Source organism: Mauremys mutica, chromosome 2 (genome assembly GCF_020497125.1).
Source record: "Mauremys mutica isolate MM-2020 ecotype Southern chromosome 2, ASM2049712v1, whole genome shotgun sequence".
In the NCBI taxonomy this organism is placed as follows: domain Eukaryota; kingdom Metazoa; phylum Chordata; order Testudines; family Geoemydidae; genus Mauremys; species Mauremys mutica.
The window spans coordinates 143,420,092-143,480,505 of NC_059073.1; the positions used below are offsets into that span (position 1 = coordinate 143,420,092).

Sequence of the window (60,414 nt, forward strand, 5' to 3'; positions counted from 1 at the left end):
GCATGCATTCCTGGCTACAGGTGTATCCTCCGGCCAGTGGGTCTCCAAAATACTCTAATATTCTACAGTAACTGCCTGAGACACCCACTCAAAATAGCCAAAGCACTTTGGTCCAGTGAACAGGGCACTGAAATGGGCAGCAGGAGGCCTGGGTCCTATTCCCAGTTTTGTCCCATGGGCAAGTCACCTCCCGTGCCTCAGTTTCCCCCTCTGTAGCAAGAGGGAGCGTTGGCTTGTTTGTAGGATGACATATATTTTTCAAATATTAACAGAGTGACAAGAAATACTGTGAATCCTATCAACTGCAGAGCTCTGGGACATCATCATGTGACTTGAAAACAACAGGATCAAGGGCATTAGGGGGCCCATCAGTCATCTGGGTGGGTTTTATCATCAGTATGAACTCATTGCAAATAGCTACCAGTCTTTGGGGCAGGAAATGAGACACGGGTGAGCTAGTTACATGCACGTATCTGCCCACTGTTCTGATGTAACTGGGGAGATTTCCCTAGTTTTGCTAGAGAGGAATCTGATTGTTCTGCATCAGCTTGAAGTCAGTTGCTCATTCTCTGCAGCAGCAGCCTGAGAGAGAGGCAAGATTGCCATGAAGGATACCTTTAGAAGATGCTCTTTCAGGTCCCAAAATATAGAATTCTAGTTGGAAGAAGGCACGGTTCAATGGTTGCATAAACTCATTGCTTTCAGTTGGGTGGATCTGGCTGATGAATTGGATCTCATTATGACAATTTCCATGTCCTGGGGTAAGACTGAAATATTCACCCAAGAACAGAGAAACTGCCATATTTTCCTTACGCAGGGGATAGTTGCAAGGTCTTTATAGGCTTTCCATTTAGATGAGAAACGTCTCTATTTTTCTTAAATTCACAGCAAGATTAAGAATTAGGTGCATCCAACACAGGACATTGTCGCAGGCTTTTTCTGACAATTCAACCCCATGCTGCATCTTGATTTGCAAGAGCACTGTAAGTAGAGCCAGAGGTCATTTTCATTTTTTGACAAAGTTCTCCTCAAAAAAAGTACATAGGAGAGCCGTAGATTTGAAGTTGGAGCTTTTGTGAAATTGTGGTAGAAGTGAGCAAAATGTTCTGGTTTTGTTTTACCAAAAACTGGGCTTATTGGTCTGCAGATAGCGTCCACTTCAGAAAAAAGTTTTGCTGAGCGTCACAAAAAATGAAACGGGGCCTGTTTCAAGATCTAGGAAATGAAAATGCTGAAAATCTATTTTCTAAAACAGATCAAAAAATTGAAGACCATTTTTATATATACATTATACACATATGTAGAAAAATAACATACATAGGGGCACACAAACACAAGGATCTCTAAGAGAACGCAAGATTTGTTTCCTTCTCCGTTAAGGGCAATCAAGGTGACATGCTTTATACCACATTTCCCCTTGTGTTTTCCTGTAACCAGGGGAGACTACGGCTTATATGATAACAGGCAGCAGCTGATTCACCGCTGATTAGCCAATATTTCATTCCTCTCTGTAGGCACGTCTGTCACATACCAGACAGCTGTGGGGAGAATACCTTGCGATAAGCTGGAGGCCAGACTCCTGGCCTCAGTCTGGCGCTTAAAAAAGAAACCTGAGTGGGTAAGCTTAAGTTTCATTCTGAGTTTGTCCAAGGTAACTCAGCCCAACAGACCACACCCTGTGGACGGTAGTTAAAGTACCACCGGCAGGAACCAGTTTGGTTAGCAGGAGTTGTGGTGTCGTTATCTGCATCAAAAGCCATTAATGTTTGTTTTTAAAAAATCTTGCGGTGCCATATATGGTTAGTACCCCTCAAGCAGGGACATTGGAAGGACAGCAAAAGTGTGGGGTAGGGGGAAGGATCCCAAACTGGTCAAATTGGAGTGGTGTTGTGAAGCTGTGTGCCAGGTTACTACACCAGGCACTCAAATTTGACCCAGCTGCCCCCATCATCTCATTACACCACCCAGTGCCCTTGGCCCCCCCTCCTCCCACCTCGTTGCACCCGCCAAGTTCAAGTTCTCACAAGTGGGGGGCACAGCCCCCCCATTTAAACAGCGAGGAGGCAAAGACTCTTGGACACCCACCCCCCCAATCTCTGGCAACCACACTCTGAGGCAAGTCTGTGGTCTTAGTTCAGTCCCATGTCACTGCCCCAGCTGCAGAAAGCAGAATAGGCCATGGAGACTGAACCACCATCTTGCTTGGGCTCATGGCCCCTGCAGGGAGAGCGTGAGGCGCATCTGGGTTACGTTGCTGACGCACCGTGCCCCCCACCTGCTCTCGCCACGGCCACCAGCGCAGACAGGGTGTAATACCCCATCCTGGCGACTGCGAAGGTCTCTTCCAGCGCAGAGCGGGGATATGGGTCTACACAGAGCGTGTAGAATGTTCTCTAGCTTTCTCAGCCCTGTGTCAGTCGGCTGTTTGCTCCCAGCCTTCCTCCTCCCTCCAGCCCGCTCCGTCTCTTCACCTCAGCTTCGCTCCACACCTGCCGCTGCCTCCCTCCCTCCTTCCCTTCCCACCTCGCTGATCCCCGCCTAAGGAAACCCACCCCAAACCAAACTGACCCTGCGATCAAAATTGTGGACGTCACGTACCACGCCATTGCCGCCATCACCCTGTCACTCTGCCCCCACCTTGTGTCCGCCTTTTTAGACAATACCGTCTGTTTCCTTACACTCTCTGGATCCATCTGTTGTCTCTTGTCTGACACCAAGATTGTCAGCTCGGTGGGGCACGATCGTCTTTTTGTCCTGTGTTTGTACAGCACCTAGTGCGATAGGGTGATGGGCCGTGACTGGGGCTCCTAGGTGCGATGGTCAAGCAATTAAATAATGATTTTCCAAACAGAAGGTGAAGGTTAGCTCAGTCATAAAGCACTTGGAGACACTCTAATGGACAGTCTGCCTCCCACACCGTAAACACAGTGCCCTATAGGTGTACAGATTCACAGGCCAGAAGGGACCACTGTGATAATCTAGTCTCGTCTGACCTCTTGCATAACACAGGCCATACAACTTCCCCCAAACAATCCCTGTTTTAGCTAGGGCAGATCTTGCAGAAAAACATTCAGTTTTGATTTAAAAATTGCCTGTGAGGGAGAATCCACCACAACCTTTGGTAAGTAGTTCCACTGGTTAGCTACCCTCACTGTTAAAAAAATTATGCTTTATTTCCTATCCGACTTCGTCTAGCTTCAACTATCATTGGTGCCGAAAGAAACCTGACTGCAGCTGTTAGCAATGTAGGGCCCATGACCCACAGGGGAACAATTCCAGTTCTACCCCAGAAAGCGCAGCATACACACAAGAGCCAGCTCCTGACAATGATGGTTTGTCTGGACAATGCCCCTGATTTTGGGACGAGGACTGTGGGAGAGCTCATTCTGCAGAGTCAAGACTTTCTGAGACATACATTCCCCCATTTAGCGATCCCCGGTGCTACTAGTTGGCCACGTCTCTAAATACACCAGAGGCTGCACAAGTGCCCAAATGGGCTATGGATACAAACACCCGATCACCACTCTACCCCTACTCTGTCACTTTGTGCAGCCTGGCTTTGTTTGCATTCACTGACCACACCCTGGCCTCCAGCGGTGCCAGCCGGTTTTGGCCACTTTAGAAATTATACCCTCTTCTAAAGGTCATTTATATACACAGCCGGCTCAAGCCTTCCCAGTCGTGTCTTGCGGCATTTTACATGCTACCTGTCTCCACCCTCTGCTTCCTGGCTCCACTCCCTAAGTCTGTTTTTAAGTCCACTTAAAGGTTCCTCCTTATGCTATGTTTCCTGACCTTGGAAGTGAGCATTATGCACAGGGCTGTGTTATTCAAGGGGCCTCAGCTCTGCTTTTCTGTTTACACTGGCAGATTTGTCTAAACAGCCCTCAGCAGGTGCAACCCCCCAAATCTGGGAGCACAAGTGGTGCAGGCGCACACGCAAATTGGGTCATTTGATATTTAAGTACTTGATCCACTGAAGCGTTTGGCCCCCAAGCCACATTCCAGGTGTAAGAGCAGAAACCACTGGGCAGAGTTGGACTCAAGTGTCCACTTGTGTGGGCGAAAGAACATTGCAAGCCAGAGCGAATGCGAGATGCATGTACAGAGCTTTGAGAGCGTAGCTTCTAACTCCAGCTCTGGGGAGATTATCCCGAGGCGGGTTGTAGGGCAGGCGTTCCGCATTGGGTTGGGATTCTCGAGAGAGCTAAGGGAGTTAGGCACCCAGCTCTCATTGACTTTCAATTGGATTTGGGCACCTAATCCCCTTAAGACCATTTGAAAATCCCAGTTGTAAGTACCTGGGGCCCAAGGCTCCAAGATAAAGCAGGAGTGACTCCAATTTCTTTCAGTGGAGCTCAACCAGTGTAGAACCACAATAAGCAACAGGAGACTCCAGGCCCCAGAAGTTTGCCTGACCCCTGCTAGAGGCAGCGCGGCAAGACAATTCAAGTAGCCAGCTAAAGAGCAAGTGACGTGCCACATGGGCTCGTGGACGCTCGGCGTGGTTATTGTGGTTTTGCAAGAGAGCAAGGCATGTGCTTCCAGTCTGGAGGATTTATTCCAGGTTAAGGAGAAATACGAATCTCCCATCGAGAAGCAGAAGACAGCAAATTACCCCCTTCAACAGCTACCCTCAACCAGTTCCCAGCACTGCTCATGCCAGTGCTGCATCAACACGAGCATCAGAAAGTTCATGAGTGCCAGCTGCAGGAGTGGAAGCCACTCATTACACTCCTGTACGGAGTTCCACTCCACAGGCTTTCCATGACTGCCAACACACGGGGTGTCATGGGGCATGCCCTAGGAAAGCTGTCAATACATGTGGGTGCTTAATGCTGGGCCTAGTAAAGGCTCCTAGACACCGCGGATTATGCAAGTTAGCCCTGCTCTGAGCAGGGACAGAGCATGTGAGGAAGCCATTCATGAAGCTCTGCTCTCAGTATCAATGTGCACCTGTATCCCACCTGCTTTTTTAATAGGCAGGTTACTGTCCTCACTTATATCAGGGTAACGCCAGTGGGCCAGATCCTCAGCTGGTGTAGCTCAGCATAGCTCTATCGGCATGAATTGATTTACACTAGCTGAGGAGAATTTGCTCCTAAATACCTTGTCTCCACACCTGCTCCAAGTCTGTTTTTCCTGGGAACTAAGAATTTCCCATTCTGCAGTGAAAGGGGCCGGTTTCAATGAGGTGTTAATATTTTCCTTCTGGTGTGTACAGGTAACTACTCAGAAAAGCTGTCCCAAGCTTTGGTGCTTTCATAATCCCTTTCCCATGTTAAAATGCAGGGGATATTTTCTATTGTTGCTGGAGGATAGGTCCATCAATGGCTATTAGCCAGGATGGGCAGGGATGGTGTCCCTAGCCTCTGTTTGCCTGAAGTAGGGAATGAGCGACAGGGGTTGGATCACTTGATGATTCCCTGTTCTGTTCGTTCCCTCTGGGGCACCTGGCACTGGCCACTGTCGGCAGACAGGATACTGGGCTCGATGGACCTTTGGTCTGACCCAGTATGGCCGTTCTTATGTAGTTTTCTAAGTCAGCAATTATGTTTTGGGAGCATGTACTGGGCTGGCATTAAAAATAGAAAAGAGAGAGGCAGCCTGTGTCTATTTTCACCAGCGGAAAAACAAAATGCCAGACTGGCCATCACATGACAAGAAGAAGGGGCATCATGTGACCAGAAGGATCACGTAGCACCTATGGATCACCATAGGCCCATGCTCCCATGTAGCAACCAGATCAAAAACTCATTCTGTTCAATCCACATTTCCCCATCGCCCCACTCCCAGTTGGAACAGAGAGAAATGTGGGTTGAAACAGATGTTTTTGTCCTTCTCAGTGTCTTGGAGCCACTGTTTTGTTAGTACTCTCTGGCTGTCACCAGTGCTTTGGAAGAGAAGTGGGTACAAAAGATGATGAGCAGCATACGGGAGCTACTAGAGCTGGATGGAAAAGTTCAGAGGAAACATTATGTAGCGACTGTTTGATGTTTCTGATGTTCCGGTGGAACACAGGCAGGGGCTTTTGGAGCTCACCCACCAGCCAACCTACCCCCAGGGCTTCCAGGTTCCACAGATCCAAGGCAATCCCACCGTGAGCCTACCAAAGAATGCAGCCGAATGCAGGTGAAGTTGAGCTTTATGAAACTCTGTGTGCTGCTCTGTCCATGTGGCTGAGTTGCTTCCAGCCTAACTCCGCCTGCTGCCTTCCACTGAAGACTGCCCCTGGGCTCCATTCCCTTTCAGAGAATTTCAGCATCTGGGGTTTTCCAAGTGTGGCCTGAAAACTCACTCGGACTGAAAAAACAAACAAGAAAGTCCTCTGCAAACTAGAATTCCTTTTGACACCCAGCTCCACTAGTTACCCATGATGTGCTAGCTGCTTTCCAGATATTGGAGAAGTGATGACCCCTGCCCCAGGGAGCTCACAGCCTCAGGACAGGCAGACAACTAGACAGAAACTGGGGGACAGGGAACGGCTAGGAATATTTATTTAATCCCTAACATAATTCACTCCTCAACTGGTGGACCCAGTGGAATCATAGACTCACAGAATATCAGGATTGGAAGAGACCTCAGTCATCTAGTCCAACCCCCTGCTCAAAGCACGACCAACACCCACTAAATCATCCCAGCCAGGGCTTTGTCAAGCCTGACCTTAAAAACTCTAAGGATGGAGATTCCACCACCTCCCTAGGTAACCCATTCCAGTGCTTCACCACCCTCCTAGTGAAATAGTGTTTCCTAATATCCAACCTAGACCTTCCCCACTGCAACTTGAGACCATTGCAACTTATTCTGTCATCTGCCACCACTGAGAACAGCCGAGCTCCATCCTCTTTGGAACCCACCTTCAGGTAGTTGAAGGCTGCTATCAAATTCCACCTCACTCTTCTCTTCTGCAGACTAAATAACCCCAGTTCCCTCAGGCTCTCCTCGTAAGTCATGTGCCCCAGCCCCCTAATCATTTTTGTTGCCCTCCGCTGGACTCTCTCCAATTTGTCCACATCCCTTAGCAAGGAGCTAGTCCAGTCTAAGCAGCACAGTGAAAGTGGTTTTTTAAAGGAGGAAATTAAAAAACGGGGCTGTAACGGGAGGATTTTTCCTGAAAAAAAAATCCCGTTTGAGATTTTCCAGTTAGGAAAACGCTTTTCCTGCAGGCACATTTGAGACATTAAATGTGGAACAGGCTAGTTTTCCTTGCTGACCGGTTTCCAGTGGGAAGCCAGAACCTACACGTGGAAAATGTTATTTTCGGAGAGGAAATTAACACTTGGGCATGTCTACACTGCAGTCTGAGGTGTGACTGCAACCTGAGGCGGGGGTATGCACTAGCATGGTGGTAGACGTGGCAGAATCGGTTTCAGCATGGGCCGTAGGAGCCCACCTGGAAGCAATTACTTGCATTGCTCTCCTTGCAGACGCTGAAGCCCACCATACCCGTGCTAGCCCAGGTAAAGCTAGCGCAGGTACCGGGTCTGTCTCCCAAGCTGCAAACACCCTCCCGGATTGCAGTATAGACAAGACAAGAATTCCACTGGCTTCAATGGGATTCTTGCCTGAGTCATGACTTCAGGGTCAGCCCTGGAGATTTTGAGAGCTCTTGGGGCTGTGTGCACTGCACACTAAGCCTGGGCTCTGATTCAGATTGGAGCCCAAGACCCGCTTCCGTTCACACACAAACCAGTCTGACTCAGGTCAGCAAGCACTCGGGACCCAGGTCCTAGGAGCCTGCGAAGCAGGTGGGTTAGAACCATAGTCCCATTGGGGCTCAGGTACACACCCTATCGTTTTGCAGTGTGGACGCAGCTCAAGCTGCAGACCCAAGTCGTAGTGCGGTCAGCTGTGAGACCCGGATCCAGCAATTGTAAGCCCAAGTTTACAAACCAGCATGGCTGGCCCAATGTGGGCTTGGAAACACCGAGCCAGCAAGCCTGGGTCTCACAGATCTGAATGTTCATCACAGCATGTGCTCCCGAAGCAGCCCATAAACATTCAGGGTTTTTTTTTTTTTTTTAAATCTGTGTACAAATAACCGAGCAGCAATTGGCACCATTTCCTTCTGCGCTTGCCAAGCTCTGGCGTTCCCCCACCCACTCACAGTCCCAGTGGAAAACGGGTTGCCTGCCAGCTTGAAAGAGAAGTGGGCATGTGTTCAAATCTAGCTCCTTGTGGCGAAAACAACCAGAGGGAAGCCCCTGTCAGCACAAGGAAGTGTGATTTATTGAGAGATCAGGTTGCGAGAGCTGATCTGCTTGCAGATTAGATGCCAGGAGATGGTGTGCACTAGAGGGATGACTCAGAGACAAAGCACTCTGCTAGGTTTGTTGGTAAATAACAGAGAGAGACTTGAGCCAATGTTTGGAGCCAGATTTGAACCTTTACCAGCAACCAGCTCAGGGGAGGGGAATTTGGTTCTTATTAATTATGGGTATTTCAGTAGCACATTGGAACGCCAGTCGGGAACCAGAGCCTCCTTGTGCCAGATGCTGTACAAACAGACGAACAAGAAGGTCACTGGCCCGCGGCTCATGTCTAACTAGAGATGGTCGGAAAACTGAATTTCTGTTCTACAGGCCATTCCGACATTTCGAGATGCGTTTTTGTTCTGAACAGGAATGAAAAGTCAAAGAGTCCCACAGAATGAAAATGCTGAGAAATTTTGATTCAGAAGCATTGAAATGCTTTGTTTGGATAATGGTAAACCGATACAAAATATAATATTGGCCACATACACAAATATTGAAATATGACAGGAATGGTGGAATTCAATGAATCAACATGCGAAAGGCCAAACTGTTTTGTCAAAAAAAAAAAATCCAACCAGCTCTCTAACTACTGATTTACGAGGAGAGGCCAAGGGAACTGGGGTTATTTAGTCTACAGAAGAAAAGAGTGAGGGGAGTTAGGGGGGATTTGATAGCAGCCTTCAACTACCTGAAGGAGGGTTCCAAAGAGGATGGAGCTCGGCTCTTCTCAGTGGTGGCAGATGACAGAACAAGGAGCAATGGTCTCAAGTTGCAGTGGGGGAGGTCTAGGTTGGATATCAGGAAACACTGTTTCACTAGGAGGGTGGTGAAGCACTGGAATGGGTTCCCCAGAGAGGTGGTGGAATCACCATGCTTAGAGGTTTGTAAGGCCCAGCTTGACAAAGCCCTGGCTGGGATGATTTAGTGGGTGTTGGTCCTGCTTTGAGCAGGGGGTTGGACTAGATACCTCCTGAGGTCTCTTCCAACCCTAATCTTCTATGATTCTATACTTGAGATCAAAGATTCACCATTTAAAGCCCAGAAAGACTCATTTGGCTCCTTTGTTCTGGCCTCCTGCACAATGCAGGCCAGAGCTTCACTCAGTGATTCCTGAATTAAACTTAGTAACTTGCAGTTCCCTGTTCTAATCATACAGGAATGGCTTAAATCACAAAGCTGTGTGTGTTGAATGTTCCAATGCCCTCTTCCCATGCACACTTTCCTATCAGAAGGAGCATGACATTTGCACAAATGAACATAAGAATGGACAAACTGCATCAGAACAATGGTCTATCTAGCCTAGTATCCTGTCTCTGACAGTGGCCAGTGCCAGAGCTTCTGGGGGAATGCCCAGAACAGGGCAGTTGGCGTGATTCACCCAGTCTTCCCCTCCTGGCTTCTGACAATCTGAGGTTTAGGGTCGCAGAGAGCATGGGGTTGCGTCCCTGACCATCTTGGCTAATAGCCATTGATGGACCTATCCATGAATTGACCCAGTTCTTTTATGAACCTAGTTATACTTTTGGTCATCACAATATCCCCTGGCAGTGAGTTCTGCAGGTTAATTATGTGTGTTGTGTGCAAAAGCACTTCCTCTTGTTTGTATTAAACCTGCTGCCTATTCATTTCATTGGGTGACTCTTGGCTTTTGTATTGTGGGAAAAGGTAAACAACATTTCTCTCTTCATCTCTTTGCTAGGCCTCCTCTTTTTAGCTTCTCCTTATCTGAAAGCTGTTCCATACCCTTGATCATCGTTGTTGCCATTCTCTGACCTTTTCCCAGTTCCACTGTATCCTTTCTGAGATGGGGTGACCAGAACTGGACACTGCATTCAGGGATAGGCGATGATGCGAACACACCCCGGATTTATATAGTGGCATTATGCTATTTTCTGTCTTCTTTTCTATCCCTTTCCTAATAGTTCCTAACATTGTTAGCCTTTTTGACCACTGCTGTGCAACGAGCTGCAGTTTTTCAGAGAACTAGCCACAGTGACTCCAAGATCTCTGTCTTGAGAGGGAACAGGTCGTTTAGATCCCAACATTATACATACGGAATTGGGATTGTTTTTTCCATTGTGCGTTCCTTTGCACTATGGATTTGTTAAATGGTATTGAAGTTTGTTTATTTCTTAAAGAGGAGGAGACAATAGCCCTGATGCTAAAGAGAGAGCTGAATGAGAAGCCGCTATGTTGTCTTAACATCCAGCTATTTGTTCCTTTGTTACTTATCATCGTTAGTTATTTGGATAGTGCCCCGGAGCCCCAGGCACGGACCAGGACCCCACTGCGCTAGGTGCTGTATAAACACAGAACAAAGACAATCCCTCACATGACGCACATCTGCCCCCTAGCACCAGGCAGGGCCGTGCCCAGAGGAACACGTCAGTTCTAGGGCAGAGTGCCATTTTCCCACTGGAACAAGTTTTCGTTCAGTTTCTGGTGAGTTTGGGATTCCTGCTCTCCTTTCAGAGGCAAGAAAAGGAGGAGGAAAACACACAGGGGAAAACTCAAAAGCCTGATGAGAATGCCAGATAAGAGCATTTTAAAACTCCCCAGGGTTTTCACAAAGAGCTTTTCACCATTGTTCAGGCAGCTCCATTTCACTTTACCATGTCCACCTGCAATCCAGCCCACCACCCAACAGACCGTGAGAGAACCATGGAAAGATGTTATACTTCACTGAGCAAGAGCAACACTGAACCTGACCTGCCGAGCTGCTGGCTTTTAAGGGACTCTTTATGCCCTCAGGACTTCTAGGAGCTCTTGGGCCAAGGTGCTCCAGGTGCCATGACCACTAGTGGTGCAACAGTGATGTTGACTAGATTGCAGGGGTGGGGGGGAAAATAGGTTCTCTCAACAGGCAGCAAAGAGGTCTTGAATCACCAGTCAAATTTGCTGATTAGGTGAGATCATTCCTTGGTTTCATGTAGTTCACCCAAGAACCATCAGATGGCAACAGTTTTTAGGAACTTCCATTCACTGAAAGCACCAATGTAAGTCTGGAAAGAACTGGACTTTTACTGGGTAGAGGGAAGATCCATATGTCCCACCAGCTATCAAGTTTAGGTGGAAGTTCCAACAATCCCACCAGCATTGTCTCTCCCATACAATGACCATAGTGTCTGAGCCAGTGCTTTTTGTGGGAGAGGGATGCAATGATACCCCAGAAGAGATCCCACAGACTTTGCCTTGCCTTGCCCACTCTCCTGGTTCATCCTCATGCTCAGAGCAATCCAGTCCTAGAGTGCCACACATCCCCTTAAGAATCTCCTTCCCTCCCACCACATCCTTCCCCCCCTGCACCCTCAGATTCCAACAGCACTTCCCTCATTAGTGGCATCTCTTCATGGAGATGTTATTCGATGTATCAACAGCTGGCTACGTCAAAACTTATGCCTGCTCCCTCAACTTCAAGGGAAGGACACAGGCTCAGACTCTTAGCATAGTAAGGACAGTGCAGGGCCGGCCTTATGGGTGGGTGATGTGGATGACTGCCCAGGATGCAGTGCAAGAAGCGGGTTGTGTCTAGGGTGTGAGGCCATAGAAGAGAGCTCAGGGCAGTGGGTTGGTGGAGGTAGCAGGGGGATAGGTGGGAGGCTAGAGGAGGCAGTGGGGACATTGTGGGGATCCTGGGGAAGACAGCAGAGCATGGGGGGTGGTGAGTGGGGAGGCAGTGGCCAGGGGCACCAAAATACAAGTTCACCCAGCATGCCATTTTCCTTAAGGCCAGCCCTGGGAGAGTGCCCACCCCAGAGAGCTTTCAATCTAAGTACACAAGACAACAACAGGTGAGGGGGAAACTGAGGTACTGAGCAGGGAAAATGACTTGCCCCAAATTGCACAGCAGGTCAGTGGCAGAGCTGGGAATAGGCTCCAGGCCTGACTCCCAGTCCTGTGCCCATAGGCACTAGGCCTCCCCATCACACACTGCCTTCCTTAGGCATCAGCGTAGGTTCTCAAAGAACGTTTACCACACGCAGCGACCGGGTCACAGAGAACGCAGGGGACATGCTGCATGCTAAAGGCAGCAAGGCTGACCTCAGCCAGCCTGTGGCACTACACAAGGGCATTAAACTGAAGAATAAAAAAACAGGTTCAACCATGAATGAAACAGCAATTCATAAAGTTGGACATGCCTTCGGTTACTTACAGTCAGCAGGAAGCAGCCGCCGCCGTGGTAGAGCAGTAAGCAGGGGAAGTTCTAGGTATTTTGCCGCCCCAAACACGGCAGGCAGGCTGCCTTCGGTGGCTTGCCTGCGGGAGGTCCCCGGTCCCGCGGATTCGGCGGTACGCCTGTGGGAGGTCCACCAAAGCCGCAGGACCAGCGGACCTGCCACAGGCAAGCCACCAAAGGCAACCTGCCTGCCGCCCTTGCGGCGACCGGCAGAGCGCCCCCTGTGGCTTCCCCCCCCCAGGTACGCACTTGGCGTGCTGGTGCCTGGAGCCGCCCCTGGCAGCAAGGGAGAGATGATAACGGGATACCTCTTACTGCATCCACAGGGTCACAGACCCTGACTTTGCCCCTCCTAGAGGAGGGCGACCACAATGGGGGGGTCAGTGTGTTTGGAAAGCATGCATAGGGAGGAGAGGGGCATAGCCAGGAGGAAAATGCCTTTGTGCATCTGGAATGCCAGGAAAAGCTCTGGCCAAACCACACCAGAGTCCTCTAAATACCAAGACCAAGGCAGCTCATGTGGGGGGGGGACACACCCACGCAGCTCCCATCCCAGAGCTGCCACCTCCACTACTGAGATTTCCCAGAAGCAACTTGTGTAGCTAAGTGACCATGATAGGCTTACCTGGGTGACCCAGAGTATTATGGGCTGGAACCTGGCTCCCCTCCCTTACTTCCTGTTTCATCAGAGGAAAGTCCCTCCCCCTCATCCCAGCTGTTTTCATGCATTTAAACACAGCAGGAAGGTCCCAGCCTGCAAGTGCTGTGAGTAGATTTATTTTTGTTGCCCAGCGCAGCCCTGATATGAAAGCTAGGGACTTTGGGTGCCCTCTTTGAAACACGGCAAAGGGACCTTATTTTCAGAGAGGCAGAAGCTCTGCATGCCCTAAAAATCAGGCCTTTATCAGGTGTCGCAAGGTACTCAAAAATAAACCAACCCCCAGGGTTCTGAAAAAGAAAAAAAAAAACACTGGCCACTTTAATAGGCTTAGTCTGAGTGCACTAAATATCCAGAGACACCATCCTTAGAGAGTAGAGCTGGAGGCAGCTGTCACAAAGAAATATATTTCCTCCTGTCCCAGCAATTTCTCTCTAGTTGCTCCTTCTTACTGGCTTGGCAGGCTGGGCAGGTTTTTTGCCCTGCCAAACTGCTGAGTCTGGGATCAGTGTGGGTATCCTGTGGCTCTTACAGAAGATGTTGGCAAAAGAACAATTAGCGGCCCTCCTGTTTAGGTGTCATGTTTACTAAGCAACGAAGTTGGAACTAAAAACATACGGAGGCGATGCAGCTCTTAAGTATCTAGGTGGTGGGATAAGGGGGGGGGGGTGTGATTGTTGCAGCCTTAGAGGGCCAGTGTGATGGTGTCTGCACAGAGAATGGCTGACACCCTGTCTCCTGGCAACTGATGGCCTGGGCCCCTCCCCTGCAAAGGTGCCAACTGAAGGTGTTGGAGAACAAAGAGATCAGGTGGCCTCCTACTTCACGTTCTTGGAGTGCATTGCTCATACGGGCACAAGCCCTTTATTAGCAAGGCCCCACTGGGCCGGTGTGTGCATGCCCTCCCCCTGGACTTGTTGTCAGGCTCCATTAGGCCCATTTAAAGACAGAGATGCCGATCGCATGGTTCTGAGCCAGCCATCTCAGTTGTTCCTTGGGGATGTTTTGGATTGAGCTCTCCCCTGAAGCAGTGACCTCAACCCAGGTCTTCCACCCCTAGGGGAGCACCCTAACCACTAGTTTATAGAGTCCTTCTCACCCTCTCTGGATCTTTAATGTTACAGAAAGTGGAACAGCTTCAGCAGGAGAGAGCCTGACCCAGAAGGTTGGCTGTTTTCTGCTCTAGGAATTGTTCTGGGGCAGTTCTCTGGCCTGTGTTATACAGGGGGTCAAACTAGATGATCCCAGTGGTTCCTTCTGGGCTTGGCACCTGTGAATATCTTATAGCCCCAGTGGTTAGGTACTGCCTCCTAGGATATGGGGAAAGGAGGGTTCAAATCCCTTCTCTACATCAAGCAGTGGAGAGATTTGAACCCAGGTCTCTCACAACCTGGATGAGGATGCTAACTATTGGGTGAAGACAGTAGCAGCAGCATCTAAACCAGGTCAGTCCTAAGTCCAGGACGGGGCTCACAGCTTCCAATCCCAGATGGCTCGAGGTGCCTAACTCCCTTTGAAGGGGGCAGTTTAGGCCTCACCCTTCTCCTTGGCATTTCCCATTAGCTATCAAGCTGCTCCCTGTTCAGCATGCTGGCTTTTTTGTAAAGCCCATTCTTGGGTGCCTAACTCCCCCCGTGCATTAAAGCCCAGGTGCTAACTCAGAGCAGGGGATCCCAGGAGGCACCTAGAAGGTAGGCATTGCAACACTGAGGCTAAGTCCCCTTAGAAACCGGCCACCAGCACATCAAGAGACGTTCAGGCCTAACCCAGGTTTTGACTACAGCTTTTGTGGCTCTCAGTCCATGGTGCCTCTGCTGAGGCTGCCATCACGCCCCTGGGGATTTGGCAGTGACACCTGCAGACACCTCTCGGTTGAGATACAAACTTGCTCCATCCAGGCGGCAATCCTGCAGTGATCACTGCACAGTAAGCCCCCCATGCAGCCACACAACCCCCCAGTGACTTCAGTGGGAGTCTGATCCTGCCCATGGAAGCCTTAGATAGCCTCTAGCTGCTGTCGCTAGGGACTAGCTTCCTACAGGTGACGTAGTCCCTTACCAATCTCAGTGCCTTCCAGCCCCACGCCACTCTGGAGCGATACAGACCAAGGGAGAACAAGGCTGACACTCTGCTAGATAGTCCGTTAACACTTAGCAATGTGTTTGCTAGGTATTTAGGGCCTGAGCCAAAGGCGACTGAGCCTTGCCACCCACTTCACTGGGCTTTGGAGCAGGCTGTTAATTCCAAACACACCTGGGGATTTCATATATACATCTTAGGGCTAAACAGTCCTAGGCTGGAAAAAAAATAAATTTGCTGACACAGGTAATGGGGCAGAACGGCTTTTGAATGGTTTACGGTGACAGACTCAAGGCGCCTTTAATGTTTTTATGTTAACTGCTTTTGCCCAGACCCTTACGTGACCTTATTTTATAACACGGTGTATTTTCGTCCAGGTAACAGGGTGCTGCCCATCAGAGGCTGTTTGCACAGCTGGAAAAGGAGCGGTTCCCAGCTTGTCAAAACACAGCTGGCAGGAAGCAGAAAACAGTGAGCCTTCTAGTAAAGGGAGAGCCTTATGCCAGCATGCCCTGGGAGCGCAGGGTTAGATTTGATCCTCAGTTCCCAGGGGGGGGAAAAAAACAGTATGTTTCCTTCCAAGTGACTCCATCTGTAAGAGGAAGCAGATCTCTAGGCAGATTTAGCAATGCGTAGTGCTATGGCTGTGACAGATAGGGCAATTTCCTGCACTAGCCATGGGAGAGCCTATTGAATTAAGTTTAAATGTCTTTGAGGTCCATTGTTAAATGAATGGTTTATGTATTACTGAGGGCTGGGATTGTGTGTAACCGCTCAAGGAGGGAGATGGGATATGAACCCTGAGACGTAATATGTACTTCAGAGGACTGTATTGAACAATGTGCCAGGCAAGAATGTACTTTTGCGACAAATAGTATCAAGTGTTTTGCCTGGGCACGCTCTAGTGGGAAGGTGGATGCAGATTCTTCCCGTCGGCTATGGAAAACCCCAGCCTTTTGAAGCTATGCCCTGAAGAGAGGGCTACTCTCTGCTGATTATCTGTTCCCGGAGTCTGAAGATCAAAGGGACAAGCTGTTATAAAGGAAAGACTGAACTGTTCCTGGGTGTTCTGGTTCTGAACTAAGGCTGCTGTGAACTTGTAACCACAGAAAACCCCCTTGGTGGGGTTTGAAGGATTGACTCCAACATGCGCTGGAGTTAGAGGATGATCTCCGCATACATGTAGGATCTTTTATTGGTTTTAGTATGTTTTTTTTTCCTGTAATGTTTTCACCTTAAGAATACATGTGCTTGCTTAGAAAGGGCCATTTGGTAACTTGTAACTGCAGGTACTTACAACTGTTCATAGCCTTTGAAGAGAAAGTAAAGCACAGGGATATCACCGTGTAGGCAGGGAACTGTGCAGCTTGGAAAAACATGGATCAGGAGGGAGACGTGGGTCTCTGCCCAAGAGAGGTGATGGCTGAGGAATCCTGGGTGGGTGCCATCAGGGGACTACAGAGGGAGATTACAGGTGCAGTTTTCCTGGACTGCGACAGGGTCTTGGGGAGAGAGGGTGGGAAGCCCAATAGTTGGGAAGGTTGGTAGGTTTCCTGCCCACAGTATATAGTCAAGACCCCATTTCTCAGCTAGACAGCCCCTGAGTTTGGCTCAAGTTTTGCTAACCCACACAGCAGCAGGGCCTGGTTCTTTGGGAGAGCTTGGCAGGGAGCCTATCACACTCACCCCAAGCACGTTAGCCCTGAGTCACTAACATTAGCACGTTCTATCAGGGCAGACCCCGCTTCACTCCGAGACACCAAACGATGACATTTCCCAGCTGCTGAATGACTCAGCCTCACTAACTGCAAACTCAGCGTTCCCGGTCCTTCCCCCTCTGGACTCCTCTGTGCATGTGCCTTGTGGTTTTCAGGCTGGACCAGCCTCCCCCTCCTGCCTTGAGCCCCCAGAAGACCGACCATGATTTTGATCTCTCTTGCTGGAAGGGTGGTTAGCCAGTTTTCGCTCTCCATACCCCTTCAAGCCAGGGTAACCAGGGACGGTGAGGCATTGGTGCTATTCCGGACCATTAGGTCTTGCAGGGTCCCTGGAGGCAGAAAAGAGCCATGACTCAGTTGTAATGATGACTATGCAGATTGTTTATTAAGGCGACTGAGACCCAGGCAGCCCCTGTATCTCTCTCCCTAGCTGGCTGCACCCAGGCATAGCTACAAGACACCCAGATTTGGTCCTGTTAGAATTACTGCACACAAACAGGCGCTCTCAGACCACGAGGGTATTACTGTAGATTAAAGAAAACAACCAAGGATACAGAGCCTAGCACAACGGGGCTGTGAGCTTGGCCCTGCTGTAATAAACATGATTCACGCTACATCTACGGCCTTGCTGCCCCTGGAGATTTCAGCCAGCCGGGCACAGCTGCAGTGGGTCAAAGCCCTAACATAGGCGGGCTCAGCTGCCGTGGTCTGCACTGGTGCCGTCGCACCGGTGGCTGGGATCACTGAGTGGGCTGTCTGCTTTGGAAGCAGGCACCTGGCATCAATTCACAGCACTGCTCCGTGGCAGGGGTCGCTCCCCCCCCCCGCCCCGCCCCGCTGAATGGAGTGGTGTGCATGCCTGCATCTGTATAAAGAGGATGCTACCTCCTCCTGCCCTCCAGATGATAGGGGTTACAGGCTATATTCACTAGGGCCTGACACACACAGCTGTTATATAGCATTTTTCATCTGCAGCTCTCAAGGTGCCTTACAAAGAAGGGCACTAGCATTATCCCCATTTTACGCATGGGGAAACTGAGGCACAGGGCAGGGAAGTGACTTGCCAAAGGTTACAGAGGACATCAGTAGCCAAGCTGGGACTAGACCCCTGCTCTGCAGCATCCCCATCCACATGTCAAGGTCCTAATTCGGGCTTTTGGGCACCACTATACGTAATGAACAACAGTGCAATGGGCTTATTGTAACAGGCTCCAGCCAAGATGGCTCTGTCCCCACTGCTGTCTGACCCTTGGGGCTTTAATCCCCACCCCCAGCCCAGCTTGCCTTCACGCTCCACCTGTGCTGCTGGCATTGTGTGAGTGACATGTGCTCTAATTGTTTTCAATGGCAGGATGGATGTGCTCACAGCTCCTGACAGCACACAGCCCGTAGCAGTCACGGGACTCGTCTTTTGCTGCATCTGTCCATTAAAGTGCGACATCAAAGTGACTGAGGCCAGGCGACCAGCCACTCCAGAACAAAATGGCCCAGCAGCCTCTGTTAACAGAAAAACATCTTCTGACAGCAGTAATGGGACTGCAAAGCCAGTCTGGGATGAAGAGTGCTGTGACAGACAAAGCCAATGCAATGGAACCTTCACTGCAAGCTGTTAGCTCCATTGGTCCTTATGGAATTGACGTTTTAAATGCATGAAGGACCCATTTAGAGGTTAAGCCCAGATCCTCAAATGGCATTTAGGGGCCTAACTCCGATTGATTTCAACTGGAGTTAGGTGCCTAAATATCTTTGAGGATCTGGGCCATAGGCCCTGATCCTGCAATGAGGAAGACCATGCATCTCCATTGACCTCTGACCACCAGCCCGCTGCTGCTAGCAATACTAGGATGCAGCTTTTTAAAGCTAGACAATGAACTGTAAGAACCAGTCCTGTTGTAGCAGGGATATGAACCCACTGATCTAATGAGTCTATTCCCACTCCAGCATTCAGAAGTCTACAGCCTTTAATTAGGAGGTGAAAGTATAATCAAGAGCAACCAACTTGCTGTCATATGTCTAAGCAAACAAGTCATGAATGGGGACAAAGTTCAACAGTTGCCAATCAGCTTCCAGTCTGGGGGCTATGTACAATATCATAGGGGAATTCCAATCACTTTGCTACATCTTGCCCTCTGAAAACAATCCGAGGTTGCAGGGAGAAGAAATGTTAAAGGAAAAAGTTGGGAATTTTAGGTACCAAACCAATACACACAGAAAATAGAATCAAATCCATGAACATTTCTATTAAACACCTTGAACCTGATTCTTAATTTCATTTTACACCAATGTAACTACATCTGCGGCACAGCAGTTTCTTCTGATTTGCACCATGGGGAAAGGAATCAGATCAAGCCAAACATCAGAGCAAGTATTTCCACAAAAAACAACGGGTCAGATTTAAAAGATTTCTAGCGTGGATTGCAACCCAAACGCTACTACTTTGTGGTAGTACCTGACAGTGAGATAAGTGGTCTGTATTTATCCTTGGAGCCCACTGCCATTATGGGGGTGAGGGAAGTAAAATCGAAACTACTGCGATCTGCCTTTATAACAGAAATCAGTTCTCCTGGTCATATTGCCAGTGCTCTGGTCATTGTAAAATCAGTAGCCTTGCAGAGTTATTTGGACACAGCACTGAAAAGCGTTATTGAAATGCTTGGCAATTTTTGTTGATAAGGCCCAGAACTGGGACTCAGAAGACCTACAGTAGATCCTCAAAAAGTTATGAACACCTTGGGATTGGAGGTTGTTCATAATTCTGAAATGTTTACCTCTGAACAAAAAGTTAGAGTGGTTCTTTCAAAAGTTTACAACTGAACATTGACTTAATACAGTTTTGAAACTTTTACTGGGCAGGAGAAAAATACAGCTTTTAACCATCTTAATTTAAATGAAACAAGTATAGAAAGTTTCCTTACTTTGCCAAATCTTATTTTTTTTTAAACTTTCCCTTTAATTTTTTAGTTTACATTTCACACAGTACTGTACTGTATTTATTTCCTTCCCCCTATGATAATCAGGTAGCAACAGAATATCAGGGTTGGAAGAGACCTCAGGAGATCATCTAGTCCAACCCCCTGCTCAATGCAGGACCAATCCCCAGGCAGATTTTTGCCCCAGATTCCTAAATGGTCCCCTCAAGGATTGAACTCACAACCCTGGGTTTTGCAGGCCAATGCTCAAACCACTGAGCTATCCCCCCAATACTTCCAGTTCTAAATGAGGTGTATGGTTGACCAGTCAGTTCATAACTGGTGTTCATAACTCTGAGATTCTATTATAGGTTCAATTCTCACCTCTACCACAGGCTCCGTGTGCTGCCAGGCTGTTATAATAAATAATTGTGTAGTTCTCCAATACCAGGCGGAGGGGGCCATAATAACTACATAGATCCCACTAAAGATGGCCCCTGCCAAATCAGAAGGACCTTCAACTGCTTCGATAATGTGGTCTGCTGGTATATTGTTACATCCTAGAGGAAATAGATTCTTGAAAAGATGCTGTAGCATTAATAAAGCTTCATCTTGCATACTCACTTCACAATTCTCTGCTTTTATACTTTTTAAAAAGTTGTATTTTTTGCAATACTGAAACTCATGCAGCAGCTCTGCCTTTCAGCAGACTTGGGAGTGATGGGTGCGGTGTAATCCAGACACAAACGCACAGCCCAGCATAGAGCCAGATGTCAAACTATGGACATCTTTGAAATTGACAGCAGCAGCTGGCTACTCTCAAGGACTTCCACATCCTAAAGAGCTGCTCGAGTTGCTGTAGGGTGCGTGTCATGTCAGTGCTATCGAGATTATTTCTGGGCTACGCCGTCTTTCTGACAGTCATAACCCTGGTTTGAAAAAGTCCAAGAGGCAGTGGCAAATAAGGTCCCATTCATAGATCCAGTACAAAGATCCAGTGGAAAAGTTGTGCTTTACTTTTGATTCACAATTATCTCCATTTCTTAAAGTTAATGATGCCAACCCTCTAAAAATGAATCTGTGCTTTGACTGCACAAAGCTTTTGTACATCAGGGTCCCCACTGCCTGCCTGCCTTTAGTGCCTGCATTATGCCAGGTTTGCCCACAAAACACCATCCCTGCCCTAGAGTTTGTAAGCTGCGAACACAAGCAGATAAAGAGATGCATAAAACCATTCAGTTTTTAAAAGTAATTTGTATCACTCCTCCCCAGGCAATCTTCAACCTAGCTGGAGTTAATTGGCCAATTTCTTCTCAATACACGCTTCAGCTATGACAACAAAAGATTATAGCGTTACAGACTAGATCAGGCACAGCATTCTAACTGTTGTCTTCTAGACTGAGCTCTTTGAGGCTGGGATGTTGTCATACTCCCTGTTTCTGAAGCATCCTGCAGTTGGTGTGCTACACAAATAGGAATAGCTTCCCCTAGAGGAAGGGCCATTAAAAGCCATTCTTAATCATGCAGTAGTAACCCTTTCCTCTCCGCATGCTTTTTCGTGATTCATACTTCTCTGGAGTGTAGTCATTGCTAAAGGTTGACTAAGGTCTGAATCTGCAAGCAAGATTAACCTACTAGAGAAACAGGTGTGGTTTTAGGGTGGGAAGGGATTTCACAATTCGGTCTGAGATTGCACATTTGCTGGTGTGACATGCAGCACCCAAGACTAACAGAAGGAAAAAAAATTCAGTTCACTTTAGTCCCAGTGCTGGCAAATGCACAATTAGTTCTCCTTGGTTGTGTAGGTAAAAAAAACACAAAAACTGCATGGAGACTTGAGGGAAGGAACAAAACCTGACACTACCTTTTAAACTATAAGCGTTATGATTAGGTTCCAAGCTGAGTTTCTAAACAAGTAAGGATCTGCATTGCTTTGAGATGACCAGAGTTTCCAGTCCATGAACTGGATCTTATCAAAACTTGTCTAACTCACAATGCACATTCTAAGCAGCAAGGGCGGTATCTTATTTTGTACAGTCAGAGAAGGTGGGAAAAGTAATATCTTTTGTTGGACCAGCTTCTGGTGATGCAAGAGAAAAGCTTTTGAGCTCCAGAGTGCTCTTTTGTAGAGTGCCAAACCCACCAGTGTTGGACGCTACCTAGTCGGGACTTTCCAATGAAGCCACACTCCTGCACAACTATCCAATATGCACAATGGTGACCCCATCGCAGAGATGAAGCCACGCCCCCTTCACACTGTATGGCTGGAAAACATTAATGCATACAGCCACAGCGTGTGTAGGCCTGAACAGAAGGGGAGAAAGTTCTAGACAGCCCTTCCCCTTCAGCAGTTGTTTGTGGCCCTCTCAAGCACTTTGCTCACTTCATTCTGAGCAATCTCAACTGAGGACACTCAGTATTCAAAATTGAGGTTTCGTACAAAAAACTGGAAGCAGCTCTTGGGGAACAAACTACTGAAAGGGAAGCCGAAAGAGTTAGTGCAGGCAACATTTAAAGGTTATTCTTCCCCTTACTGTCATTAAAATGGAAAGGGAAGGGAATAACTTTAAGCCTTTTCCACCTACTAATTTCTTGCCTCCTAGAAACTGTTTTCAAAAGTGAATAATGTGATTCCAGGTGACAATTTCTGGGTGCCCAAGAGGCCATAATGAGTTTCATCACTAGATTGCTCGTAACATTTTGACTGCCATTTACTGAAAGGTACCTGACAAATCAGTGGAATTGTTCATGCCACGAGGCATTTTCTAGTCAAACCAGAAGAACACAGGGAGGACGTGTTTCTCTTTAGTAATGAAATAATTTATTATCTAACAGTTGAACAATACAGAAGTATACATATACACAGCAAGGTCTTCTAAAACATGTAGTTTCTAAAAATGCATGTGCTAACTGTAATAAAAAGCACCATTATATGGTCTTGACACAGGATTCATAATGATGTGGTATTTACATTAGGAACTTAACATCTGGAAACAGAATTCATATTCTCTCATCTGCTTGCTCCCCTGTTTAGTCCGTTTACTATTTGGAAGACTGCCAAAAATAAAACTGATGGTTCAACAACAGTGTTGCTAAGAGCACCAACTTGAGAAAGGGAGATAGGCAAGTTTGGTTCTTTTATCAATTTGGAAGAAAAAACAACTCAAATAGAACTGGTCAAAACCCCACGTCACTTAAGGTTTGGGCACTTTAGAAGATATAGGTACTTGGAATTTTTTTTTTTTTTTTGCAGTCATACAACAGCTATTCAGCAAACAGCAACTGGGTAGAGCTGCCTTTCACCTGAACAACATGGTACAAAAAACCTTCTTCCAAATAAATAAAAATGAAGGATCAAGTTCATTACACCCCAGATTTTTTTTTTTAAAAACTGGCTATAGCATAGAGACATTTGAATGGAATTTTTTGGTGATTTCTTCCATACCCCAGAGATGTCTACTCGGCTAGCTATTCACACAGCTGTCGCATGTTTCAGTAATGCTTGGGACTGAGGTACCTGTTTCTACTACTAGACAGTATAAACAACTTGCAGACCAAGCAGCAATAAAAAAAAGCAACAGAATGTACACTTTCAGGGGAGCAGATACATAGCCTGGCAAAAGCAGAATTCTTCCCAATACATTACAGTGTCAAAACCTGAAATTTGTTACAAAAGGGGCAAAAGAACTCAAAGCTCGAACGTATTGCTAGATAGTATTTCAGATGCCTGTTTCATCTAGTTCACACACTTCGAATGAGCAAGGGAGAAAGCCACCATACATTATAACATAAGGCTCTCTCTTAGCTAGGTTGGTAGGCCTAATGCACAGATTTATAGCTCTGGAGTGAGATCAGATATAGGGCTCTCTTTTTGTTTTCAGAGCCGATATAGAGCTGTAGTGGGTTTGGGACCGGGAGAGAGAAGTGCCTTATTAGAGAACAAAGTGCTAGTGTGGCAATTGGCAGACCATGGCCTGTTAACGTCCAGAGCTCTAAAGTGTTTCAGATCATCTTATAAGATGTTGTGAAGTTAGTGGCACCTACAGTGCTGCTCAAAAAAGTGCTCTTTGAATTTTCATCATAAATTGGTATTAGCAACAACCCTGGAAATTCACAAGATGTGACTATCAGCACCATGAAGAGTTGAAAGCTCTGCTTTGTAGAAGAAATTAGATTCTGGGTGCTCAACACTCAGGAAAACAAGCTCAATAGATACAAACAGTACTTTAGGATGTTTAAGACAGACCATCATTAACACATAAGTTACTGCAAATTTTTTTTCCTCTGCTCTGATTACTAAGTGCAAGAGTTTCTGATTTCTCTTCCAATTGAGTGTGTGCTTGGTTTCATCATTTTCACTGAAACTTAGTTACTGATGGCAGTACTTTTTAATCTGCCCTTTTCACAAGAAAAAGTGTGTTTTATATTCACACACATCTGTGCAACTATCAATCGTAAACTTGGAATATACGAGTAGTCCCTCACTCCCTTAACAATCTACAATTTTTTTTTTATTTTCTGCAGCTTATTTAGTAATAATGCTGGTGGATCAGTGAATTCGAGGAAAAGGCTGGCAAAACAGAGAAAAATGCTACCATTTCAGCAGCCTTGGAAGTAGACTTAGCTGCCTGAGGCTTGGGCTTGTTGACTAGCAAAGAGGACCAGAGAGATTTGAAGCTGCCAAGGATGGTCCTAGCCAATACAAAAGTGGCCTTGGAGCCCACAGTAGCAAAATTTACTGCACCTGCCTAGAGTTTTGGAAAAGACACCACGTATACCCTTGTGTCAGTTTTGACATTAGTGCATCATTTTCAAAGTTCAACATTTTCTATGCCATCAAAATTGAGAGGACCACATCCAAACAGTGCAAAGGTCAAATAATTACTGTTTTATATAGGGACAAAAACACTCAATATTTCACCAAAGGGGGAAAAAAAAGAAAAGAAAAGAATGTAGTTAACTCAAAGGCACAACAATTAAAAAACACATTACGCTGAAGCCTTAAGACTCAGTATTTCTAAATTAAAAAAAAAACATACAAAATACACAATTTAATATTTCAAATATACCCCTCCAACACTTTCCAAATATCTAAAGTTACTTTGCTACCTTTTTAAAGGTAGCAATATCTGCAACTCTAGGTTTGGTTTTGTGAGGCAGTTTATGCAACATTTATTTGAAGGGGGAAAAGCAAGAGGTTTCAAGCAAAAACATATTGAGCAAAGGACCTCAAAGTGCAGATATTCAACATTTTTTCTAGTTTACAGGTTTTGAGCTAGCTCTCTGAAGATTCTCTGCTTGTACTCAGGAAGCAGGCTTACAAATGCAAAAGGCATACAAGTTGTAGTTCAGTGCAAATCTGCTGGACATCTGAAAATTCCAGCTGTTTAAAAAAATTTCCTTTTTTTTTTTTTTTTTTAAACATAGCACACACAAAGAGAATATACTTTGGAGATTTTTAGCAATCCACTAGCCCCATTTCCCATCTTTTCTTTTTTTCAAAAGCGTTCAAATTATCCAAAAATAGCTTGAGGATATTTTAAGAAAACAAAATCTAAATTTTATATAGTTTGCTCATTTGCACTTTACAGAGTGTCTTAGTGGCTTTTGGCAGCTTGACTAGTTCAGTCTCGTGAACTGCATTTTTAAAGACTGCAGGCAAGTGTGAAAGCCCACTTTTGTTGACCATCACTAAATAAGCTACATAGCCCTTTTATATAGTGAAATTGCTCTGTTGGATATTAGGGCTTCTCTGGTCACCTTGTACCAGCTGGTTGTATTACCAGAATCAAATATTGAATAGTCATTGTGAGGAGTTTGCCAAGTGGGCTGAATATAAAGACCTTAAAATGTTTCAAGGAAAGAGGACTGAAGAAATCTGTCCCTCTCTCTCTATATATATTTCTCTCTCTGTTAGCAGACCTCTACATACAAAGTTTCCAGAACATCTATAAAAGCACAAAGGCATAAGAATGTATCTCCATTACATTAATTTTATATAAAATGAATAAATACTATTTATAGATCATGTGTATTATGTACATTTACATGTGCTCTATTTAGCTTAAATGAACATGTTGCAAGGTTGAAAACCATATTTTTGGGGGAAAATATTAAGGTTTAAGCTGGCAACAAAATCTTTTATGAGCCAGTTTTAGAGTGCCTTATAATTCAACCCGGTGAGGAAGTGCTTTAATGCAAATAGCACTTCACTGAATAATTGTAGTAAGGTAGTAGTAGCAACATCCTGTAAAATGTGCCCAATCACTGACACCCAAGGTTACCACAGCTAGCTTCATCACTCAGTTATTGCTAAAATTTGTAGTAAAACAGATTTGAGGAGGACCAAGCATTGCTTATAGAAACAAATGAGGCATAATTATTTTTGTGCTAAAGGGATTGAGATAATCTTTGTTCATCTCTCTGAGGTAGAAAAGAATTGTCCCAGAGATGAGAAGCAAGAACAAACTTCTAGGAAAACTTGCCTAGAACAGTAATATGCAGCTGTAATGCAATGAGGTCACAATAAATTGCACTAGAGAAATAGTACCATTTGGGTTTAGGTATTAAAGAAACTGGGATGTGCAAGGCTGAAGACATCCTACCAAGGTATCTGCAAGAGGTGGAGCAGCGTATCTGTGTTGCCAAGGTCTTGCAGCCCAATCCTGCGAGGTGCCGATTGCCTACAATCTTCCAAGAACTACTCAGAACGTCCCAAAATTGGTCCCACTGTCCTGCGCTAGTCAAAACTCCCACTGTCATTTGCTGGCTGCTTATCTGAGACAGAGTTCAATGGGGTTACTCTTGAAAGTAAAGGCTGCAAATATACAGCCCTTTGAACTTTAAGTCAATGGGAGCTTTGAATGAGTTAGGTCAAGAGGACTGGGTCAGGTGGTAATACAGCTACACTACTAAAAATGCAATACCCATAATAAATAGGAGTAAATTTCCAAAGCAAGTTTGAGATTCTGCTACACAATTCTCACAAGTATCAGAGACAGGACAGCTAAAATACTCCACCCTCTACTTTTGAAAGTTTAGTCCACCCATTTCCAGATCTGTACTATGAGGAAGTTGGGTTCCCCTTTCAGATTGTTGATCAAAACAAAGTTATGTTTAGCCACTAGTTCTGGATATTAGATACATTATGTTGCTAAGCAAAGACAAGGTAGGTCTAGAATACTAGACAATAACATCAAGGCAAAAAAATAAGGGGGGGGGTTAGCTCTCTATTACTGCTAAAATACTCTTGGGTACTTCAAAATTTGGTTGGAATGTACAGTCTCACAGAGATGAGTTTACTGACAGAAAGAGAAGCTAGTGGATGCAATCAGATGCGTGCTCCAGAGAGTAGCTTATAACCCACAACCCTATGCACTGTTTCAGGACTTAGGCAAAGCTGATTTCGCTAATGTTGGTGGTACATTAAATTTACGTGCAAGAGAATTGTGGGACGGTCCAATATACTACCTAATAAGATCCAACAGGGAAACTGCAATGGATGGAACAGCTACTGAGTTGCTTCTTATAGATTGAGACAAGGCTTGTGATTGTTCTGCAGCTTTAATCTTTTAATGCCAGAGCTGGAATAGCCCTCATCACTACAGACGCTCTGCATGCTTCCTCTTTCATCCGAATCACTAGGACTGCTGCTGCTCCAGTCTAGGTCTCCCATTAAATAGTCTGTGCTTTCGACATCCACATCAATTTCTTCTGTAAGCAAAAGAAAGTAGTGTTGGAACAACCTGATAAAAGCATTTTAAGGTTTCAGCTACAAGTATAAATATTCTTAGCAAACTGAGGTGACTTACCTCTGTCAGAATCTGAACGCTCTGAAGAAACAGTAGATCCTATACTGTCCATTCTTATTCTTTCTATGCCCAGCTTCTCCAGTTGCCTTTCCAGATGCCGTTGTTCTCGCTGCAATTGATCTATTTGGTGTACTGCTTTTCTATCATAGTCTTCAAGCTTCTGTGGGTTAAAAGGCATTGTTAGTTCTTCTGGACATTATGGACTAAGGCCAACGTTTACAAGCTCACACACTTAAGCAAGTGGCCTAATTTTCAGACATGGGTGCTCAGCACCTTTGAAATACAGGTCACTTAGGCACCTAACTATGGCTTTAGGTGACTGATGACAGGTACTTGCGTTTGAATCTAGGTCAGCATGTTCTACACATTTTAAGAATATGTATTAGAGGTAGTTATGAACCAAAGAAAATTTTAAAAGGAAAACAATTGAAGCACATCGCTCAAGTGAAAATATATCTGCTTTATTAGACCCTTAATTGTGCTGTCAGAGTTTCAGACTTGCTAAAGGTTTGAGGTTTGTGTTACCATCTGTACACAGAGCATCATCCTGTGCTGTCATATGCACTGTGAGCATCTCTACTCATCTCAACCAAACAAGACTTTGGTCACCAATAAGGGTGACGGCCAGTTAAAGCTGTTTTCAAAACCAACACCAAAGTTGAAGTTATTCCAAATGCCTCACATACCAAATGCACATTTGCTTATCCAGAGCAGGAACCCTTTGAACCCAAGACAACTCATCTCTCCCCTCCCCTTAACCCCATCCTTCTCATCACAGTACATTGGAAGTAAACAGAGTTCATTAGAATTTACAGAAGCAGACTTTTCCTGTTTACTTGGACAGTGGGAAAGAAACGAAGTTTGGGTGTTCTCATGGAGTGGCCACAACAAGGGAAGTTTTTTTTTTCTGTTGGGCTTTGGTGCAGGAGCCAGATCTCACAGGGCACTGTTAAGAGGTTAGGATTGAGCTATCGCTGGATTAGAACTATCTAATGGCCACATGGGGATGTGTATAAATAATGCTTCCCTCTCAAAATTGTTTTTATGCAATTATCTGGCAGCATCTCAATCCTATTAATATACATTCCAAGTATTTGATAGCTAGCTATTTGTAATCAGACTGACGCCAACCAAGTCCCTCAGTGCCACCCCCTTTATCTTCCACTTAACAATACTATGTACTCTAAAAATATTTGGTATTGCAAAGGAAAGATATCAAAACCATTCAACTGAAAGTTAAATATTTGCCTTTTTTTTTTTAAACCTACTGAACAGTACAAATATTGAGAAACTCTTTGGGGCACAGATTTTATATTTGTACAATGCCCAACAGTATGAAGGTCCCAACTCAGGCCTCTGGATGCTACAGTAATATATGTGAGACGTAACATTAAAATCGTGTCCACTGATAATTGTGATGAGAAAAAATTGGTATACAAGGACAGAGTCTTGATTCATAATAGCCTGAGTCCACAGCTGAGCCTGTCAGTCAGTTTAACCATGTTAGCATCTCTGAAAAATGTTAACCAACTAGCATCTAAGTTACAGCATCACAATTAGCTTAGAAATCAAAGCCTTTTCTTCCTGTCAGGATGCTATTGTAAAGCTAGTATTGTTATATCTTAACTCTTGGCTATAAGATATTTCTTCCTTTAAACAGCAAGGTCTTCAGGTATGCAATTCATATTGATTCCATGTTTCAGTGTGTGTCAGTGTTTTCCTAGAGACAAATCACAACATCAGGAGACTGATGTTTCTCAACAAAAGTATAAAAAAACCCCAACAACTTTAAATATTTACCATTATAGGGTCAGAATAAAGGCTAATCTTAGCATCTGAGTCAAGATCAAAGGGTTTCTACTGTCCATAGCGCTGAAGCTTTTTGAACCCACAAAAGTGACCCTCTTGGGAACTTTTTCTCCCATCTCTTCACTGGCAGTAGCATAGAACTTCACCCTGCTACTTTAAGCATTGACCAGTCCAGCTACAGCTGGTGGTAAGAAGCAGTCCACCCAGCAGACACTTTTTAGACCCCCCGGAGAGACAGAAATTAAGTTAAAAACTTCTAGACAGATCTGATCTTCACTGATTGCGACTAAAAGTATCAGCAGGAAATTATTTTGGGGAACAATCATTGTCACTTTCATCCCTATGTCATTTCAGTCATGTGTTTAAAGATTACTTCTCTTGTTTGCAGGAGACAGACCTTCAGAAGGACTAAGGAACTGGTCCTGAAGCAGGATTTTATCCACAATTTATTGTCAAGCAATAGTTTTTACAGCACTTTATTCAGTAATACTTGGCATGCTCACTTACATGATTAAACTAGCATGAACTCACCTTTATGTGCAATTTAGCTTTTGTTAGTAAACTCAGTGTAGTATGTCTGTTGGATTCAGGCCCAAGTGGTACCAGCCCTTTCAGCTTCTCCAGACACAACCGCAGATGAGCACGTCTGTAAAATCCAAAGTTCATACATCATGCTAAATATTCATTCTGTGGTCAACAGCAACTAGGTAGGATTAGGCAACATTCAAGAGCACCTCATCTGCAAGCAGCTATGGCAAATATAACAACCGTAAATAATACAATTGGTGACAACAGCAGTTGGTAATTGGGGTTGGAAGAATAAGGATTTCCATTACTTTCTATTTTTGGAAGATGAATAGTGCATCCTGGCATAATTTCAGATGCATTTTCTCCCTTAGAGCTGTACTATGAAGCACTAGCATTCCAGAAACAGAGGTACAATGGCTTGGAAGAAAGTAAGTGTAAATTACACTGAGAATGTTAAGCAGCAGGGGGACAAGCTGGAGAAAAATTTCAACATACAACTCGTTATATCCATGACCATCTCAGTGCATATTAAAATGCAAGAACTACATCAGTCATTAAGGTGGTATAATTAAAAATGAAAACAGGAAGAGCAACATCACATTGCACATCATGTAAAGCCCAATACATGTCAATGTTTTTTCCCCCCAATTAGCGCTCAAGCGGTATATAGTTTCCCTACCCTTCTGTAGAGTAACTACTGTGACCACCTACTGCAGGTGCTACCATGTGAGGTAAGGCAGGTACACATCACCTTATTCAACACAATCTCTTCCTTGAGTATTTCTAGCCACATCCACTGCTGGGTACGAAGACCTGGCAAATCATCCTAGATCTGACACAGCTTACACTGGTAAAAGAGGGCTTTTGCTGCTATAGCTTATCCTAGTTCCCTGAATAACATTAGTTATTGGCAAAAGTCCTTTTGTCAATATAAGCTGAATCTACACTAGTGTTTTTGCTGGCATAGGTATGTCAATTAGAGGTATGATTCCCCTCCCTCTCTCCCCCCAATTGTAGGTATGCTGGCAAAACTTCTAAGTTTAGACCTGATCAAACATTTCTCATGACAATCTATAATTCTGCTTTTGTGGACCTTTCCCTTTCTGCACCATTTACTACAACAGGTTGTTTATGTCCCCAGGTTTTAGCTCAGTAGTTTGAGCATTGGCCTGCTAAGCCCAGGGTTGTGAGTTCAATCCTTGAGGGGGCCATTTAGGAATTTGGGGATTGGTCCTGCTTTGAGCAGGGGGTTGGACTAGATGACTCCTGAGGTCCCTTCCAACCCTGATATTCTATGTCAGTGAACAGATTAATTCGACAAACAATAATGATGATCCTACAGGATAAGACAGGTTTTAATGTTAAGGGGAATAGTCTTTTATATCAGAAATGGCTACTCTCAGCTACAAGACATGTCTTCACAGTATCCACTTGCTGTACCCAGTATGCAGTACTTTGAAATAAGTTTTAAGAAAAGCAACAGTTTGAAAGACAGGTTTGAGGTATTTGTTGAGCTAATATTTGATTAAGATAGTTATGCTTTCCCATCTTATTAGAAAAGCCTTTCAATTCTGAAATGTTTAACAGTGCAAAAGAGCCCACCAAACTGACAGAGCCCCACTTTTAGTTACTATATAGAGAGTACTAATACATAAGAACGTTCATGCTGGGTCAGACCAAAAAGTCCATGTAGCCCCGTTATCCTGTCTTCCAACAGTGGCCAATGCCAGATGCAACAGAGGGAACAAATAGAACAGTTAATCAAGTAAGATCCCCTGTCACCCATTCCCAGCTTCTGGCAAACAGAGGCTAGGGACATCATCCCTGCCCATACTGACTAATAGCCATTGATGGACTCTATCCCTCCATGAATTTATCTAGTTCTTTTTTGAATCCTGTTATAGTCTTGGCCCTCAGCATCCTCTGGCAAAAGAGTTTCACAGCTTTACTGTGCATTGCGTGAAGAAATCCTTCCTTGTGTTTGTTTTAAACCTGCTGCCTATTTATTTCATTTGGTGACCTCTAGTTCGTGTGTTTTGAGAAGGAGTAAATTAACACTTCCTTATTTACTTTCTCCACACCCATCATGATTTTATAGACCTCAATCATATCCCCCCTTAGTCATCTCTTTTACAAGCTGAAAAGTCCCAGTCTTATTAATCTCTCCTCATACGGAAGCTGTTCCATACCCCTAATCATTTTTGTTGCCCTTTTCTGAACTTTTTCCAATATATTTTTTTTGAGATGGTGCAACCATATCTGCACACAGTATTCAAGATGTGGGAATACCATGGATTTATATAGAGGCAATATGATATTTTCTGTCTTCTTATCTATGCCATTCTTAATGATTCCAAACATTGTTAGCTTTTTTGACTGCTACTGCACATTGAGTGGATGTTTTCAGAGCACTCTCCACAATGACTCCAAGCTCTCTTTCTTGAGTGGTAACAGCTAATTTAGACCTCATTGTTTTATATGTATAGTTGGGATTCTGTTGTCCAAAATGCATTACTTTGCATTTATCAACATTGAATTTCAGCTGCCTTTTTATTGCCCAGTCACCCAGTTTTGTGAGATCCCTTTGTAACTCCTGGCAGTCTGCTTCGGAGTTAACTATCTTGAGTAGTTTTGGATCATCTGCAAATGTTGCCACCTCATTGTTTACCCCTTTTTCCAGCTCATTTATGAATATGTTGACTAGTACTGCTCCGACGGACCCCCCGGGGGCACCACTATTTAAATCTCTTCATTCTGTAAAGTGTTTTACATTGGCTCTCTGGGGGTAGTATAGATCAGCCTTTTGCTGTGTTGTGCAGGAGGCAGTGTAAATTATATTCTTAAAACCAAAGGTATCTTAAAAATAATCTGTGAATAGCCAGGAGAAAGAGACTGAACAAGAAACAGCACTATGAGGCGTGGTCTTCCGAATTACAATCCAAGGTTTGTAAGTCAGCAAAGTGTTAAGAGCACTTCAAATACAGACCTGACCATTAAGTATTAACCTTACATTTAAGGTAAAAAGCATTGACTGATGAGTGTTTTGGTCACAAAGCTTTAGAGAAACTAGACATTTCACACAACATTCATTTTGTTGGAATAGTGTCCTGGTTCCAGTCTTTTCCTCTAATCAGTAGACATCTAAGTTCTAGTCACAGTCCAGCTCTGTCACGCATGCATAGGACCTTGGGCCAGTGACTTAGGCCTGGTTTTCAGCAGTGTCAAGCACCCACAGGTCCCACTGTTTTTCATAGGAGTTATGGGTACTCAGCATCTCTGGGGGGAAAAAAAGCCAAGCCCTTTATTGTCTCGCCACACATCCAAGGCAGAATTAAGCCAAAGCTGAGAGCTTTTGAAAAATCCCACCCATAGGGTATGTCTACACTGCAGTAAGCCACCTGCAGCGAGCCCTAGTCAGCTGACTAGGTCTCAAAGGGCCAGGCTGCAGGGCTGTAAAATTGCAGTGAGGACACTGGGACTTGGGCTCCAGCCTCATCTCTGGGACACTCCCCTTTTGTGGGGTCCCAGAGCCAAGTCTCCAGCCCACAGAGGCTTAATGATGCCTTATGCATTTGGTCAGAAGGAGATTTGAAACTAGTGTTGTCAAGGGTGACATCAACTGCAATTGAAGGCTTATCTGACACTTCTTCCTGGGTGCACCAACTATTTTCAAACAACTTCACCCCATCATGTTAATTCCATTGACAACTGTAGCATGTCAATATTACACAGCTGTAAACTCTAAATACAGTCTTACAAATGTTTCCTATGCCTACCTTTGTTTATTTCCCATTAGCCAGTTTCAGATCAATTGCTCTGGTGTACGCATCTCCATTCATAAACAATCCATTTAGTTAAGCTGCATCCTCGTCACGGCTATGCTACAGTATTCGGCTTCCACTATAGGGGCTCTCTAGCACTTTGACAGGGGCGGGGTGTCTGTCTGACTCACCCACCCACCCACTCACCCACTGTTTAGTCTGATCCTCGCATATAGGCAAATGCCCAGTTGCTTTCATACAGCAGGCATGTGGATAACAATATGCAGAGCTAGCTGTTTAGATACTCAAGGAAATGGCTTCATTAGGATATTGGGAGTGAGGATAGTTTCAAGACAGGTGAGTTTCAATACTATTCAAATGCTTTTTTGATCTTGACATTTAGGTCACATTATTTGGCAGTGGTTGCAACATAACCTGTCTTTGAAATGTCTAATTGTCATAAGAAGTTCAAATTGAGATGTTGCAATTATCTGCATATCTTGCTCTAAGCACACTACAAGTTAAACAATCATTTGCACTGTAGTTCTGAAAGCATTTTATGTAATCATGGATAATCTTTACTCCTAGGGTAAATCCAATGAGGGGGCCCAGTGATGAATCCCTGCTTAACATTGTTTGCAACCCCAAAATAAGATCTCCTACCTTCAGAACAGACTTATCCAACCTGCCTTAACGGAGTTACACAAGAACTGGCAGCAGTACCTACAGAGGTATTACAACTATGGTCCACAATACTTAAGTGAGAGACTGTAGTGGGCATCAGGTTAATTTCAAAATCACTTGTTAGATGTCAAACCCTTAACATTAGGGAGTTTGCACACACTGTACAACAGCAAGTGAGATTCCTAGAAATCTAGCATGTCACTCTGCATGACCCTTGATTTTCCAGCTCCAGCTTCTACTTTACATAAGCAGATTTATGCTTAAAACTTCTTTTAAAGCATATTCCAGCCTAATTTTTACTGAGTGACAATACAACTGAAGTTTTTAGATTAGACAAAATTCTCCCATTGGCAAAGCCTAATTCCTCAATTAATAAAGTTTGCTGTCAGAGACAATTGACCTTTCAAATCCACTGTAATGGAGGTAATCAGATTCCTTACATTAAGGATAATGCTTAACAACGAGCCTAATTTTCATCTTAGATGTTATGTGGTATGTATCTAACCAGAATTTGGCCCCAACTATCAAGTTAAACTGGTTCCCGCACTATTCAAGTTCCAAACAGATAACCAATGTTGACTACACAACTAGTACTTTTGAACATCTGCAAAATCCTAACAGCTTGAGATTAACCCTGTGTGTACAGAAATGTTGAGGAGCCACTTTAAAGTCTCCATAAGGCATCAAAGTGGTTAACTTTTGAGACTAGTGGCAGTTAAAAAGTCTTAGATATCAAAATATTTTGTTTCATTCCTACATGTACAACAATGGCAGAATAACAATTTTATTTAGAAAGAGAATATATTGCAGAGAAATACACTGGTTGTTTTCCTAATCACCTTTCTGATAAGAGCTTAAAATAAATGACACTTGCTGTACTTCATTGTTTGGACAATATAAACAGGATTTCAATACAGCAATGGTGTAGTTGCTACTGCAGACTAAGTAGGAGAGATGCAATGCATTCAGTAGTTTTTAAAAGCATTTTCTTTAGTTTCTCAGGTTATCAAGTGATAATTTTGTGACTCTGGAAAGTAACCACCCAAAAGCTTACACTGAACTCTGACAGAGCTAGCTAATGAGACATCTGCAGTTTACATCTTGTAATAGATCATAAAAAAAGCCATATAACTACTATGGTAGCCTGGGGTTTCCCACTAATGGGAGTGTCATCTTGTCATTTTCTTTTCCCAAACTACCAAGTTACTTATAGAAGCACCACCAACACAAGGATACCTCACTTTACAACTGTAAGTGTTCATACACAATAGCCCTTCTCCCAGCTCCCTTCCTCCCTGCAAGAAGCATGCAGATTGAGCCAAAAGAGCTGAAAACAAAGTTTAAGCCCTCTTATGAAGTTCTCCAATTTTCAAGTGTTATAGTCTTAAAAACCATGTTCCTGTGTCTTGACTGCAAAGTACATTTACCAAGATACGGGGTAAAAGGGCAGACTTAATGATGCTACAACCTCGTCAAAACAGCCAAGAAAGAACAGGTTAAATTCTGTGTAGTGCTAAGGACACAAACAGTGCAGTAGTTGATCAGATAAGTGGTCTATCTAGACCTATGTACCCTGACAGAAGGTGACCAGAACCAGAAGCTTCAAGAAAAGGTCCGAGAAACATTGCTGAAGGCAGTTATGGAATAACTGCACATGGGTGTTATAAGGAAATGTTCCCGATTAGCACTAAGACTCTGAAGGATGAAAAACATATTCCAGGTAAGAGGCCCAGAAGATCTGGGATTGATGAAAACATAATCCCTAGAATCAGTAGTCTCTAGTTGCTGTAATGCACACACCTGAGCTCACACAGAACTGTCCATTCTCCCCCACATTCCAGTTTATGCTTGCTTACTGCAGATAGATGTTGTGGTCAGAAAGCAGGATATATTTCCACACCAGTTTTCAGTTTAAAGTGACATTTTAGCTTACCCCTGCCTATATGATACTCAAGGGTACCATTCCCGCCCTCTCTCCTCCCCCCCTCCCCCCAAAAAAACCACAACAAACCAAACCAACAACTTCAATAAAACTGAACTCTTAGATTTAGAGACTGCTCAGAGAATCAGTCCTGCCTGCGGATGTATCTTGCATGTCCCCCTGATATTACTGCTTCATTGAAAGGAGGATCTGGACAATCCCAGTGGGGCATGCAGGGGAATGGAATAGAAAAGTTAGTGCAAATACTTAATGAATCCTACAAACTCACCTGTTCTTTTCCATTTCATTGTGTGTTGACCTGAAAGATAAACAAGGAATTAGTTATTTAGTGGTTGTCAGCTGCAGAAAGTACACGCACTGTGATTAAGAATATCAATGCAACAGTTTTTGTAACCATTCACTGCAAGAGCTGCAAGCCACTAACGCACTTCAGAGAAAGCTGCTAGCTACCCATGGGGACAGCAAAAAGGTTGGAAGCAATCAGGACAAAGTTAAAAAGTGTGGAGCACCACAGTATGGGTTTTCTGCCAGCAAAATGGCAATATAAGCCCAGAAAGAGCTGCAAAGCCAAGTGCATGATGGTGGTGCAAACAAAAAATGTGGTTATCTTAACATAGGAAGAGAAAGGCAAATTGCCCCATCTTAACACTATTTGACATCTAATCAATTAAGTGTAGTTTTAGACATGCCCCTGAGTGCATTGCCAACTGGTGGTTTGGGGAGGATTTTTAAGTATTTCTCTCCCTATTGCTGTGCAAAAGATTCACATCATGTGAGAAGCCAACTTTATATGTAAACTCCTATAAAATGCAAAGTAAGAAAAAACCCTGAAGAGATGGAGAAAAGTTGCCTGAATTTTGTTACTCTTAGGTGGTGTTTGTAACTCTTGCCTGAAAACATTGTTATATGATTTGTGTCTTCAAGAGTGATATTGCAGAATAAAAAATGGTTTTAAATAGCACCTTTAACATCAGATATCCCAAAATAATGAGGTAAGTACTATAACACAACAATAATTAAACACTAGCAGACAAGTGCTTAGACAGTCTGGACACCACAACCTAATGTCGAGTAGCCTTAACTTTTATTCAGATGCATCTGAAGAAGTGGGATGTTCTACCCACAAAAGCTTTTGCCCAAATAAAGCTGCAATTATTTAAGGTGTCACTGGACTCCTCATTAACTTTTATTGAATTCTTAACTTCTGCTTCCAGCTTTTCATAAAGGATGGCACCTTGAACAGTGCAGCAATGAGCAATGATTTGATCCCATGGCCTATGGATACCAATGAGTGATACCAACTGAACCATGTGACTTGTACACTGTATTCAATCACTAAGTCACCAGCTCTGCAGAGAAATAATATCCTGAAGATCAGGTATGTGAACACAGGATATCTGTAGAAAACTTTTCCAGAAGCTAATGACAGACTATAATGCTTTTCATTTTTAAATGGAAGAATGACATATTAAATTTAAGGTTGTAGTCTAGATTGGTATTATATTGGTTTGCAAATAATTCAGAAGTTTTTCCTTCTCCCCCGGCAAGATTTTAGGGAAACGATAAGAAAAAACAAAAAAGAACTATTGCAGGGTTTTCTTATAAATAAGAGGACTCAGAATAACTAAAGAGATTTAAAGTTTTCAAGTTACTGTTGACAATGTTGAAATGAGGCCTCCTAATACATGCACACATGCTCATAACAGAAATCAGCCACAACTACTCTTTAAAGCTTTAAATGATGCCTGTTATCACTCAGGGATAGCATTACTGTGTGATAGAAAACCTGAGGGAAAAACCACAACCATGATAAAGGAATGTATATATCTGAAGCCTTCCATCCTGTGCCCGAGCCAGTTTTCCAACTGTGTTTTCTAGAGCAGTGGTCTCCAAAGTGGGGTGCATGCAAGATGATCCATTGGGGGGTACAGCAGGAGGAGCACCGCTGGGGGGAGGGGAGGAAAAGGGCGGCTGGAGGGAGGGAATCAGCGAGCGGGGAAGCTGCCCCCCTGCAGGGAGGGCCACCCGGAACGCAGGGGCTTTAGGGGCTGTAGGGCCCTGGGCTAAGGGGGCCCTGGCCTGCAGCTCTAAAACCCCTTTTGGAATGCGGCCCTGAGTCCTCCGGCCCCTGGAGGAGCAGGGGCAGCCGCACAGCCAGAGGCCAGAAAGAAGCGGCGCTTTCCCCTTCAAAGCTGGCTGGAGAAAAGCGGCTGCTTCTCTCCAGCCGCTGGCTGTGTGGCTGCCCCTGCTCCTCCGGCCCAGGCTCACAGGGCTGCATTCCAAAAGGGGCTTTAGAGTTGCAGCCCCTGTGTTCCGGGAATCGGGGCCATGGGGGCAGTGCCACACTGCGCAGAGCCACCTGCACACTCCCTGCACCAAACAGGAGCTGCCCCAGGTAAGTTGTCTGCACCTCCTGCCTGCCCCAGCCCTGAGCCCCCTCCTGCATGCTAACTCCCTCCCAGACCCCACCCTGAGCCCCCCCCCACACCCTAACCCTAAACCAGACCTTCGAATTGCTGTATCACAAAGTGTTAAGCCAAGATTTTCAGAAATAATGAAGAATATTCAATCACATTGCGCTCACTAAAAATAATATTTTTTTTGAGAGAGCAAAAAGGTTTTTTGTACTGTTAAATAAATTAAGCAGATTTTATTGTTAAATAACCAATGCTAGGAACGTATACTTTGAGGTCACTGCAAATTATATTTTTGGTATTTTTACTCGATTGCAATCCCTCATAGAAACTTCAGTCATAATATTTCAAAATAGCTTGATCTTTGTTTGGTAAGTTATTCCCCCCTCCCCGCTCCTTTTTAATGACATTAATTTTAACATGGCTCCATTTGTTTACTTTCAGATTGCATTATTTAAAGTGATCTGTTCTGAAATGCAAACATTTAGCTTCAAAACAAATTTAAAAAAAATTACAAGATATTTTGATTTCCATTAAGAATGAAAGGTCCATATTTCTTAGTAGATCATTTAAATGGATGCACACTAGTCTGACATGTAATGGAGACACAAGTTCCCCTGCTAGGGTACTAGTAAATGGCTGAAGAAGAGGATAGACATATTTTTGGTTCTACCAATTCCCCTCTCTTCCCCCCCCCAACTCTTCTGGATAAAACCAGACAAACAAAGAAGTTTGAGCCCTTCCTCACCTCCCAATTATGACTGCCTGAGTCCAAGACATTACAATGAACTTGTAGTTTACTAGTGGGCTGTTGTGTCATAAATAGGACATATCAATTCAATACTGGTTCCAAAAGTTACAGATGTCTGTTACAAAACTAGTTTGTTAATGGAATACATCCTCTCTGGACTCAACTGTGTCCAGGAACACTTTACGAATTGTAAGTTTTGTATTAAAAAATATAGTTCTATTAGCTAGTGAATTCTATTTTTACAACGTGAATAGTTTGCACATTACCATGTAGACAAGATTCTCAGCTCTTAGTGATAAACATTAGGTTCCTGTACTTGGAATGTATTCAGATAATTTGTATCTGAAGTGGAAAGGCTGAGCATAATAACTTCAAGAGATGTCAGTGTTTTGTTTGTCAGTTTCAAAGCAACATTGATAGCAATCAATTTCTGTGTTCAGAACTCCAAATGAACAGAGACCATTTCCGGGAAGTTAATACAGAGAAGGGCACAGTAACCATACCTGCACTAGCTAAATGGTACCCAAAAGGGAAAGAAAGAGACAGTCTCTAATTGGCTACAGGAGCCACTGCCACATTTTTGTGACTAGCAGTCTTGCAGAATTTCCATTCCAAAGATGCAGGCTTAACCATGCTTATGGCACAGTGACAGGTCTGCAGACCTAGCATAAAATGCCAACCTTAAACTCAATATAAAAAGATACCCTCGCCTCTCTTCACCTCTCCCTGACAAACAGACAGACCATTTTATTGTCCAATATCAGCTAACAATCATACTGGTCACACAGACCTATTTATTACTATACTATTGTTAATATCGATCACATTCTAGAATTTAAATGCAGAATTTGAGCATGCAACTAGGATTACTTCTGAACTTTGATCTTTTAATGAACACCTGTTCCATTACAGATACAGGAAAATAGAGGCACCATTTTCCATATAAACTCAGTATTAACTCATTCCATTGTTATGTAGGCCAGAAATAAGTTATTCTTGCTAAGCTAAGACACCGCGACAATCAGCGTTAAAGGGAAACTGTCAGCGTGCAATCTAACCATCTTTAAAAAAAGAGAATTAGAAGTAGCTTCAGGTATTATACATGCCCTGGGGGCCACTTGCCAAACTGTGTTTTACAATCAGATGTTCCTATTTAACATATGCCTTTTTCCCCACTGCAGTGAAAGTTTCACACAAACAGGCGATAGAAGACGTAATCTGCCCTCCACTGAAGTCAGGGAGAGTCAGGTAGGCCTTAAAAGACTACACAGACTGAAATTGACTATAGACAGAGCTGTCCAACAGAGTCATTGCCCATCTCTATGCCCCTGCCCAATAACATTTCAGCTATTGTAATATTAGGTATTACTTTAACAAAAGACAGATTTTGTCTTAATTAAAAAGTTTAAAGGGACACTGCCAACTAAAGAATCAAACGGTTTAAAATAAGGAGTCATTTCACATTTCCTAATGAAACAGGAAATATTTAGTCCCTAGACAGAACAGCTAAAAACAGGCCAGGTTCACCCACATGATATTTAGAGATGAATTTGCTCACACTGCTGTCTCTCTATTGTATTATTTCTCCATTTATTATGATTTGATCTTTAGGACACTTAATGTGTACACAAGAAAGAGCTCACTCTCCAATGCCAACACTGCACACCTTTCAATACACTATTCCTGCAGGTCAGTTACAAAGTTGAGCTTTACAATCTTAACTATTAAAATGAATTGTAATTACAGAATACTGTGAAACAGGCTGAAAAAAAATGCTGATTAAATTTTCACTAGATACATTAAGAAGTAGATCAGCTCTTGTACTGTCAACCTCCATTTCTAAAGGATTTCTAGGGTACTCAGCTGCAAAAATATCTCCCTCTCAAAAAAAATGACATACAAAATCTTGGCCCAAAAGGTTTAAAAACAAGGAGGGGGGGAAGCATTTGTAACATCCTTCAGACATCTTTCTGTACTTCAATAAATCAAACCCCTAAAATTTCTTGAAATGTGAGAGGCCTTCCATCTGCTTTGTGGAATATGTCCTTCTTAGTATAGAGATACAAAGGAGTCATCAGGACTATTAGACTTTTCTCTATCACTGGTCAATATATGTTCCGTATTAGACATGCATTGAAATGACAGTCTACAGCCCAAGAAAGATTCTAAACACTGAGGTTGGGACACAAACCCAAGTTCAAAGTTCACACTGAAATTCCATCCTCCTTTTGCTATGCTGTACCTAAATATTGCAGCACATATGGTGCACATCACGTACTGAGCTTAGGCCACTAACCATAGTAAAAACAGGGTGAGTTAAGGACAGAGCTTTAACTGTGAACTTCCTGACTTTTATGAGTCTCCATCACAGCACAAGCATTACCTAAAAGGTAGCAGTTTGCATTTATACATACTACTACTAAATGGAGGGAGTTGCAAGTACCTAAAACAAGACCGGAACTTCAGTTTTAACCTGCAAGTCTTTAGGACCTACAAATCTTCACTAAAAAAAGGCTTGCAGAAGTTGCTTATCCAATTTAAAGTTCAACAGCTTGGACTGAAATGAATTTGGATGGATTAAATCCCAGCAAAACATCTCCAGTACTGGGTGATTTAGCATTTTTAGCTGCCCCAAGAGCAAGATGTATATTAAATCAAAGATTAATAATCTGTAGCAAATCTCTAGATGGATTTCAAGATGAATAATAAATAAATCAGGCTGTCAAACAAGAAGTGGCACTGGAAGCAAGATTTAATCAAAGTATCAAACTAGAACCATGTCACTTTCTGCACTCAGTCATATAATTTAGCTTTAGTTAAGAATTCCTGCACAAACACTTAAAGTGAAAAATTCAAATTTTCTAAAATTTTGTATAACATTGCACATAAATCTTGAATTAAAGATAAGACTCCTTCAATTTTCACGTTAGCTTTAGAAAAAACACTTCTATCATGTCACATGGCAAAATTCCATACATTTTGAGAAAAAAATCAAATACAGCAAAAAAAATGAGAGTTTCTGTTCTTTAGAGGTTTCCCTAGAAAGTAATTAGTGTCAAAACGTTTGACTATGTTCATGTATTACTGCAGTTAAACATGCACACAATAGTCTAAATGTATACACACCTATCTCAGTAAGAAATATTATAAATTTTAGAAAAGTTTTATTTCACTGACATAAAAAGATATCTGAATGGGTGTGTTAAAAAATACTTCTGTTTTCTTGAAGTGCCAAAACCAAAGTTTGGGCCAAATTTGACGAAGGCATTATATAATTACAACATAGTCCCTTTATTATAAACCACATCATGCCTCATTTTATTTTTCAAATGGTTTGCACTGAAACTAAATAGGACATACCCCATCAGTATTTGCAATCCAAACATTAAACCATTGTGTTAATGCAGAAAAGCCTAAATATACAGTTGACTGAAAGCAAAAGTGAAACTGACTAGTACCTTCATTTCCCATGTTAAAGATAGAAGTAAAAAGCCTAAATAAGTTACTAAATGGAATGTTTTAAAAATCAGAGTTAACACAAAGACTTTGTCAAGTGAGAAAAAAAAATGACTGATAAAAACAACTTTAATTAAAAATACCACTGTATGATGGTGAGGTATAAGTCAAAAGACACATAGCCAACATTGTCACAGAGCTATAATCATACTAGAAATGGTAGAATTTTGCACTACAGGCTTCTGCATAAGTCAGATCTCACACACATAGATGCAAGTACCATATATTTGCCATTACCTGCTACTACTGCTATTTTTCTTGGACTTGCTTCTCCGTTTTAAGGCATCTCTGTCCTTGTTATTGTAGGGTAACATAGAGGCATAGCCATGTTCGGCTTCTAAAAAAAACCAGGATTTCACTCGATCACTAAGTTAGCCCAAAACATGCAGACATCCAGGAGTATTTGGGGGTGGGAGGAGAACATATTTGAAAGGCCAAAGGTGGAAATCAATAAAATTAATTCGTTATCTGCTGATGAACAACACACACAGCCTTATATAAAACCCTCTAGAGCCAGGCAATCCATTGTTTCCAGCACGGGGATGACAAGCCCACGCCATACATGGGGGAAAACCACACAGAGGGCAAGCAATATGGATTTTGAAGTGGGGATCTGGAAGATGGGTCCCTTTCTCCCCATTCCGTACATGGGAATCTCCAGAACACTTGATTCTTGGAGGGGACACCCCGTCCATGGAAGGATCTACACAAAAAGCCAGGGCGTTTGTGCGTGGTGGGATTATGCCCCAGGAGTTGCAATGTGCGCCTGGGAGTAAGGATCTTTCCACACCCCAAGATGAACGATTGGGGGAGCAGAGCGGATGGGGGAGGGGGACGGGGGTGGGCTCTGAGGGGCAGGGGGAACAGCAGCCGGGGTAAGGAAAGGGGGAGCCGGTGCTGGCTGTTCTCGGGGTGGGCGCGGGAGCCAGCGCCGATGGTCCCCGCTCGGGAGAGGAGGCTGCGCGCTCGGGATGGGATCCCGGCTCTTTTCGGTTCCGCTTTTTGCCGACGACGGGTGGGGGAAGCAGCGGCGCAGGCCGCTGGCTCCCCGGCGTGGGGGGGGGGGGCGGTCTTCGGTCAGCACCCCCCGCCGGGGATAGCTCGGCCGCAGGGGAGGCCCTTCTCCTGGGGGCTGGTCCCTGGACCCTCTCTCCCGGGGCGCGGCCGGGGGGCAAGAGAGCGGGCCCGGGGGGAGCGAAACCAGGCCCCGGTTTCTCCTATGGGGGGCAGGCCCGGGGGGGGATACCCCGTATCTCCAACGGGGGGGCCAGGCCCGGGGGGGGCAGCACCCCGCTCTCTCCCGGGGGGTGGGATCTATGGGGGGGGTCGGTACCCCGCTCTTTCCCGCAGCGGGAGCCCCCCCCCGCTATCCCCGAGAAAGAGGCGGGATCCCGAGGCCGAGCCCCAGAGGAGGGGGCGGGCGGGCGGGCTGCCGTCTCCGGGGGCCGGTACCTCGCTCTCTCCGCTCCAGGTACTCGGCCGCCTCCAGCAGCATCTGGATGTTCACACAGACCCGGGTCGCTGCTGCCGCCGCCGCCATCTTACACCACCGCCGGGGCCCTGCGCTCGCCCTGCCGCGGAGCCTCACGGAGCAGCAGCTGCCACAGCCGGTCTGCACAGCCCGAATGTTTATCCCCCTCCCTCCTGCTCCGCTCTGACAGACCCCGGGCAACCAACCCCCCCGCAACGCAACCCAACCCACTGCCCCCTGCCAGCGCGGCGCTCACTGGATACCCAGAGACAAGTCCCGGCCTCTCATTGGTCGACTCATATAAAGACCCGCCTCTTTCTATTATCCTCGCCTACGATTGGTCTTTTTGTCCATATTCCCACCTCCTGATTATAGGCCCGCCTCTTTTCTTTGATTGGCCCAGTAGCCCTAGGTGCCGGCCCCATCCCTTAGCTACCTTCTAATCGGCCAATTCTTAGGAAGCACCGCCCTTTGCGCGGTCCAAAAGGACAACTGCTCTAACAGCCCCGCCCCCTCTCCCCTTCGGAAGTTACGATTGGCTAGAACTTTCATAGTTCCGCCCCACCTATTCTTCTCCAATAGGCTTAGCCAACAATGCCCCACCCCTTCCTCCGTTTCTTACCTCTGATTGGTCACGCCTTCTCAAAGGCCCTCCCTCTATTGTGCAAGGCTCCCCCTTCGCAGCTTCAACCGTCCGTCCAGCCGCCCACTGGCTGCTTCCAACGGAACAAACCAATCAGCGAGCAGCAAGGCCAAAGAGGCGGGGACAAGGCCCCTGGGGCCAGGTGTCAGGCTTTGGAGCCCAACAATGCAGGAAGGGTGCAAGGACCAGGAAATTCCAAGGGGCAAAAAGGGGTGCAAAGGGAGAAGAAAGGGAGGAATGCAGGGAGGGGTGCAAGGGGGGAGAAAAGGGGGAATGCAGGAAAGGGGTGAAAAGGACTGGATTTGAGGGGGGCAGAGAGGGATTCAAGGTAGTGATAGTATATAAGAGATAGGGAGTACAGAAGGAAGATGGACAGCCCAGGTGGTTGGATGCAGTAGGGGCTATAGCAAGCAGACATGTGCAGTGGAACACTGATGATTAGACAAAACAAAAGGCCACCCAAAAAAACAAAAACAAGCTATCGCCATCCTTTTACAACAGAGCATCATAGGACTCCTGTGGGAGGGCTTTGGTATGATGTTTTGCAAGGCTTTAGTGCATCCCTCCCTTTCTATTATTCTCTAGGTATAGATCAGGAACTCCCATCAGCTTGTGCATTGCTAGCACTAGCCCTTCAGGTTTTTTTTAGAACTGGTTGTCTAGGCTGCTTCTCCTTGCCCTGTGCTGTGCTTCATGCTCATGGGCACAAAGTCAGACCCACTCTGGGGAAAGGCTGCTTCAAACGCTCCTGTCACAATTGGTGAGAATGCAAAGCTGAACTATGCTGGTAAAGGTGCATACACTAGAACAGGACATGATAGGCACGGAGAAGGCTCCAACTTGGTAAATTCATTCAAACAATTAGCACACACAGATATTGACAGACCAGCCTCCCAAGAAATCACCTGTTACTGGGGGTTTGCAATTTGGCCCTAAAGGATTCCTCTGGCATGAACCCTGACATATAAATCTAAACAGTAGTTCAACCATTTAACTGACAACATAATAAAACAGATTGCTGTACATACTTTGTTTCCATTCTTGTAAATCAAGCCATGTCCTATCATATCATGGCTTCATGTACAAAGGAAATACACAAACAACTTTTACATGATCAGAAGTGACTTGCAGGTGTTCTCTTGCCTACAGCATTCAGACAAGAGGGCTAACACTTGCCTCACTGACCATAACCTCCATATGTAAATGAGGGACAACTACATTTCAGATCCATTTTTAAAGCAGCAATCAGTAAATGGAACCATAAAAAGCAACCACAGAAAATAGCATTCAGATGAAGCACCAGAGAAAGGCAGGTTACCTCTGCTCTTTTCAAAGAGCAGGGGGAACCTTCAACAGACAAAGACTCAATTTCCTATTCCCAAACACCAGGGAACAGCATGTTTGATGTTGCTGCAAACAGCTGAACTACCATTAAGTCACACTTAAATACTGTTTAAAGCAAACATCTGCACAAAAACACAATGCCTGCCTTTTCTCCTTCTTTCCTGCTTGCTAGCCTCCACTTTTCCTCCTATTTAAGCTTAGTGTCTTGGTCTTTTTCAGTGTCTGTATTGCCTCCAGACTCATTTTGCTATTTTTCATCTATTTCAAATAGTTGCTTTCCCCTGAGACTCTTGCTAACCCCACAAAATGGTCTTTTCTAATTGTGCCTCTCTCCCCTCACCTATTCTTAGGGTTTTTTTTCCTTTTCCCCTGTGTATCTCAGTCTGTTACCACCTTCTCTTCATTGATTGATTGATTGATTAAAAACCAGTCATTAGCAAATGTCTGGTTGTCCTGGAATAAGCTTAATTCCAGGTTGTCATGGAACAACATGTCCTGGTTTTAAGATGAATTCGTCACCTGCTCAGCTAAACCTGGGAGGTGACTGCTGCCTGAGGGATTCCATACCAGTGCAGAAACAAATGCTCCTAGTCAAGCACTAACTTATCTTCTCTGTGCATTAGAATCATGTGATGCTTCTCTGGGAGATCATTGTCCTGCATGTCTCACTGGGGTGTGGGCAAGGACTAAAGCAACTCCAGCAGTCCTTCCATAATCAATCAGTTAAGGATTTAAGGTAGTAATACTCTATTTCACATCCTGCTAACTTGACATGGCTCAGGCAACCAGGGGGAATTTATTGGAGGTCAGCAAAAAAAGGCCTCTGCCTAGCCTTCCGCTATATTGTGCTAATCAAGCCTTTTGGTAGGATAAAGCCTTGGAATAAAGACACTGCCCTCAACTCTAGGCTGCTTTAATCTCTGTTTGTCATAGGACCAGTAGAAAACTGGAATACTGCCTGAGATTAAGAATTAGGCATGAGCTTTAACAGAACATCTTCATCTCTACTGTGGTTGTGTTTTGGGGTAGGGGAATATGATCATCCTCATGTAAAACGGAATCTTCCAAATGAGGAAAAAATTTCAAAAGCCAGCACAAATTATGTTAGAGATTTAGATTTTCTACAGGCTTTAGCTGAACACCTGAAACTTATTTGTGCCTTTGAAAATCTTCTTCCTCCTCATCTAATGACTGGCAGTTCTACACTGCAGGCTGTCAACTTCCCCAGTCTTCTGTCATATGCAGTACGACCTTTATTCACTGTTTTAAACAGGCTCTGGCCTACTTTTATTTATGGGTTTTGCCTGCCCAATTTCAGATGGCAACAGTCTCCATTGCCAGGGTTCAGATTGTGCTTGGCCTGAGTGTTTTCTGCCTGCGTGGCGTATTAGCATCCTGCTAGTGTTGGGTCCCTACATTTATTTGTGTGGGCTGAATAAATCCTAATGCTATTCTAGGTCATTGCAGGGTTGCACATGTGACTTTAATCTGGGTTGTTCCCTCTGTCAGATTAGTTGGGGGAAAAGGAAAATATAAAATCATGTTTTGCTTGTCAATGGTCATGGAGGCTACAGGAAAAGATGTGATAAAATGTGAAGGCTGGAGTAGTGGAGCAGCTTTAGGAAAGGATCTCAATTGCCAAGGCATGAATACTGAGCTTGATTAAAAAAGAAAAAACAGGTCATCTAAGGCAAAGGCTATTTGCTATCTACGTCTTGGAGGTTAAAAGGTACATGTATGCAAGAGATTTTAACTATTTGCATCATGTGAGAGTTATCAAACTTCTGATCAGACGTTCCCAAAACCTCAGTCCACAGGAGGTTTAGGATCAGATGCTGGTGGTTCAGAGACAGCACACTGGTCCCACAGACAGATTGGAGAGAGGAGATGAAGAACAATAGAGAACATGATTAATATTTTTCAAAGAATGACAAACTACTTATTGAACGAGGAAGAGCTAAAATACACGCAGCGCTTTTCAAATGTTTCTTTACCAATAACAACGGTATTTGCCACAGGGACGTTATGCAATCATGAATGGGAGAGGTGTACATGATTGTGAATGGGAACAGAGGTGTTCATTAGGCACTTTATGTCAAATGGGCATGTGGTCTACACTATGAATAAGTTTTAACCTACCTCTTGAAATCAGCCACTGCATGTGCTGCCACCTGCTGGTATGTGTGTGAAATGGAACAGCAAATAAACCATGGCATTTGGAAAAGGTTGTTTATAAAAATAATCTAGATGCATAATAAACAATGAAAGCGGAAGGCTTTAAATGTTTCACCTCTGGGTCTTTAATATAACCCAGATTTACCTCCAAACTTTGCTCAGAGAAGAATCAGCCTCAAGAAGAATTTTAAGTAAGAAATCTGTAAACAAATATGAAAACTAAAGACTATTCCAACACGGTACATTTTTCCAAGCCAAAACAGTAAGTAAACTCACTGCAACCCTTTGACACTATGCTATACTATCCTACTCGGTAGTTCTGGACAACTTTTATTATTAACTAGTAAGAAAAGGGATAAGTGAAAAGTAAGGATGGGGGGAGGGGGGAAGAGATCTTAAATTAGGAAAACAATTCTCTCTCAGGGAGCCATGCTGTCTATAATGTTGAAATTCTCCCATGAGCACACTTTCCAAATAATCCTGTTTCTGTTTTAAACCCTAAACCAGATTTATCTTCAGAGTGATTTATCCCTCCGTTTGACGGGCAAATAATTGCCTAGACATATCTCCAACAGCCTCCACTCCGGTGCTTTATTCCTGAGCAACACCATCATATTTTAATTATGGGGTGGGAGTAGATATATACCGTTTTTTATTGTAACTGACAATATTTAGTTATTTAAAAAAAACTCATAGAAGAAATGAAAAATAATACATCTAACAGGAAAGTCCTGACAGGGAACAAAACAGGCCTGAACACATTCAAATCCAATGTTTCTAGAAAGCATCATTTTTACCCTCTCTTCCTAGGAGGCAAAGCAAGTGTTTCTGGACTCTCATAAATAAGCTGATTTCATTTTACGGTGAGAAGCCGAGTTCCTGTCTCTGAGATCCCAGCACACACAAGTCATAGCGAGACAGTAAAATGTTAACCATTCATGCTCCAGAGGTCATTCTTCACAGGTAACAAGACTAGACATCAGGCAATAAAATCCAACGGTCTGTTGAATCCGCCTTTTCTGTTCATGTACTGCCTGTGATGAGAGGAAAGAAATCAGCATAGTTAGAACTTAATTGTCTGTACCTGTGATGAGCTTTAGCGGCTCCAACCTACTCATATAGGATTGGTGTTTTTTAAAGTGCTGGTGGAAATCCAGCACAGGTTGGCTGGGACAGAACGCTGCTGCCACTCTATGACAACTTGTTTGTGCCTTGTGTGACGTGAGCTGGGTGTTCTCGAGAAATACCAAAGAGGATTGGCACTAACTGGCATGTCTGATGGGAGTCTCAGCAAAGAAGTCATGATTGAATGAGCCATGGAGAACTCACCCAACCACTGGAGCTAATCACTATGGTCAGGTCTACACCAGCAAACCCTCAAGTCTAGATTGAGTTTATATTGGCCAAAAGGCGGGGGGAGGGGGGCGCGCTTTGCCAGTACAGCTTTTCCTGATGTAGTGAGCAAAATAAGTTATACCAACAAAGGCACTTTTATGCCTGTATAACTGGATCTGCACTAGGGCTTTTGCCAGTTTAGAAATATCGATAAAACAGGCAGCACACTCCTGCTATATTGGCAAAAGATTCTAGTGCAAACTTGGCTTATGTCAGGCTGAGGCATATTGGTTTGGGAGCTTGCCATGCCGTTGCCAGGCTGTTCGTGTTCAATGGCTAAAGGACCTCAGTCCCCAGGGCCATCAATACAATATGTTTCACAGATGCTTAGGTTTAACTTAGAGATGCAGGGTGTTCAAAAGAGAAGGTAGGCTACATTTTTTAGGCAGTTACAAGAAGCAGAGGGAGACGATTCCTGGGGTGCAGTGACATTCTGTACCACTCTAGCCAAGTATTTACACTGCGTTTATTGCCACAGCATCCGAGTGCTGTAGAAAGTTACATATATCGAAACAGGGAGCGAGTGCACCTTTGTTCTTTGGGTCACTCCTCTCTCCATTAGCAATGGAGCTTTACAGAAACTAGAGGCAAGAAACATAACTGTTTTGAGTAGTGTATAGAAACGTATCTGTTTTGAGTAGTGTATAACAACTGCTTAGATGTAAAATCAACAAGCACTCCTCAACACAGATGAGAATGACCTCTCAGTCAATAAACCTCGAGACCGCCACACTTCTCACCAGAACTACAAAGCCTTCTCTGAATCAGATTGTCCTGGAAAAGAAATTACATCTCCTCCAACGTACCCATGCAGACATCAATATTACAGCCTCCAAATCAAAGCAAGTCTGCCCAAGTGGTAGAAACACAAACCTGTACTTTCTCTTCTGTGACACGTTTATAGCGTAGGCATTTACAGAGCCATCCACTTTCTTCCCCTGAAAGATACAATGGGAAAGAGAGCTCCAAAACTCGGTGTGCTTTACAGAGAACTGTTTAGGAAGAGGCACAGAAACCCCAGGGCATAGGTTGTGGAGCTAGGATCAGCACATCTAATCGAGTGTATGTCCTTCTTAAGAAAGCCAACTTGAAACCAGAGACAAGGTGAGTGCGATATTGTCTTTTATTGGACCAACTTCTGTTGCCAAGCGAGACGCGCTTGCAAACTTACACAGACCTGAAGCCTACAACAACACCGCACGCAAGTTGAAACCAGTTAGTAGCAACTTTCTAGGTCTTTGCCAGGTTAGTCTTACAATGCAGATGAATGGAACTAATCAAGCAAACCCCCTTTGCAGAAGCAATAACTATAGACCTAATCACTTGCCTAGGGTCACATCATATCACAAAGCTCAGTTTTAACTCCCCCATCTGCTTCCATAAAGAACAATGGCAGGATACAGCTTTGTCTAACCAAGGCTGTAGCATGGATGGGAGACACTGATGGAACATGTTTTTATACATTGTAACCAGGCCCTCCCAGGGCTCTGAGTAAAAGGCGTCTTAGTATCCATCAGGAATAGGAAGGATGGTTAGTGGATAGGGCACTTGACTGTGACTCGGGAGACCTGGGCTCAGTTTCTGGCTCCGCTGCAGGCTTCCTGTGTGATCCTGGGCAAGTCACTTAACCTCTGTGTGCCACAGTGCCTCATCTGTAAGATAGGGATGATACCACCCTCCCTCCCAGGGGAGTTCTGAGGGGCAAATAATGATTACAAGGTGCTCAGACTCTATAGCGTGAGTGGTGTATAGACAGATACTACAGTTATGATTCAATTAGCGCCAATAGGGTAGTAAACACTATGATCAGTATTAAGTGTTTGCAGGATCACACCCTTAGGGAGAAGTACACAGTCACGCTGAAGGACTGATCCAAGCTCTGCAACTAATAGCCAGGAGCTAGCTGATTAAAGCAGCAGAGGCAAGCAACGAGAAAATAAAATCAAGACATCCGCATTTTTCCACAATAGAAGCCAATATAAGAAGCCCTGCTCCCTAGGAAACCCAAAGGGTTTAACATGTCACATGAAAGCCAGTACCATTACAAACACAGCACCACACTGAGGTATCTGTTTAAGTTCCAGGGCAACACTCCCTCTGTCCCAGCACAGCACTGACTTGGCCCCACCTTACTTGTCTTGTGAGGGCTCAGGGGCTCACAGCCCAAGGGGGCAGGGCTGCCAATCATGACCAGTATGTTGAAGTCCCATGCTAATTCTGTATTACAAGATGAATACTGGCTCTCTTCTGTAGTTCCTATCGACAATACCCTTCTGACGCAACATTTCAACACACCGATGAGTTATTTCTTGCTACTTACTGACAAATTCAAAAGCTGAGACACCGCCCTGTAGCATGGAGAGATTTAATGTTACAGCAAAACAGCTAACCTTCCTCCATCCTCTTGTAAACTTACCAAGATAGCTTGGCTATACCCAAGAATGAATTGTAAATATAATCAAGAAAAAGGCCATGACTTTTTACTCAAGTTCTATGGAACAGTCCACTCACTTTTGTTGTGTCAAAGGATGCAAATCCCATCGTTTTCATCATCTCAATTTCCTCCTCTGTTTTGCCTTCCATATCTTCTTCTGAAAAGACAGAAAGATACAAGAGTCACTGTTGTCGTCCCCCCGCCCACAATATGGCACGTTGGATGGGCTGCACAATACCAGGCAAACCACAACTACTACCTCATCCTGTGTGCATGCTGCCTAATTCATTAACCTTTGTAAAGTGCTTAGAGATCCTCTTAGATTAAAGACACTGTCAGGCCTTAGATCTTGGGATCAGATCTGTAAGGGCTGACTCTTAGGTCTGCATGGAGTCCCTTTGCAGTTAATGGGCTCCATGAAGCTGCAAATGCCTGCCCCCGAAGAACCAATTGCAGAAATACTGGAGTTGCCAGATTCAATCAGACCCAAGGTTTATCTAGTTCTGTATCCTATCTTTGATAGTGGTCAGCACCAGATGCTTCAGAGGAAAATGCCAAAAATCCTACAGTAGGCAGCATAAGATGATCTGCTGCACAAGAAGGTCACAAGTCCTACTAGTTAGTGACTGAATTGTGCCCTAAAGCATGAGGTTTCATATCTCTTCCAGAATGTTTTTTGTGCATTAACTATGACTGAGCACATGAAGTGGGACCTAGGAGGCCAAAGTATTATTAAAAAGGGTTGCACAGGTCCAGGACTGGGGTGCACTCAGAGATGGGAAAAGAAAATTGAGGTAAAATTTGACTAGCACCCGCCTTTAGTAATCCTGGCTTATGCAGTTGCAGAGGCCCTCACTTTCACGGGCATCTACTCCATTTACCAATTTGATTAAAGTCCACTATATTTTAACTGGTTCTCTACACATCAAGGTAAGATAAACACAAAGCCCCAATAGCCAGCTTTGCTTCCCAAGATTAGGACTCTGGTCTGTTACCGGTGATCTGATGCTCTTTGCTTTTGGTGTCTTTGTTTTCTTTCTTTTCATCATCTCGCCTTTCCTTCTGCCGGGACGGGGAAGAAGAGCTGGATCTGTGCCGTCTCGGGGACCTAGAATTTCACACAAGTACAGATTTCAATCCAGCAACAATACTCAACTACAATCCCACCTACAGCTTTTCGTGCGACACCCAGGAAGTAGAAAAATGGTTATGTGGGGTTACAATGGCTGGCATTGTCTTAGACACAGGCAGAGGGAGTGCACAAGGAAACACTATCTGTTGACTCATCTTATCCTTAGACTGTAAACTCTTTAGGGCAGGGACCATCTTTTTGTTCTGAGTTTGTACAGCACCTAGTACAATGGGGCCCTGACCCATGACAAGAGACCACAGGTGCTAAAGCACTCCAAAACAAACAAACGATCAATACAAGAAGGCATAATTTCATCATGTTTGCCCTAGATAAGTAAAGGACAGCACAGGCTGAATATTAGTAGAGAGCCCCCTAATAGTAAGATCTGTCGGACTCTAGAATTGTTTTTTCTTCCTTTCAGCCTGCCCCATTTCCCACACCAAGGGAAGCTAGTATCCCATTACCCTGTTGATATCACAGTAAGAATGACACCAACAGGAACAGTGGGAGAATGGGGCTGTCAGCTAGAAGCTCTGCTTTTTGCCTTCAAAGAATTCAGATATTTTCCCCTCACCTGGATCGCCTCCTGTGCGGGGAACGGGAACGACTCCTCCTCCTATCCCTCTCCCGGGACCTCGAACGCTCCCGTCGCCTCCTCTCCCTCTCCCGGGATGCAGAACGAGAGCGCCTACGTTCTGAAAGAAGCCATGATTGGGGAAAGAAGTGGGGGTGCTGATTAGTGGTGGTTAGCTGGAACTGTCACCATCCTTGTTATAGTTTCAGTAAACCCCTATGTTTATAAGAGAGTATCAGCTACGACTAAACTAATAAAAAAGGGGGGAGGGATTTCTTCCATCCCCTAAACCTCAAGACTTGCTCAGGGGTAAAGAGGATTGCCCTGAGAGCAACAAGAGCAGAGAAGGAAAGATGAGGGACACATGACCATACTCGTTGCAAAATTCTGAGTTGAACTTTTCAGAGGCAGAGAGAGGAAAAACAGTTGAGGCTCTATTACTAAAATAGAAATAGGGTCCCTCCTAACAGACAAGATCCTGGTCAGCGAGCCACTGCCACAGGTGGATTGGATTTTAGGTCCAGCTTATTTCCATTCCTTTAACAGCATGCCCCCTTCCTTTGCTTTGTGGTGCATCTCCCCACCACCCTTGTATCAGGGTAGGGCTCAGAAATCCCCTCTACTGGAAGGAGGCAAAGCTCCCCTGTTACTCCCCATATGCGAGTAGGTTTCCCCTTTGCCCCGTTATCTGGCTTCATGGGGTCCCTCTCCTCGCTGCAGAGCGATCTGTGACTCTCTCCCAGGGCACAGATCAGAGGAGTCCTGCCTTTCTTGGTGGGTGTAATACCTCCCCTCCCCAACAGCGATCCGGTCTCTGGATGATGCGGGTAATAGCTCCCATGTACACACACCCTGGGCAAGGATTTGTACACCTGCTCGTCTCTCTCGGAGGGGAGGAGCTTCCAATGACACCCCCCACCGGGATCGGAGTCCCCACTTCTCCCTCGGGGGAGGGGGGGGGAGAGGGGGAGGAGCTTCCACTGACACCCAGGGCAAAGATCAAGGGCTCCTTCCCCTACTCCAGAGACGTGTTTCCCTCCCACCCCCGCCGTAGGCCGCGGACCAGCGGGTCCCTCCCCAGGGCGGACGGTGCAGCTGAGACATCCCCCCCCCCGCCCCCATTGCAGGGGGTGCCCCGGTATCTCCGGCCCCCTCCCCAGGCACTCACCCCTCCGCGGGGGGGACCTGGAGCGGCTCCGGACCATCCCGCCGAGCCCGCACCTCAGCGGCTCCCTCGGCCTCGGCCCCCAGCCGGCTGGCACATCCAGCAGAAGAACCCTCCGCCGGGCACTTCCGGTGGGCCGTCCCCTTCCGTCCCGCTCCGGCTGCGAACTCGCTCCGCCGCCCTTTGGTTCCGGGCCGATAGGGTTTCCCTGAGCACCTCTTTGGCTTTGGCTTTGGCTTTGGCTTTGGGCTGGGGGAGGGGCCCTCAGGGCACAGCCTTGCCCTTATCCGCCCACCTCACATCAACCAGCTGGCAGGTCCCAACCACTAGGGTTTGTCCCACGTTGCAGTGGCCAGCACACGTGGGCTCAGGGCCTGGCCGTGTTGGAGTTAGCCCCCAGCAAACCCCTAGTGTGGGGTTAGCCCACAGCTTACCTCGGGGATCGTCTGGACTGCACTGGTGGCCACAGATCCCAGCGCAGACAGGACAAAATCCCAGTGTCCGCTCCCCTCCCCGTTGAAGTCCCAGTGCAGCCCCTGCCACCCACGATGAGAGGTGGGGTGAAGCTGGTACAGATTACCAGAGCCCAGCAGTCCGGAAGGAGGCCCGGCTTCCCCAACCCTGTTTAGCTGGTCCGCCCTTGCTGGGGGGCCCCCAAAATTTTTTTCACTGGGGCCCGAACCCATTCTCGGCGGCCCTGGGTGGGAGACATCCAAGGAGTATCTAAGATGCTGGTGATTCAGTAGGTACTTTTTCCTATGAAAGAGTAGTGAGACAATAACCCAGCATAGCATCAGGAGGTGCCATCTTTCAGCGGAGATATAAAACCCAAGGCTTGAATAACTGTGGGCATTAAAGAACCCCCACGGCAGGGCCGGCTCCAGGCACCAGCAAAGGAAGCAGGTGCCTGGAAAGGCCAATAGAAAGGGGCGGCAGTTCATCTGTTGTTGGGCAGCACGTCTGGGCCTGCAGCGGCAATTCGGCGACGGGTCCTTCAGTGCCTCGCTTCCTCTTCGGCGGCACTTTGGTGCCAGCTCAATTGCTCCACTTCAATTGGGTTTTTTCTTTTTTTTTTCTTCGCCGCTTGGGGCAGCAAAAAATCAATTCATGCTACTTTGGGGGTGGTATCATATTCCAGCTGTGTGTTACATGGATTCTTTGAGCTGCTAATTTGGCAGCCTGGCAGAGAAAGACCCATATGAATTCCCACTCCTAAAGAAGGACAAACCGGACTACAGGAACTAGATACAGGGATCTTATGCACTGGTCAGATTGGGCTGACTTATCTCAGCTCATCAGGCTGGTATTTTCTCCAGGGCTTCTGTCATGTGCTTTAGAATCTCCAGCCCTTAAAATTCCAAAGAGAACCTTCAAATTGCGAACCAGATGTAAATCAGTGTCATGATGTCTGCCCGAACAGTGTAAACTACCCTTAGTGAACCGCAATGGAGGTGCACTTCAATGATAGTAAGGTATGTCAACATTGCTGACTACTTCACTGCTAGGCAAAGCTTTCAAGAAAGAAGAGAGACAATTATATTATAAATTGCCGGACAACTTAATCTGAGCAGTGTCTCATTTTGGCGTTGTAAGTGGAGTTTGGGAGAGTAATGCCACGTTGAGTGCTGGTAAACAGGGCCCATGGAAAAGCCTGGAGCCTGTCTTCGAGGAAATGTTCTAAAGCAGCTGGATAGTTCAGAGAACGAGCTAGGTGCACCGGACGTTTGCCTCTATATTGCTGCTTCAGCCCAGCCCACGGCGGTAATGATTAGAAGTTATCTAATAACTGTGAAATCTGTTTGGGAGGTTTCAGTCATTGAGTAGGAAAGCCGCCAGTAGCATTTTTATTGAGCAGTTTCAGCATAGTAGTGAAAGACAGGAAGACTGAACACCCTTCTTCTGCCTGAAGCTGATACCTCCAGCCCAGGCCAGCATAGTGGAAGTGGCTTCATGGGAGGATTTCACTTACCAAAGCAAAAGTCAGATTAAAAGAAAATGTGTTGTAAGTGTTATGGTGAAAGTTTATTTCATTTGCTGCTGTTCCAGAGCTATCAAAGGGGAATAGCATTTTTACAATGAGCCTCTGGTCCTGACATCACTCAGGCTGGACTTGCACAGGCCTAAAGAGAGAACCATACCCACACTGAGTGTAGTTGCTTTAATACAGTAATATCCATTCAGAAAAGAAGAGCGTATACAATCATCTGTATGCAGGGACATGCAGTTTTAACAAAACTCTAACCCAATGCAAATAAAGGGCTTGGAAATCACACCACAAAAAATCACTTTAAAACAGCAGGATGACTTGGGCATTGAAAGATTAAAAACCAAAACAGAATATAAAATTGCAAAGGAAAACCCCCCAGGAAACAAACTGCAAATCTGAATGTCCCGCTCACTGGAAAAGTGTATGTCGACATACAGAAAAAAATATAGCTTTCAAGTAATTATGCACAGATACAGGATCCCAGGGTCTAAGTAGCAATAAAGTTATTTACACCAGAACCCTAATGTAAAACTTCACAATATTAGCAAAAGGCCAAACACTGGGGCTTATTTACAGAGAAAGACATTAAATAGCACTTTCAAGCAACGATTGTCAGACACAGACATTTCACTTTAACAGCCCAACTGATATACAGAACATTGTACCTTACTTAGTTTGGTTATTGTTAATATACCGATCAGGCTACCCTGGGTTACTACACATTTTAGTGTACTGTTACCCTCAGCCAATTTGCTGCGACAGGCAAAGCATAAAGAGCTAGTTTGAAGGATGGCAAACACCTGCTTGTGGATTTGAGGCAGGCTCACCTGTCAATCAGCAAGGGAAATCTGATGTTATTTGGTATTTCCATTGGTTTGATGTTACCTGTTAGCCATTTCCATTGCTTTAGCAGCCCTGCTACGTCCATATTCTTATTCCCCTCACTGCCAAGCACGGAGGGTTTCTCTGCAAAGTTCATCTCCACTAAGATTCATGTTGGTAGGGGGCTGAATGATTGTGATGTCTATTTCTGAAGCGTGCAGAGTGCCTAGCCTTTTGCCTTCCCTTCCCTGCAACTGTGGCTCAAATCAGGCCAGCTACTAGTGGTGAACTCAATGCTGCAAAGGAAAGACACACAGGGACTACAGTTCTAGATGAATGTTTCTTTGAAAGACAAGTTTCTTCCACCCTCCCAATCTGTTTGGTGTTTGACAGGTGTCAGGCTAACGCCCAAACACTCAGTTCAGACCAATGCATATGCACTGGCCTTGGACAGAAAAATCTTATGGAAATAATTGCCAAGGCACCTGCCCACCTCAGTGGCCTAGCAGAGATGGGACCAAAGGTCTTGTGAGCGAGTGCAGTATTGTGAGGTCAACAGGCCTTATGCTACTCTCATTGAGGGCCCATCCAACACTTACAGAAAACAATGGCGTCTTTCCATTGACTTCAATGGGCACTGGATTAAGACCTTCCTCTGTGTTTACACCTTCATTGGCTTCAATAGCGTCACTCCTACTTTACGCTAGTATCAGTGAGAGGAGAATCCGGTTCAATGTTCTCAGATACCATGGTGATGGGCACAGTCTATGAACCTAAAGAGAAGAGAATGAGGATTTGTGCCTGCTTAATCCAGAGCTGAATTTGGCCCAGGGTCTTTCTTTAAAAAAAGAAAAGAAAAGAAAATCTAGCAAACAAATTTGAACTGGAAGCTTTGGGGCTACTTTAAAAGTTTAAGACAAAGACAGTCCCTGTGTGGTATGGTCCACAGTGCAGGCCTTGTTGTATGAAGTTGAAAGTAAGAATGAAGCTCTTCTACTCAGACACAGGATAATGGACAGTCACAACCTCCCTCTAACTCGTATTTCAAGCAGCCTGTTTCTCTGGGTAGGTGCTCAAACCCCAGTGTGTGTGTGACTGCAAGAAAAGGGCTACAGGCTAAGTGTGTACTTTTAAAAAGCCCTCTCCTTCCTCTCCTCCCAATCTCCAAACTGTACAGCTATAACCTTGATCAAGCATCTCCAGGATCAGTCATCAGCTCAGCTGCATGTAAGTGTAAGCCCGTGTATTCACCTGGATTGGGTACCTGTAGCCCCAGCCCCTGTACAGTGGGGAAAGCAAAGGCCACACCCCCTCTGATGCAGGTGGGCAGGGAGGGGTGGGCACTGGCTCCTCCCTTAACATGCCAGCCAAGGTAAGTGAGCCAGCTCGAGGGGGAAGTGAGGTGTGCCAGTAAAAGGGCTGGGGAAGATTATTTCCCGTGTGGAAAAAAAGAGGAAGCAGGGATCCAGTTGTGATTCTCACCGTCACAATGGAGACTGTGCACTTTCCCTGGGGCACTGCCGTTCCATGCTGCCCTTTAATGAGGCTGGACTGCCAGGGGCCAGTCCAGCCCTCTGTGAACCACAAAACACTTCTGCGTGAAGCCCCTTCTCCAAAAATCCAGCCAAGCATTGGGAGTGTTCAGGGCGGGTGGAGAAGACAGAATTAGATCCCGTACATTTCAGCCATTGCTTCACACGGAGGTTTTCCTCTTCTTCCCCCTCCTCTTTCCAGGGAACAAATAACCATAAATCAGATCCATAATGTGGGAGATAATTAGGGGGTAATTTCAGAGTAATTACACGGTTATTTATGCCTTGCCGATTACATGGCACAAGTGTTACTGTGAACAGATGTAAACTTATAAATGAATAACCAGTAAGTAAATATCATGTAATTACAGAGCTAGTCTATGGTCATTGTTCCTTATTAACTCAAGTGCTTCTCTTCAGAACAGCTCAACAAAAAAAAGCCAACAGAAGCCCTGGAGATTCCTAAATTACGTGGATCTGGTTATTCTGAGGGAACTGGTGCATTAGGCTTTTGCAGTTCTGTGCCTTATGTGTGAAAGCCTCTCCTTGCCTCTCCATGGGCCTGATTCTGAGCACCCCTGATGTCCACAGGCCTGATTCGGCTCTCCTTTACACTGATGAAAAGGCCCGCTCCAAAACCCCTTCACGTCAATGGAAACACTTCCATAGATTTGAGTGGGCTCTAGATCAGGCCTCAAATCACGACTGACTCCGCTAAAGTCAATGGC

The 60,414-nt window shown here is 45.0% G+C and overlaps 2 protein-coding genes across 6 annotated transcripts; both read right to left on the bottom strand.

Moving 5' to 3' along the window:
• Positions 1-22,594: 22,594 nt before the first annotated feature.
• Positions 22,595-49,061, bottom strand: MXD1 (MAX dimerization protein 1). 4 transcript variants are annotated; one of them, XM_045006481.1, is made up of 8 exons: positions 46,990-49,061; positions 45,106-45,196; positions 44,465-44,624; positions 43,250-43,349; positions 36,600-36,629; positions 29,948-30,062; positions 27,608-27,767; positions 22,595-27,509 (listed from the first exon to the last, which is right to left on the bottom strand). In XM_045006481.1, the coding sequence occupies exons 3-8, from the start codon at positions 44,550-44,552 to the stop codon at positions 27,322-27,324; spliced, it is 681 nt and encodes a 226-aa protein (XP_044862416.1). In that variant the 5' UTR covers positions 44,553-44,624; positions 45,106-45,196; positions 46,990-49,061; the 3' UTR covers positions 22,595-27,321. The 4 variants fall into 4 exon arrangements, with proteins under 4 accessions (XP_044862416.1, XP_044862419.1, XP_044862417.1 ...); XM_045006484.1 differs by lacking the exon at positions 44,465-44,624; XM_045006482.1 differs by lacking the exon at positions 46,990-49,061 and having other exon boundaries at positions 27,608-27,764.
• Positions 49,062-49,212: 151 nt separating this feature from the next.
• SNRNP27 (small nuclear ribonucleoprotein U4/U6.U5 subunit 27) lies at positions 49,213-55,547 on the bottom strand. Of its 2 annotated transcripts, XM_045002972.1 has the most exons (6): positions 55,349-55,542; positions 54,181-54,301; positions 53,470-53,582; positions 52,552-52,631; positions 50,914-50,978; positions 49,213-49,679 (listed from the first exon to the last, which is right to left on the bottom strand). In XM_045002972.1, exons 1-6 carry the CDS (start codon positions 55,383-55,385, stop codon positions 49,625-49,627), a joined length of 471 nt encoding a protein of 156 aa, XP_044858907.1. In that variant the 5' UTR covers positions 55,386-55,542; the 3' UTR covers positions 49,213-49,624. The 2 variants fall into 2 exon arrangements, with proteins under 2 accessions (XP_044858907.1, XP_044858909.1); XM_045002974.1 differs by lacking the exon at positions 50,914-50,978 and having other exon boundaries at positions 55,349-55,547.
• Positions 55,548-60,414: the final 4,867 nt, after the last annotated feature.

Excerpts from the sequence above, each read along its gene's own strand:
- SNRNP27 (XM_045002972.1), bottom strand. The coding sequence starts at position 55,385 with ATGGTCCGGAGCCGCTCCAGGTCCCCCCCGCGGAGGG. Across the intron at positions 54,302-55,348 it reads CAGGTCCCCCCCGCGGAGGG|AACGTAGGCGCTCTCGTTCT; the intron begins GTGAGTGCCTGG and ends GGCTTCTTTCAG. Across the intron at positions 53,583-54,180 it reads CCGCACAGGAGGCGATCCAG|GTCCCCGAGACGGCACAGAT; the intron begins GTGAGGGGAAAA and ends GTGAAATTCTAG.
- MXD1 (XM_045006481.1), bottom strand. The coding sequence starts at position 44,552 with ATGGCGGCGGCGGCAGCAGCGACCCGGGTCTGTGTGAACATCCAGATG. Across the intron at positions 36,630-43,249 it reads AAAAATAGCAGTAGTAGCAG|GTCAACACACAATGAAATGG; the intron begins GTAATGGCAAAT and ends TTTATCTTTCAG. Across the intron at positions 27,510-27,607 it reads GCGTTCAGATTCTGACAGAG|AAGAAATTGATGTGGATGTC; the intron begins GTAAGTCACCTC and ends TTTTGCTTACAG.